Source organism: Miscanthus floridulus, chromosome 9, assembly GCF_019320115.1.
Source record: "Miscanthus floridulus cultivar M001 chromosome 9, ASM1932011v1, whole genome shotgun sequence".
In the NCBI taxonomy this organism is placed as follows: Eukaryota; Viridiplantae; Streptophyta; class Magnoliopsida; order Poales; family Poaceae; genus Miscanthus; species Miscanthus floridulus.
The window spans coordinates 99,806,193-99,877,972 of record NC_089588.1 but is presented as its reverse complement, the minus strand read 5'-3'; the positions used below and the strand labels follow the sequence as shown (position 1 = coordinate 99,877,972).

The window sequence follows — 71,780 nt, the reverse complement described above, 5'->3', positions numbered from 1 at the left end:
GCGCGCCTATGAGTGTGAGGTCGTGTGCTGCGATCACGTCACGGCAATCATTGCCTCCGAAGAACTCGTGGACATCAAGAAAGAGGTCACCGAAGAAGCACCCGACCCCAAGAGGTCGACCGGGTCCTTCGAGCCAGCAAAAGGCTCTAAGGAAGTCCTCATAGACCCTGGGAGCACCGAGGGCAAAACGATGCGCATTGGTACCACGCTTTCCTCTAAATAGGAAAGCACACTCATCGACTTCCTCTGCGACAACAAAGACATCTTTGCGTGGAAACCCTCGGATATGCTAGGCATTCTAAGGGAGGTCACCGAGCATACCTTGAAGACCTGCCCAGGCTCCAAGCCAGTAAAGCAACGCCTACGTTGCTTCGACAAGGGGAAATGCAGGACCATCGGCGAGGAGATAGCAAAGCTTTTGGTGGTTGGATTCATCAAGGAAGTATACCACCCAGAGTGGTTAGCCAATCCCCTCCTTGTATGAAAGAAGAGTGGGAAATGGAGGATGTGTGTTGACTACACGGGTCTCAACAAAGCGTGCCCAAAGGATCTGTTTCCTTTACCGCACATAGACCAAATAGTTGACACTACCTCAGGGTGCGAAACCCTCTGCTTCCTTGACGCATACTCCGGGTACCACCAAATCACGATGAAAGAATTCGACCAGCTCGCGACATCTTTCATCACCCCCTTTGGTTTGTTCTGCTACATCAAAATGCTATTTGGTCTAAAGAACGTTGGGGCCACATACCAGTATTGTATGCTCAGGTGTTTTGGGGACCTCATCGGGTGGACCATTGAGGCCTACGTTGATGACATCATGGTCAAGTCCAAACGAGTTGACCACCTCGTGGCCGATCTTGAGCACACCTTTGCAAAACTCCGAGCAAACGACATCAAACTCAATCCCGAGAAATGCGTTTTCGGGGTCCCGAGGGGCATGCTGCTTGGTTTTATTGTCTCCGAGCGAGGCATCGAGGCCAACCCGAAGAAGATCTCAGCTATCACTAGAATGGGCCCAATTCAGAACATAAAGGGGGGTACAACGAGTTACACGATGCCTCGCCGCACTCAGGCGATTCATCTCACACCTCGGCGAATGAGGTCTCCCCCTTTATCGGCTTCTAAAGAAGGCCGACCGCTTTGAATGGACATTCGAGGCCTAGGGGGCACTTGACATGGTCAAACTGCTCCTGACGAAGGCCCCGATCCTAGTGCACCCTATCGATGGAGAACCTCTTCTGCTCTACATTGCGGCCACCATGCAAGTGGTTAGCATCGCCCTGGTATTGGAGTGGGAGGAAGAAGGGCACGCCCTCAAAGTATAGCGCCATGTGTACTTCATCAGCAAGGTCCTATCCGATTCAAAGACCTACTACCCCTAAATCCAGAAGCTCTTGTACGCCGTCCTCATCACCAAGAGGAAGCTACGCCACTACTTTGGGACACACCCCGTGATGGTCGTGACGTCCTTCCCCCTTGGCGAGGTCGTCCAAAACTAGGATGTCATGGGAAGAACCATGAAATGGGCACTCGAGCTGATGGGTCAAAGCATTACTTATGCCACCTGAACGGCCATCAAGTCCTAGGTGTTAGCTGATTTCATCGTAGAATGGACCGAGGTCCAAATGCCACCGGCGGTCATCGATCAAGAGTACTGGACGATGTACTTTGATGGATCGCTGATGAAGAAGGGCGCCAGCATAGGGCTAGTCTTCGTGTCGCCCCTCGGGGTACGCATGAGGTACATGGTTCGTGTCCATTTCCCCTCCTCCAATAATGTGGCCGAATATGAGGTGCTCATCAACGGCCTATGCATTGCCATCGAGTTGGGCATCCGACATCTCGATGTTTGGGGAGACTCCCAGCTGGTCGTCGATCAAGTCATGAAGGAGTCAAGCTGTCATGACGCCAAGATGACTACATACTACCGAGAAGTCCGACGGTTGGAAGACAAGTTCAACGGTCTCGAACTCAATCACATCCCGAGGCGCCTCAACAAGGTGGCCGACGCGCTTGCGAAGGCGACATCCGGTAGAGAGCCGGTGCCAACTGGTGTCTTCGCTAGCGACCAACCCAAGCCCTCAGTTCGCTATGAGGGGTCAGAACAGACCGGTGATGGTCCGCCCGATCCAGGCTCGGGGGCTAACCAACCATCGGCTCCATCTAGTCCCAAAGTCATGGAGCTCGAGGAGGATCCATCGATAGAGCCCGACCCTTTGATCGACTGGAGGACGCTCTACCTCAACTACCTCCTCCATGACACACTACCAACGGACAAGATGGAAGCTCGATGGCTCGCACGTCGCACCAAGTCCTTTGTTCTTGTGGAGGGCGAACTCTACAAGAGAAGCCACACTAGGATCCTACAGCGCTACATCCCCATCGAGTAGGAGAAGCATTTGCTGAACGATATCCACAGTGGGATCTGTGGTCACCATGTCGCACCTAGAACCCTAGTCGGAAATGCGTTTCGATAGGGCCTCTATTGGCCCACCGCTATAGTTAACGCTGAGCAGATTGTACGCACCTACGAATAGTGCCAGTACTATGCTCGGCAGACTCACCTACCGGCCCAAGCGCTCTAGATGATCCCCATCACCTGGCCATTCGCGGTCTGGGGGCTCGATCTAGTTGGACCTCTGAAAAAAGTGCCCGGGGGCTACACCCACTTGCTAGCCACCATAGATAAATTTACCAAGTGGATAGAAGCTTGGCCGATCTTCGTGATCAAATCCGAGCAGGCCGTGATGTTCTTCCTTGACATCATCCATCGCTTTGGAGTCCTAAACTCCATCATCATGGACAACGACACGCAATTCACCAGAAAGAAGTTCCTTCGATTCTGCGATGAATACCACATCCGGGTTGATTGGGCTGCCGTAGCGCATCCTCGAATGAACGAGCAGGTCGAGCGCGCAAATGGCATGGTCCTACAGGGCCTTAAGCCTAGGATCTTCAACCGATTGAACAAATTCAGCCCACGCTGGGTCGCTGAACTTCCTTCAGTACTCTGGAGCCTGAGGATAACCCCCAGTCGAGCCACCGGCTACACACCCTTCTTCATGGTCTACGGTTCCAAGGCCGTCCTCCCAACCGACCTCGACTATGGAGCACCAAGGATCAGGGCATACAATGAATAGGGAGCCAAGGCATCCCACAAGGATGCCATGGAGCAGCTAGACGAAGCGCGCGACATCGCCCACCTCCGCTCAGCCAAGTACCAGTAGGCGTTGCGATAGTACCATAGCCAGTGAATATGAGGCCAGGCCTTCAACATCGAGGACCTGGTCCTCCGCCTCATCTAGAGCAACAAGGACCGCCACAAGCTCTCCCCACCATGGGAGGGACCGTACATCATCATAGAGGTGCTCTGGCCAGGCGCCTACAAGATAAAGACCATCGACGGCAAGGTCTTCACCAATGCCTAGAACATCGAGCAGCTACGTCGCTTTTACCCCTAATAAATGCACACTTTTTACTTATCAGTTTCATTATCAAAACTCCCCGATCCTTCGTGACATCCGACTCTAGCCAATAGCAAGGGGTCGGGCCTCACTCGGGGGCTGATATGAGTACATTTATCCTACAAACATCCTCTGTGCCTGCCCTCCTTTCTCACGTTAAGTCCTAAGAACTAGATTTTTGGGAACAAGCTCTAAGTAAAACTGGGCAGACTGCGAGACACCTATGCCCCAGCGGCTACGGCGCCTTTGCTCACCAGCGTGATTAGAGCTGGCTCACCCGCACTTCGAGCTTTTGTCACCTTAACTATGTGAAGGGTCGAAATGCACTAGACCTTCTTTTGCGAAAAGAGGGAGAAGAGCTAAAAGGCTATTTGCTACAAGCGAAGAGCTCATCCATTTTGCACAAATTCGATGCTTGGCTTATCTGCTTAACCAAACTCTTGCGCGGGATGTTCTCATCCTCTATTTCCGTAGGGAAATTTGGTCTCGACAAAGTAACACGAGTCGATCGGACGTCTTTCCGAACCATCACTCTTACCATCGAGGTAAAACCGGTGCCCAGTTCAATCAAACGGCTCAAAACCACCGCCGAGAGATAAGCACCCTCACTTCCTTATTTCACGTATTAATTTCACTATCGAGCCTCCGACCCTAGCAACGGTAGGGGGATGGACATCGCTCGGGGGCTGGTGAGAGTGTCTATTCGCAACACATCCTCTTTGCCTGACCCCTCCTTATGTTTAAAAACTAGAGGCACGATGTGCGGGTGTAAACTTTGAGTAAAACTGGTCGAACCGCTAAGACCCTATGCCCTAGCGGCTATGGCGTTTTTGTTCACCAGCATGATCAAAGTCTTTGTCCCCGCACCCCAAGCTTTCACATCCACCTTCCTGAGAAGGGTTCGGAGCGGCCTATCTGTGGAACCTCCATCAAGGAGAAGCTGTCAAGTCTCCCAAGTCGATCGAACGGCTCGGATCACTACCGAGAGACAGAAACAAAAAATCAGGATGCTCGTGCAGGTTACACCGGCCCCACCACGAACGTCAGACCCAAACCCCGCATGGACATATCTGGTAAGAGCTAGACTCCCACCTTTCTCCATCACGTGGTCATTCATAAATCCATTTTTTATTCATACATTCATTTAATCATTCGTTCATACGTTCATCCCATACACCCAAGCGTTGCATATGCGATTGCTGCATCTCAACGCTTCATGTTGTGTCATGAAGTAGTAGTCGTCTCACTCGATATGAGCGGCGATAGACCGAGGTTCAAAGGCCGGTCCGCGAAGGACTCGAGGCCGCCTCGCATCAAACTAAGCCAGGGGAGAAAAAACGAGATGAGCCCAAGCAGCCTTGCCCGACCCCGCTCAGAAGCGGATAGGGACATCTTGACCTTTCTCGTTCGATTCTAACCTCGAGCCAAGCCCATAGAATCTCCATCGAGGAGAGGCCAACGGGCCACCCAAGCCTATCGAACAGCTCGGGCATCTGCCGGGAGGCGGGTTAAGAAGTACTGGAATGCCACATGAGGGCTCTACCGACCCTATCAGTGGATGATGGACCCAGATTCCACTCAAACATACTCGTTAGTGAGCTCACCGAACGCGACACTCGAGCCGTCGAGGCAAGTGTCGTCAGCTCAGCCCCTCCGATTGTGGAAACCGCGGATGGGGTGACGCGTGAATCACGGCCGACCCCTACCGAACCCCATGGGGCTTGGGGGCTCGAGCCGCCCGATCCTAGATTGAAAGACCGCGGGTCGAAGGCCGGAGGGCCCAAGGCTGCCTCATGTCGAACAAAGAACCAGGGGGAAAACATAGATGAGCCTCAGCGGCCTGTGCTCGTCCCGCTTAGAAGCGGACAAGGTCATCTCAACCTTCTCGTTCGATCCTAGCCTCTAGCCGATCCCATAGAATCCCCATTGAGGGGGAATCTGTTGGAAGGCGGGTTAAGGAGCAACGGAATGCCACACGAGGGCTTTGCTGACCCCATCACAAGCGATGGAACTGGATTCCATTTAGACATGCCCGTTAGCGAGCTCACCGAGCATGTCACTCGAGCCACTAAGGCAAGTAACATTAATTCAACCCCTCCAGTTGAGGAAACCATGGATGGGGCGACAATCACAAAAACGAGCTGACCCTTGACCAATTCCCCGCCCCGTGCGGGGGCTCAAGGAAGGTTGGACTTGCAAGGAGACCTAACGCACGGTCACAGAATGATAGCTAAGATCCTAGGGGGAGGGTACGTGCGAATACAAGAGATGCATTCTCCTAAGTTTCGCTATCCTCCCCTTGATTTTTAGTGACATCTGACCCCAGCAACGGCAAGGGGTCGGATTTCACTTGGGGCTGATAAAGGCATAAATATACCTTTTCTGAAATAGTCGCTGTGTTTGATAAAGGCATAAGTATACCTTTTCTCAAACAGTCACTACGTTTGATAAAGGCATAAGTATACCTTTTCTGAAACAGTCGCTGCGTCAGACCTTTTCTTCACGCTAAGTCTAGTGGCAAGGTTTGTGCAAACGAATAATTGATCATGTCTGGTTGGACTATAAAACACCTACGCCTCGGCAGCTATGGTGTCTTTGCTCACCAGCATGGTCAAAAGTTCTCCCTTTACACCTTAGGCCCTATGGTCTTAACGAATGGAAGGGTCGGAATACGTTGGCCTTCTCTTTTCGCATACAAAAAGGGAAAGAGACAAATTCAATCAAACCAAACAAAATAACGAAGTTACGAATTTGTCCTTGTGGTACATTAGGATCGGCAATAGTCCACAGAGTACAATGACGTTCATCCAAATTCACCCAACCTAATTGACAACTATCCCCTTCGGGGGAGAACTGTGTCTTCAACTCTTCTCGTCAGGTTTTGCGCAAGAAGAGCCACCGCCGCTTCTATTTCATCCAGCTCAGAGGCTTTGTAGCCAGGCACAAAACTGAGGCTCATCATCTCCAAGTCAATGCTTTCATCGTAATGCGAGCGCGCAATGGCGAAGGCTTGGGTGATCCCTGAGCGAAGGGCTTCCCTCTCGAGCTGGCTCACCCGCGCCGTGATATCTACGGCACGGGCCACGAGTGAGCTAGTCCCCTCCACCTGCACCACCTGTAGGTCATCGCAGACTATGCCGAGGGCAACCTTTAGGACATCAAGCTCATGGCCCTCTACCTAAAGAAGACTCCGTGCCATGGCAAGATCCGTGGCCAGTCCGGCAGCGGCGCCCTTGGCCTCTAGCTTCTGGGCTTTTGCGGTTCCAAGCTCGCCCTAGAGGGAGCTAATCCTCTACTGCGCCTCGTCGCGCTCTCTGATGGCCTGGTCACGCTCCCTGCGGGCCGCGCTACACTCTGAGCGGAGCCTCTATGAGGTCTGATGCAGCTCGTCATGCTCCCTACGTAGCCGGGCGACCGCCTCGGTGTCCTGATTCGCCCTTTGATGAAGGGTCGCGAACCTCTCCTCAGCTCCCAGCTTGAGCTCCCGCTCCTTCTCGACCTCGGCCAGGAGGTCGAGGATCCACTGGCGAGCCTCAGCATCCCTCTGGAGCAGCTCGTCCTACTCCTTCCAGACTCTGGAGGCCTCCTCCTCATCCCACCACGTCCTTTCCGATAGTTCCTCAAAAGACTTCTTGACATCCTCCATGTCCCGGCGGGCCTCGGCCTCCCGTGTCGAAGATTGTCTGCCTCCGCAGTGAGGGGAGTGAACTCAGCCACCCTCTGTTAGAGCTAGGCGGTCACATCCCTATGTAGCCATGCCTCATCAATGACGCGGTCCCAGTCCTCCTTATGTTCATGAAGGAACCAGGATTTCTCCCGGCTGTGAGCAATAAGAGATTGAAAAAATGGTGGTCAGAACACAAAAATAGATGAAGAAAGAAGAGGGTGAGAGGCAAAATTAAGTGAATACCTAGCCGGTGGGAACGATGATGTCGCGCAGGGTGCCCCTGGCCTAGTTCAGAGCTTCCAGCGTGGCCATGATTCCCTCATTGAGACTCTCCCGCTCCATGCCCTCAGCGGCATCATCGAGGGTGAAGAGTTCCAACAACGGGTCCTGCGGAGTCACCCACTAGAGCAGGGGCTCATCCTGCATAGGCGGGTGGCTGCCCTTCGATGTTAGGGCTAGGGACAACTCCCCGCCGGTCCCCTCAGCAACCACCATGGTGTCCGGGGATCCCTCGACCGCGACCCCCTCCGTCCTGCCCACGACGGGTGTCGTCTCTTGGGCTGCCGGTGGCACGGGTCACATCGTTGCCTCGGTCACTGTCACCTCCGCCTCCATCATAGCCACCGTCACCTCCACCTCCATTAGCGGGACCTCATCCGGCTATGCCGCGCCATCGTGGTCGACGCAACGAGCGTGTCCGACAGCTCCTCCCGCTCCGACGTCGGTAGTGGAATCGCTTCCGTCGCCGGTTGCTCAGCAACCTCTGAGGGCGCCCCCTCAGCCTCGCCGCCCGTTTGACCCGCTGAGGGCACGAGCACCACCACGGGCGGCGCATGACCGGCCAATGAGGCTATGACACCATCTCCGCTCCTGCCCAAAATGGGAGTGACGTCGGGCGATGGCCGCTATGTCGCCTGAATGGTGACAGTCTTCTTGGGCGCTAGAGCCAAAGAGCGGCCCCGTCTGAGGATGCTGCAAGAAACAAAAGGCGTATGTCACAATGAAAACAGGTGAAAATAGAGAAAAAATAGGGAAAACAGAGGAGTTGGTGACTTACGTTGGCGCTATTGGGCGGTGGAGACGTTTGGGGGACGAACCCCCAGGTCCCTGCTCCACCTCGTTGGGGCGGGACTGTTTTGAGCCCACCCCATGCTCCTAGGCCATGGGGCTCACCTCCCTTGCATCTAGGGGCATGGCGGTAGAGCCACTCCCCTCTCTCAGCACCTCGGGCATGGCGGCGGATCCGCCCACCCCCGCTGGCTCTTGGGGCATGGCGGCGGATCCGCCCATCCCCACTGGTTCTTGAGGCGCAGCAGCGGGGCCAACCCCCTTCGCTGGCACCTCGGGCGTAGCAACAGAACTACCCGCCCCTGCTGGTTCTGAGGATGGGCCAATGATTCGGCCCGCCTCCTCCGACCTCACGGGCTCGTCTCCCCCTACATGGAATGGGAAGGGACCCTGCATGGATGAGTGGATACCTATCAGCATATCCTCGCTCTAAAGGTCATCCCGCTCGGTGTCAGCAACTACCTCATCATCTTCCTCGTCGTCATCACTGTCACTATCGGTTTCCTCCCCGTGCTCCCACGCACGTATTTTCTACTGCTTCTTTCTCCTCTCGTCCTCCTTCGCCTTCCTCTACCACACGGCCACAGTGCGATTCTCCGCCGTCACGAATGGATCTTTTGACAGCAGAGCCCGATGATCCATGAGGGCGAGGTTCCTCGGCTGGTCCCCCCATCCCAATGTCAGCATCAAGGGGTCGGGAGTCCAATAAAAGAAAAGGAGGACATAGGGGAAGAAAACTTACGAAGGCAATGAACCCTGGTTCCGGCCGCATTGGGGGTGCCCCGGCACCGGATACACAAAATCGAGGATAACGCCGGCGTCATCCCGAGAAGGCTCCATTGCCTCCTTGATGCGCAGCGCCACTTCGAAGGGGGAGAGCGCTCCCTCAGCGAGCGCCGTCCCGTCAAGTGTTGCCTCGGGCGCCATCATGTGCAAGGGAAGCGCGCGCCTCATCAGCGGTGCCACTTTCCTCGTGTGGTAGGCACCGATGATCCCTGACCCCTTCACGCCCCCTCCTTTAGAATATGGATGGCGGGACCTCTTTGATGGGACTCCCCACTTCCTCCATGATTCCGGGACCTCTTCGATGAGGCGCCCGGTGAACTCCGGCAAGGGGGCGGCTGCGTCGTTCTTGACGTAGAACCAATGCGAATGCCACCCCTTGTTGGAGGTCGATAGACGCATTAGCGGGTACTCGCTGACCCGATTGTTGTGAAGCTGAATGCCGGCTCATCCCATCGGCACGTTTAGCTCATGTTTCTTCTCCCGTTTCTTCAGGAGGGTGATGGCAAAGAAGTACCGCCATAGGTCGAAGTGGGGACTAATCCCCAGGAACCCCTCACATAGGGCGACAAATGCCACAATGTGCTGGATTCCGTTGGGATTAAGGTGATGTAGCTCCACCTTGTAGTAATGCAGCAACCCCCGAAGGAACTTGTGGGTAGGGGTGGCGAATCCTCACTCATGGAATTGAGCAAAGGACACGACATAGCCGTCAGGAGGTGACGGTGCGTCCTCATCGCCGGGTAGCCACCACTCCTCGGTGGCGGTCTGAGCGCAGAGAAGACTGCGGCAGACGAGGCCCTCCAGACGCTGAAGGGTGATATCAGATCTGCACCATGGCTCCATTGGAAGATTGGATGGGTGGATGCGAGCTTGACGGTGGCTAGGATGTGGAAGCAGAAGAACTAGGCGATTGGCGGCGGATGTTGTAGATTCAAAGGCAAGGAGGCAAAGTACGAAACCCTAGGGGCAAACCCTTTAGTTTTATAGGGGCGACGAATGCGAGGAAACCAACCGTCCGCCTCGATCTCTGCGCCTACCATGATCTGCCATGACATGACGATCGCGAGATATGCGCACGCAACCCATATCTTTTCCTTCGAAAAACCCACCGGACGTTTCGCCTCCCCGGGCGGACCGGGACTCGTTACGAGTAAGAAGAATACGGGTCGAAAAATGCATCTAAGGCTCATCCGGGCCTAGGAGGTCGATAGATGGCCCATCAACAGGTTCGACAGCCACTCCAAGCCCTCCTACGATAAGGGATGGAAGGGAGTGGGCCCCGCAAATGGCCAGCACCCAGGTGCACAAGCGCCACGGGTATCTCAGCCCACGATTGAGTCTCAGCCAGGCTGACCCTTGTCGGATCCCCGTGAATGGGATACTGGGACTCCAATCGAACTATCTAGTTAGCAAACCACCAAATCTCATAGCTATACCCGCAAAAGAATTGAGTCACCCTCTAGGCGATTCTATCCGAAGTACCGAGGGGCTCGGGCGCTACACCTGTCGGGTGCGCTCGCGTGCACCTGCTAACAAATCAAATCACCCCCAGGCAATTCTATACGAATCACCCGAGGGCTCAGGGCTACACCCGACGGGTGCGCTTGCGTGCACCCTCTAGCAAGTCGAATCACCCTTAGGCGATTCTATCCGAATCAACCGGGGACTCGGGGGCTACACCCGTCGGGTGCGCTCGCGCGCACCCTCTGGAAAGTCAAAAAACCCCTCGGGCGATTCTGCTTGAATCGCCCAGGGGCTACTGTCGGGGACCAATATTAGGGTACCCAAAGAGGAGGAGCTAATGACCATCAACTCTAGTTCATCCGCGCGGTCAAGAGCGCAATTACACTATTTGCCGGGCCACTTCTCGTCCGGTCGCCGAGACCGTGGGACCCTGCCTCTTCCGACTCTCGAGGGTGGGCTCTGCCTCTCCCAACGTCTGAGGGGAGACTCTGTCCCGCCCAACCCTTGAGGACTTGCTCCGCCTCGCCCAACCCCCGAGGACAGACTCCGCCTCGCCCGACATCCGAGGGCCGGCTCTGCCTCGCCCGATGTCCGAGGGCAGACTCTGCCTCGCCCGATGTCTTGAGGCTGGCTCTGTCTCACCCAACCCTCGAGGACTGGCTCCGCCTCACCGGACCCCTGAGGGCCGACTCTGCCTCGCCCGACGTCTGGGGCTGGCTCCGCCTCGCCCGACGTCGGGGGGCTGGCTCTGCCTCGCCTGACGTCTGCGCGCTGCTCCTTCATAACTACACGCGCAGGTAAGGTAGGGCACTTAAGTCAACCGCAATACCGAGGACCATAACCTGCACGCCTACAGGAAAGTACCATTAGGATATGACAAGACGGGCGCTTTAAGCCCTTCCAGGCATGTCAGAGCCCGAACAGTGTTGTAGGCGCTGACATTTGTCTTACAGTGTTGTGGACGCCGTCATTTGCCCTCGGGCGTGGATCCTGACGGAAGCATACGACAACCACTATGGTCCAAGAGGAGACTCGCATCATCTACAGTAACGGGCGTGCGGTCACTGCCCCATCTGCTCCTCGTAGGGTCACGGATCAACACCCTGGTCCATCGTGCCGCTCGCCGGGGCGGGATGGGACATGACCACTTGCTGACAAAGCCAGAGCATGGCATCATTAGCGGACAGACGCCCAGCGCGGCCCTATCAGATCAGCAGACATGCACCCAGCATGGAGCTATCCCTGGCGCCGTCTACCGTGTTAGCGGGGCTCGCTCAGAGGAAAAGGAAGACCCGGCATCTGTGAAGGACCTCCTTGGCCTCTGGATTTTCTTCTTTCTCCCATTTGTAAACCCTACTTCCCCTTGGTCTATAAAAGGGAAGGCGGGGTACCCCACTAGGGGGACGGATTGATTCAACACTCCACGCATCATATCATACACAGCTGAGCAGCAACCGAGCTCTCAGCGCCCACTCGACCTCTCCATCAGAGACTTGGGACCTGTCCCTCTCTCGCCCATTTGTACCCCCTACTATGAACTTTTCAGTGCAAATAACACGAGCAACAACCACAAACTGGACGTAGGGACATTCTGCCCGAACCAGTATAAATCTTGTGTCTTTTTAGCACATCATCTGGGTCAAACTCGCAATAATACAAATTTACTCGTTGGTGCTTACTCGAAACAGCGACACAAGGGCTTGCCACACTACACAAGTAATTCTACACCAGCTGGCTGAATGGAATATATTCTTAAAAAATGCTTCACATAGACAAGAATGTCGAAATCTCTGTCCTGACAGTGGTGAAAGTGGGAACAGATGCATCATCCACATCATTGAATGTGAAACCACATCATAATTTTACCTTCAATGAATAAGCAAGAGAGCTGCCAATTATATTAAGAAGAGAAGCTAAAACCTAAATGGGCATAACACCATAGCAATTGGACCCTAGAGGATTTGTAAAGAATAATCATGTGCCCATGATCATATCTTTTAGTTTTGGTGATTGAGATGACAACATAAGGTTAGGACTAACGCGCATGTTAAAATATATCTTATGTTGGATGAAAGATATGTGTGCTTTATGTTTGTATCACGTGAGAGACATGGCTTTGAGCTTAGTTGATGTATCTTGAGACATGAGCCTTATCTTATAATATATTCTATGTTAGTGATTAGTGGACTTGAGAAAACTGTGTTGCGTGTCATATGTGTGATTTTATATTGTTTTTATCTACATAAGGATCATGCATGCTTAAGTTTGTGGAACTTTTATAATGGTGTGATGATTTTATATTTAATCTTGTGTGATATATCATGTCATATGCATCACGATTACATTATGACACATACATGCACTACTTAAAATGTAAATAACATTCAGCATGCAATTTTCTATGATGTTGGAACAATTTGGTTTAAGATTCACTACTAAAATCTTCGTGCACCAAAAATGAGGATTTGCCAGTTTAACAGCCTTGCTAACATGTGCTGAGCAGATCTCTTTGATACCAGAAATTTTATTTTATTATTGTTTCTCGTTTGCGGGCAAAGGCTTGATACTGCCTTTGGTCAACTAAAAATATTGAAACATGTTTTATATGTTTTCTTAGCCGCTGCAGTTTATGTGCATAGTGCGAATTGAATGCAAGTGGTGGCACAGATGCTGTCAATTTAGTTTTGCTTTGAATTTTTTTAGTTTTATTAAAAGAAAGAGTTTTGTGCGGGTCTATTTTTTTTTTTTTTTGAGTTTAAGGGCAGAGCGCCAGCCTTAGCATTAACCACTACCGGAAACCGGCTCTTTGTCGAGGGTTTTTATGTTTGCCGAGTGCATTTTCTCGGACACTCGGTAAACAGGCTCTTTGCCGAATGCTGCGAAAAAAACACTCGGCAAAATAATTGCACTCGGTAAACAAACTCTTTGCCGAGTGCTGAAAAAAAAAACACTCAGCAAAGAAGTAAGTATGCCGAGTGTTTTTTTTTTTTTTTGCACTCGGCAAAGAAGTAAGTTTTTCAAAGTACATTAGAAGGGCGGGCCTGGTGCAAGCGGTAGAGTCTTACCGCCTGTGACCGGAAGGTCCTGGGTTCGAGTCGTGGTCTCCTCGCATTGCACAGGCGAGGGTAAGGCTTGCCACTAACACCCTTCCCCAGACCCCGCACAGAGCGGGAGCTCTCTGCACTGGGTACGCCCTCGGCAAAGAAGTAAGTTTTTCAAAGTACATTAGAACAAATTTAGAAAAACACGTTATGGAGAAAAAGGAAGAAGAGGGAAAAAAAAAAGGTTTGCCAAGTGCCCCCAATCTAACACTCGGCAAACACTGCTTCGCCGAATGTCAGATTTAGGACACTTGCAAAGCTCCTATACTATAACTCACGCACCCCGCCGCCGCCCCCAGCCCCCCACGCACAAACGCACCCTGCCGCGCCGTTTTCGATTTCTCCGCTGCGCCGCCACCGCCGCCGATTCGCAGGTGGTGGTGCCCTTGGGAGCAGCCACCACAGCCAATGGAGCCGCTAGGCGCTGCAGCTAGCCAGGCGAGATGCTACCGCGGGCTTGTATACCGTCGCCGCCGGCTGCAAGGAGCCGGCCACCGCCACGAAGGGGCCTGGACTGGGCTGGCCGTCATCGCGTGCCCGAGCATGGCGGAGCCGCCGTTGCCGATTTGGGCGAAGCGTTGCGGGCACCTAGCCACGTGCACGAAGCCGTGCAGGAGCAGCAGGCCGTGCGGGCGCCGCAGCCGGGAAGACCTGGCCCCCTTCTGTCGGGGGCCGCGAGCGAGGAGGCCGCGCAGGGCCGCCGGGTGCCGGCGCTGGGGCCGCGTAGGCTGCCTGATGGGCAGCAGCCGGCTGCCGCCACCGGTCTCGAGCACTAGGCTGCCTGCCGCGAGGACGAGGCCGCCGGCCGCGGAGTCGCCAGGCACGGGCATTGCCACCCGGGCGCACAGGCGCGGGCACCGCCGTCGATGGGCAGGCACGCCGTCAGTCAGGATCAACCACAACAGCATATGTGCAGAGCAGATCAACTGCAAAAATACCGCTTGCAAAGGGCGCAGAAACGCAACCAACAGGAAGGTAAACATCAACGACGAACTCGTTCTAGATGGTTCTTACTGGATTGTTGAATTCTTTCTCAGAAGATGTTCTTTGCCTTCAATTAGGGAGAACGCAGAGAAAAATTTTGCAGCAATTGTGTCGTAGAAAAAGAAAGAGTACATGTCCACTTGCGTCGGATCCATGCTAGGGCCTCCGATTCTTTCTTCATTCTTTGCCTCCTGTGTTGCTTTTCTCGAACGGTGATGGTACAAGGCATACGAGGTGGCGGGGGACGTGGTGGCGGCGGCGGGCATGGTGGCGGCCGCGACGGCGTGGTGGTGGCGGCAGGCGGCGTGGTGTTGGTGGCCTGGTGGCGTGTTTTTTTATATTTTTCAAAAATTATTTGCCGAGTGTCGGTTTAGTACTCGGCAAAGTGTTTGCTGAGTGCTCGACAAAAAACACTCGGCAAAGACAGCTTTGCCGAGTCTTTGTTCGCTGAGTGCCGTTTGCCGAGTGTAACACTCGGCAAAGCCTTTGCCGAATGTATTTTGGGCTTCGCCATGTGCCCTGGACACATGGCAAAGCTATTGATTCCGGTAGTGCCTTCATCGTTTCGACAACCTCCATGCAATTCGATAGGACGATAAGCCGATTGCATCGAATAAATTGCGCAAGCATCAGACCTTCTTTCAAAGCATACGCCTCCGCCATCGGCGCATCTACGAGACGAGGAACATAGCTCTGAGACGCCACTATAGCAGCCCCCACACTGTTTCTTATGATCGTCCCAACACTCCCGCACCCTCTACTCTCATCAAAGGATGCATCAACGTTCAACTTCACCTTTCCTTCTGGGGGTTTCTGCCATCCCTGCCGGATTTTGGCTCCTTTCTTTGTCGCTAATTTGTAGTTCTTCGTCAGAGCAGCTATAGACATGGCCAATCTCGATGGCCTCTGAACCCATTCGCCATGAACATGCCCACCATATATACCAGCCACCAGTAAGTATTAGTTCTGTGGGTCCCACTTCCAAATCATGGGCTTGTTCCCCTCTTCTGATCACTTTCTATGACTAGACATGCCCGCCAAGCGAACATACCCGTCAGGCTGGACCCAGAATCTGAACATAGGAGGGTCATTTAAGTCTACAACAATCGTACATGATATAGTGCATATACAAGGAAATAGCATGAAGACTATAGTCCTAAATATATACCCACTAAGTTTATTTTGCGATATACAACACTAGATCTCTAACTTCATAAAAATGTCAAAAGGAGATAAGAATGAGAACATGAAGACTATAGTCCTAAATAATATAGATGAGTTGGAGATCAATTTGAAGGGATGACTAACAAGCAAATCACTAATTATATTTATTAACTAGCTATAGAATTGTACCGTATAGAAAAATAAAAGAAATAAAAAGACAATAGAAAGACTAATCCTAGATTATTAATTTATTATGGAAGATTAGAGCACTATTTAGCATCATTACCTTGCTAATTGAATGATTAACTAGCTAATTAAGGAGGGAGCACTGTGGAGGCACCGACATGTTTGGGGGGGGGGGGGGGGGTGCTAGGCCCTGCCTCAACCCCTCTCCCTCCCTTCGCCACTACACCCCGTGGTCCACCATCTGAAGCGACGCAGGTGCCATGCATCCAAGGTGAAGGTTGGGCGCCAGCCTGGGCCTAGCGAGGCACCATCCCCACCGGCATCGCCCTCGCTATCGCAAAACTTAGTGTTCTTTAGCCATGGAGACGATCTGTAGTTATCTGTCATGCCCGGATAGTCACCTAGAAAGCTAGAGTCATCTCATAGTGGGAAATCGTTGTCAGACGATGGTGGCGTTCGCCAGTCCTGCAGCTCCAGCATGGTGACGGTCACCCGATAGTGTAGGGTTGGCAGCTCTAAACGTATGAGCTCCTCCGTCCAAAGGAAAAGGCATGATTCAATGTATGGCGCCGACGGCTCTGGCCCGACAACGACCTTATTGTAAGGGATGAGATCGGGATGGATGCAACACGCCACCACCACAAACTTGTTGAGGTCTTCGATTCTGACCGTCGCCGGTGTTGGCTCGAGCCCTGTGTATGAGGTGTCAAGCACTTGCCGCACCATCCTAATCGACCAGGCGTGCGCAGGTATCCCCTTCAACTCGATGAGTACTTTGAACCTAATCAGCTCCTAGCAGCTTGCCTTGCATTGCTGGCGCCATCGCTTCCAGAGATAAGCTTGAACTGCACCTATGACGACACCGGAGTGGTCAGGACCCTCTCTAGATCAGTGTTGGAGTGGAAGATGATGAAAGTCCTCAGGTGCATACTTATGAACGGTGACACCCTCAGTGTCGATGGCAAAGAAATCAGAAAGATAGGTTACCACCTGACATGCGCTCACCAGCGAGCGCATGTTAGAAATTTAGGCATTTTTATGGTCAATTTAATCCAGAAATATAACATCAGCAGGTTCGTGACAACATATATGTGCATGTGTATATCACTAACGAACTTTACAGCATGCAGACATGACATACAGATCGATACAGTGAGAATGCAAAATGCGGTAATCATTGAGATCAGATTGTACCCAGCAGAGGGTCCCATGCCGAAGGCATCGAAGGCTCCATTCGCACTAGTCGACATAGTGTGTTGCTCGAAGTCATGGACCACAGTCGATGCAGGACGGTGTTCGCAGTGCAGTCCCACGAACAGATCACCAAGAAGAAGACGTCTTGTCGTTCCACTAGCAATCTCCGAGAAGAAGACGGGTTTCGAGAGCGATCACCACCAGGAAGAAGACGTACGTGGACGAGCAGTCGCGGATCGCTCCCCAAAAACCTAATCGCCGCTCACCCCGTGCAAGGTTCTCAGGCGAACGAGGGTTCCGAAGGCACCTGCTCTCCCGCTACTCCGTGCGCGCAGAGGTACGGGACAGGGAAGCCAGAGGGCTGCTGAGATGTGGTTTCTCTCAAGAGCGGTTTCGGATAGGGAGAAGGACTGACGGAGGACTGCGGATATATGGATGCGACGGGAAGGGAGAAAGACAGCGGAGAATCCCAGGAGACGGAAAGCGGAAGGGACGGTAACTAGCGCAATCAATTCGCCTCCACCATCAAGAAGAGAAACTTCCGTGATTATGTGGATTTAAGTGGCAAAAGACTGGCCACGCCTGCCCGCCTGCCCACCACGCCACGCCCTGGCTCGGCCGGCGGCAGCAACGGCGGCGCACGCTCGCGTGTGGCACGCCTATGTCCTTTTCTCAGCTTCTCAATTAAGATGAAGAATTTCCAACCATATAAGTTGAGTCAACGTTCAGTCAAAATCCCGTATGGTATTAAACCATACAACACTTAATGTTACATATCATAGAGTTTTATTTGATTTATTAAATATTATACGGGATAAGCCCATAATATATCCAACAATCCCTATCAAACTCTAGGGTTTATAACAAAGTAGTCTCAGAACCACATTTCTTTTATATACCAGTGTTTCGATATAGACTGTTAAGTTGAACATTCATCTAGAGCAATAGTTTCACTCAGTCACAACTGAACAATGGACTAAGCCTTGAATTGACAGTTTTATGTGAGATGAATGTCACTAAAGTCCTTAGCTGATACTTGGCTGCAAAAGGCATCCCCTCTATTTGAAGCATATAAGTCATACTCTAGTGCCTTTCATGGGTATTTAGAGATCACCCAAATCTCATAGACTATGACCAGCAGTCTGACTCATATAGGTGTGCTCCTCAAAAGATGTTCTGCAGGACAACATCTTTGCTTTAGCAAGCCACTTGGAACACATTAAGGTAAAAACCAACCTGCCTTACAGAAAGAAAACATATGCATCAGAAATGAGTCTTACTAAGGATCTTTCCTCACAATTTACTACTAGCTTGTTTCACCATCCTACTTCACGGGATCTCCGATCACATAGAACAGGTTACCACTATAGTAAATTTCAAGTGGGTCTCAAACCCATCTCTCTCGATGCACTTTCTATCATATTGCGTGACAGACCCTTTGTGAATTGATCTACCAGATTGTTAGACGTGTGAACATAGTCAAACGTTATTACTCCGGAGTTTCTCAATTTTCTGACAGATTTTAGTCGTCTCTTAACATGCCTTGTTGACTTTATGTTACCCTTAGAACTGTTAACCTTCGTAATCACAGTTTATAGAAATAGCCGGTATGGGTTTTCCAACAACCGGTAAATCCATAAGGAGATCACGAAGTCACTCGGCCTCAGAGCCAACTATGTCTAATGCTATGAGTTCTGCTTCCATTGTAGACTTCGTTAAGATAGTCTGCTTGCAAGATTTCCAGGAAACAGCACCACCTCCAAGCGAAAACACATATCCACTTGTGGCATAAAGCTCAACAGCATCAGAGATCCAGTTAGCATCACAACAGCCTTCGAACACCTTCGGATGTCCAGTATAACGAATACCATAGCTCATAGTGCCCTTTAGATAGCGCATCACTCTCTCAAGAGCGCGCCAGTGATCATCTCCCGGGTTTGACACAAACCGGCTCAGCTTGCACACAGCAAATGAGATGTCAGGCCTTATTGCACTAGCAAGATACATGAGCGAACCAATGATCTGGGAATATCTTAACTGATCCCTTGCTATTCTCTGATTTTTCCTCAATAGCACACTCGGGTCTTAAGGTATAGGAGCAGGTGCACAATCACTAAACCCAAAGCGACTTAGCACATTTTCCACATAGTGGGATTGTAACAGAGTTACCCCACCATCACCTTCTCTCAGAAGCTTGATATTGAGTATAACATCAGTCTCTCCCAAATCTTTCATCTCAAAATTATTAGATAAAAATTCATTCACCTCCTCAATCACTTTGAGGCTGGATCCAAAGATTAGTATGTCATCAACATATAAGCACAAAATGACTCCTTCACCCCCACCATACCGATAGTACACACATTTGTCAGCTTCATTCACAACAAAGCCAGCAGATGTTAAAGTTCTGTCGAACTTCTCATGCCACTATTTAGGAGCTTGTTTTAGGCCATATAATGACTTTAATAATTTACACACCTTGCCTTCTTGACCATTCGCTATAAACCCATCCGGCTGATCCATATAGATCTCCTTCTCTAACTCTCCGTTTAGGAAAGCTGTCTTAACGTCCATTTGATGAACGATAAAACCATAAGAGGCTGCCAGGGAAAGCAAAACTCGAATTGTGGTCAATCGGGCAGTCGGTGAATAGGTATCAAAGAAATCCTCACCTTCCTTTTGAGTATAACCCTTGGCCACAAGCCTTGCCTTGTACCTCTCGATAGTACCATCACGCCTAAGCTTTTTCTTGAACACCCATTTGCACCATGTAGGCTTGTACCCATAGGGACGATCAACTATTTCCCAAGTTCCATTAGACATAACAAAATCATCTCACTCCATACTGCTTTCTTCCATAAGTCAGCATCAAGAGAGGAATATGCATCTTCAATGGTCGTTGGTGTGTCATCCACAAGGTACACAATATAGTCATCACCAAAAGACTTTGCAGTCCTCTGTCTCTTACTTTTTCTTGTGACTATAGTGTCATCCTCCTCAGGATTTTGCATATAGGGATCCTCAGTTTGTTCTATCGGAGTAAATTTTTCATGCTCATGGGGAATTATAAATTCATGACCAGTCATGCTAGGTGCATTTTACATGGGAAATTCATTCTCAAAAAATGTAGCGTCTCTAGATTCCATGATTGTATCAACAACCATCTCAGGAACACTAGAATTTATAATTAAAAATCTATAACCCACGCTGTGAATAGCATAACCAAGAAAAACACAATCAACAATCTTTGGTCCAAGCTTTCACTTTTTGTTTATTGGCACATTTACCTTTGCCAAACAACCCCAAGTTCATAGGTAAGAGAGATTTAATCTCTTCTTCTCCCATTCCTCGAATGGTGTAATTTCTTTGTTTTTTGTGGGCACTCTATTCAGGACATGACACGCTGTCAATATAGCCTCACCCCACCATTCCTTAGATAGTCCCGCAGTCTATAACATGGCATTAACCAAATCAGTTAGAGTGCGGTTCTTTCTCTCTGCAATCCCATTAGACTGTGGTTAGTATGGTGGTGTTCTCTCATGAATAATTCCATGCACCGCGCAAAACTCAGAAAATTCATTTGAGAAATATTCTCCCCCGCGATCGGACCGCAAACGCTTGATTTTCTTCTCAAATTGATTTTCTACCTCGGCTTTATAGACTTTAAAATAATGCAACGCTTTATCTTTAGTTTTCAATAAATACACGTAGCAAAATCTAGTACAATCATCTATAAATGTCATGAAGTATCGTCTACCGCCTTTAGTCAATTCGCCATTCATTTCGCATAAATCAGAATAAATGAGTTCTAATGCTGCCAAGTTCCTCGCCTCAGCAGCCTTGTGAGACTTGCGCGGTTGCTTCGATTGCACACACACCTAGCACTTAGAATCTTTGACTAAGTTAAATTTCAGGATTAAATTCAGATTTGCAAGCCGCGTGAGACATCCAAAATTAATGTGACAAAGTCATGAATGCCATATATTTGACTCATCCGAAACATTAATATTGTTCACTACTTTATTACACACATCATCAAGCAAAGATAAGCGGAACAAGCCTCCGTAATCATAACATTTTCCAACAAATGTTCCATGTCTCGACACAACACATTTATTGGACTCAAGCACAATTTTAAAGCCATCGCGACACATCTGAGAACCGCTAACAAGATTCTTCTTGATGGAGGGGACATGCTGCACGTTCTTTAATAGCATCGTCTTTTTCGAAGTAAACTTCAGAACGACCGTACCAGCACCAAGAACACGCGCATGCGAACCGTTTCCCATCAGCAAGGCTCCAGTCCTACCGGCCTGATAGGAAGTAAACAAAGAAACATCAGCACACACATGAATATTAGCACCGCTGTCCATCCACCACTCAAGTGAAAGACAAACTGAAAGAACAAAAGGTAAAGAATTATCATACCCAGATGTTCCTCCTCCAGTCTCGCTAATCACCACGTTTGCTGATTTCTTTTCTTGCTTATATTTGTGGTCTGGGCACGCACTTGCCCAATGCTCATCACTCCCGCAAATAAAGCAACCTCCACCTTTCTTGTTGTTTTTCTTCTTAAACTGAGCAGTCTGCTTAGGCTTTGCATTGTTGTTCTCTTGCATGTTCTTTTTCTTTTTATTACGGGATGCAAATGAGTTTTTCTTCTGCACCATATTGGCAGCGGAAGACTCAACTCCTTTTCCACAGTTATATTTTGCTCTCGCCCGCTCTTCAACATCAAGGGATCCAATAAGTTCAGCCACGCTAAACTCTTGTCTCTTGTATTTTAGAGAAGTAGCAAAATCCCTCCAAAAAGGTGGCAGCAAACTTGTCGGGCAGCAAACATGGAAAATGTTCTAGTTCCTTTGCTAGCGCCTGTACCTAATGAGCCTGTTCGACTACAGAACGGTTTTCAACCATTTTGTAGTCATACAACTGCTCCATAAGGTACAGCTCACTACCAGCATCAGAAACTCCAAACTTTGCCTCAAGAGCATTCCATAATTATTTGCCTGATGTGCAAGATATGTAGTTTTTCTCATACTTAGGATGAAGTGCACTAATCACGGCACCTCGAAACAGGTTATCGGCAGCCAAGAACATTTGTTCCTCCTCAGGAGTAAACTGTTCAGGCTTCCCTTATGTGGCGTGATAGCAGTTCATCGCAGTTAAACACAATACCATCTTGGCACGCCATATCATGAAATTCTTGCCATCAAAATTATTTGGCTTCAAAGCAGCAGCAAAACCACTGACAGAAAATTGCCTAAGATTAGTTTTTTGGATTGTTAGAAATTTAGGCATTTTCATGGTCAATTTAATCCAGAAATATAACAACAGCAGGTTCGTGACAATATATATGTGCATGTGTATATCACTAATGATCTCTACAGCATGCATATATGACATACAGATCGATACAGTGAGAATGCAAAATACGGTAATCATTGAGATTAGATTGTACTCAGCGGAGGGTCCCATGCCGAGGGCATCGGAGGCTCCATTTGTACTAGTCGACATAGTGCGATGCTCGAAGTGGTGGACCACAGTCGATGCAGGACGGTGTTCGCAGTGCAGTCCCACGAACGGATCACCAGGAAGAAGACGCCTTGCCATTCTGCTAGCAATCTCCGGGAAGAAGACGGGTTCCGAGAGCGATCACCACCAGGAAGAAGACGTACGTGGACGAGCAATCGCGGATCGCTCCCCAAAAACCTAATCGCCGCTCACCCCGTGCAAGGTTCTCGGGCGGACGAGGGTTCCGGAGGCACGTGCTCTCCCGCTACTCCGTTCGCGCAGAGGTACGGGACGGGGAAGCCAGAAGGCTGCTGAGATGTGGTTTCTCTCGGAAGCGGTTTCGGATAGGGAGAAGGACTGACGGATGACTGCGGATATATGGTTGCGACTGACGGAGGACTGCTGCGACGGGAAGGGAGAAAGACAGCGGAGAATCCCAGGAGATGGAAAGCGGAAGGGACGGTAACTGGCGCAATCAATTCGCCTCCACCATCAAGAAGAGAAACTTCCGTGATTATGTGGATTTAAGTGGCAAAAAACTGGCCACGCTCGCCGGCCTCGCCTGGCCGGCGGCGGCGCGCGCGTGTGGCACGCCTATGTCCTTTTCTTAGTTTCTTAATTAAGATGAAGAATTTTCAACCATATAAGCTGAGTCAACGTTCAGTCAAAATTCCGTATGGTATTAAACCATACAATACTTAATGTTACGTACATAGAGTTTTATTTGATTTATTAAATATTATACGGGCAAGTCCATAATATATCCAACAGCGCATGCCTCTAACCAATGTGACCAGAGCCGAGGACACTGCTTTCTCAGCTTCCTCCACCTCCGATCGTTGACGTAGATTTCCATCCTAGGACGACGATGACCGGCAAACCTGAGGGGCGGTGATGGCGGTGTAGGGATCAGCGATGGGTTGGTTGAGCGACTAGTGGACATGGATCGCTCCGAGATGCATGGTGCCATCAGAGTCTGGTTGCAACCTTGGCCTGGGTGTGGAGAGTTCCTCCCAACCCAGCGCCTTAGGCGGCCACGCTCTGTGCCGAGGCCAGCGGCACCCCTACACTAGCAACTACGGGCATGAGTGTCCTTCCTTGTTAAAATGGATACACCTGGACGGATTGTGACATGCCACAACCACATGATCCATCGTCAGGGAGGGACCGGCTAGGCGACCCCGCGCGGACACAGTGGTTTGCGAGTGGTCCGTGCCCTTGTGCCGAAGCGAGACAACGTCAATCCAAGCCCCCCACCCTCTGTGTCAGCGATGACAACGGAGGCCAAGGTTGGGTGAGGAGTGACTGAACTGGACGACGGGCGGGCATCGACCATGAAGGAAGAATGGTCAAGACAGCGCGGAGGCAGCCCCTGCGGACGACGAGCCTCGGCCACCGCCTTACGCTTCCCCTTCCCCTTCGCCATAGCAATGACGGAGGGAGAAATGTAGTGCTCGTCAGAGTCACCAACTCACCATCCTATATATATGGAATCAACCGAGGACGCGTCCAACTGGACACAACAAAGCAACCACAACGAGGGGTCCACCTGACCCAAAACGAATGGCTTGGCGTAAGGGTTGAGTGCAGAGTCGGGCGACGACGGAGCTCCAGGGGGCGGAGACCGGGACTGGCCATCTAGGGACAGAGGTTCAGCACTGCGGCTCGGGCCAACCATTGCCGGCCATCTAGGGCCAACAATGGAGGCGGCGAAGGGAGCTTGTAGAGCGCTCGGCTACCTCAGCTCAGCGCCGAAGCAAAGCTCCCGTCCCTGTGTATGTCTAATGAGCCAAGGAAGGTAAAACTTGCATCCTAAAATGTGATCCATGTAGTGTCATGAATTTTTTTTCCATTTGAATCATCCAAAGACAAAAATAAAAGAATTGACAACAACGGGAAGAATGTACTATAGTAACACATAACTCAGATGGACACATATACGCATTTAATGTAACTTGTACAAGCAAAACCAACGGGCCTGTGTATATAGCTTTATGTGATTTACAGAACAAGATTAGTGTCAGAAGCACGATTAGCCACACCCCTGAAACAGACAGATTGAGGAAACGAAAATTCGTGCAGAAATCAAGGGCAACCAGAAACACGAGACCATGCAATTAGCTTATGCATGTATTTCATTAAGTGGGTAGCAGGAATTACAAAGCATCACTGTCATACAAGCGAGATGCCCGTATTAGGTGATGCCGAACAAGAGGGAAACACAACGATAAAGACTCAAAGTAGCGCTACATCTTGAAAACCAATTCGTGACTGCAGGAGCTGTACTCAGTACTCGCTTGCTCCCCGAGCAACTAGTTGCGATAGGGCCGACTGAAATCACCACAGATGAGCCAGCGACCTTGGCATGCCCCACTGATTGTTGCCAGCTCACCTAGGAATTCGACTTTGTCATCGTTGGCCACCGGTCCATAGATGCAGGTTAGCCACCAAGAAGGCACCTCGTCGTTCAGCTCCTTGGTCTCTTGAGGACACACCACGGAGACCTGCTCTCTTGCACGACAAACTCGCGAACAACACTAGGACGCGCGCGGCTATTAAGACCACAGACGTTCCACACCAGCATGGTTTGTGCTATCATGGCAAACAAGTGTGTTGCGACTCTTGCGATAACTTGGCACAGTACATCAGCACCGAGCACACGTTTCCTTGCCCCCAAAGCGGACAGCGGCTTCTGGAATGTCTTCTTGAACAACAATGTGATCGCTTCATCATATCCGGCGTTTCACAGGGTGCACCACGAACCGGAGAGCTCCACTTTTTGAGCAGAACCTTGGGCTTACCATGGCTAGCCAGCCCACGAAGGAAGAGGAGGAGGGGGGGGGGGTGGACGCCTGTGCGGGAGCACGCCGGCGGTTTTTGGTCGACGCCATGGCCGCGGTGGCCACCGGGGGAGGGAGCGTGGAGAGCGCTCGGCTACCTCAGCTCAGCGCCCAAGCAAAGCTCCCGTCACTGTGCCTGTCTAATGAGCCAAGGAAGGTAAAACTTGCATCCTAAAATGTGATCCATGTACTGTCAAGAATTTTCCATTTGAATCCAAGCACAAAATAAAAGAATTGATAACAACGGGAAGAACGTACTATATACATTAGTAATTAAAACATTTGAACCTTTTAGTTAACACATAATGACATAATTAACTCAGATGCACACATATACGCATTGAATGTAACTTGCACAAGCAAACCTAACGGGCCTGTGTATATATAGCTTTATATGATTTACAGAACACGATTAGTGTCAGGCCACACAAACGACGACACTTAGCACACATCCCTGAAACAGACCGACTGAGGAAACGAAAATTCGTGCAGAAATCAAGGGCAACCAGAAACACGAGACCATGCAATCTCCACGGACGGCTAATCACTCATCAGCGCGCTGTTGTGTCCGTCCATCAAAGTGATCAAACGTTGTGTTCACCGACGGGGTCGTCCACGTCCTCATCCGTGGGTGTCTTTACCAGAGCTCTGGTGTCCCCAACCACGGGCAGCTCTGGCCTCTGCATCCTCTCGTGAAATTTTTGCATTTTGGTCCCCTTTGAAAATATTTTTTACAAAAAGACCTATACCAAAACGTTTGCTGAAAATAGACTATTTTTAGGCGTCTTATAACATGACGCCAAGGTATGAGGGTCGGCGTTGACTGACGACCCCGGTCGACGGCGACACGGTGGCGCATAGGGCCCACTACGTCGGCGTCGTGTCAGCCAACGCCACAGGCCTAAATTCGGCGCTGTGGGGAGTCACGCCGAGCTATTGGCACCATCCGGCGCGCGGCCCAGGCGGCCCAACAACGAGAGGTCGGCGTGCGATCAGATGACCTATGGCGCCAAGACGTTACCTCTCGTTGTTGGGCCGCCTGGGCCGCGCGCCGGATGGTGCCAAGAGCTCGGCGTGACTCCCCACAGCGCCGAATTTAGGCCTGTGGCGTCGACTGACACGACGCCGACGTAGTGGGCCCCATGCGCCACCGTGTTGCCGTCGACCGGGGTCGTCCGTGACGTGGCAATACCTCGGCGTCGTGTCAGTCGACGCCGACCCTCATACCTTGGCGTCATGTTCTAAGACGCCTAAAAATGGTCTATTTTCAGCAAACGTTTTGGCATAGGTCTTTTTGTAAAAATGTTTTCAAAAGGGACCAAAATGCAAAAATTTCACCATCCTCTCCGGCATGGTCTCCATCCCCATGTAGGACAGGAGGAGCCAGACGTAGGAGAGGTACTCGCCGCCGTTGCCCAGGCTCTTGGCGTGCAGGTACCCTCGGCACCTGCCGGCGGAGAAGCAGAGCATCTCCACCCACACGCCCCGGATCACCGCCCACATCTTATCATCCGCGTGCTCTCTTGCTCGAATCTTTAGCAGCTCCTCCTCTTTGGTCATTAGATTCCTATCCACGAGCTTCGTGAGCTGCTTCTGCTTCTTCGTCTCCTCTTCCAACTGATCGTTGATCTCCTTGATGACCGCCTGTGCACTCCTCGAGAAATCGTCCACCATTTGCTTTTTATTCCTCTCCTCTTCTTTCTCCTTCTCCTTCTCCTTCTCTTCCTCCATGGCCTTCGAGCTCATTTCCTCTGCCTCCTTTTGCCCCATCTTGATGAGCTCCGCTGCCTTATTTTCCTCGTTCTTGATGAACTCCTGTGCCTTGTTCCCGGCGTATTCCAAGAGCTTCTCATCCTCTCCCACCTGCTCGATGACCTCCTCAACCTTCTTGGTGAACTCCTTGACCGCTTCCACCGTCTTCTCCTCTTCCTTGATGAACTCCTCAGCCTTCTTCTTGGCAGATCCCAAGAGGTCCGTAATCTTCTCCTCCTCCTTCGTTTGCTTCTTTTTTTTCTCCTCGCTGATGAACTTCTCAGCCTCGCTGATGAAGTTCTTTGCCTCGATGATGAACTCCACTGCCATCTCCTTGAAAGTCTTCTTGGCAGAACGCACGACCGCCCTTAATTTCCACTTCTCGATGAACTCCTTTTTCTTCTCCTTGGCAAATTCCTTGAGCTCATTGGCGACCGCCCAGGCTTTGTGAACAACATTTTCCGAGCCGAGACCGAGACCGATGGTGCTTTTCACCTTCTGGATCACCTTCCGAGCAATCTCGTTCTCGGACCTTGGTGGAGGAGCTTTCTTCTCTGTCGGCTCTAGCTCCGTCTCCGCTAGCTCATCCTCCGACGGCGGCTTGAGCATCTTCCTGAGCTCGTGGTAGGTTGCCCTGAAGAGCTTGCTCCTGGCACCAGGGATCAGCATCTCTGGCTCGACGAACAGCAGGTACGCCATGTAGTTGGATACCATCCTGCTGTGGCGGGTGGCGTCGTGGCCGGTGTCCACGTGGTCGAAGTAGCAGAACTCCGTGGCGAGGTGCCAGAGCAGGACGCTCTTGTCGAAGGGCATCCGCAGGCTCTTCTCGATGGCGCTCCGGCCGACGCATCCCTCCCTCTCCAGTGTCCGTTGGCCGCGGCTATCGTTGAACAGCCGGTAGGCTCTCACACCGTCAGTTAGAGTTGGCTTCCGCTTCCATCCGCCGGTGGCGGCGTCTTGCTCATACAAAGATTTCCATATGTAATCCTTCCACCCGGCGGCGACGTGATCGTAGACGAGCCAGGTGATGCTGGGGGACAACTGGGGGGGCGCAGTGCACCAGAGCAGGTCTAGGAGGACCCTGGCCCCCAGAAGGCGGGCGAGCGCCCATAACCACGGGTGCTTCTCGTTGCGGGCGAGGTAACCGACGAGGTTGTACTGGGCGAGCTTGTCGTCGGGCCGCGGCAGGCCCGATGCCAGGACCAGGCACGCCGAGACGAACTCCAGCGCGGCGGTGCAGCAGAGCAGGACGTAGGTGACGACGACGTCGGCACGGTCGTACACGCCGCGGTGTCTCCTCTGGAACAGCCCAATGACCACGAACGTCACCAGCGCGACGGCGGCGCGCAGCAGGCCGCCGAAGCTCGCCTTGTGCTTAGTGTACAGGCGGTCGAACGCCTTGGAGAGGGCCGAGCGCCCCAGGTCGTGCACGTCGGCTGACTCGGCTCTCGCGGAGCGTGGCGCCACGAGCCCCAGGTTTCGGAGCCGGATGGAGTAGGGGTGGCCGCGGTCCACGAAGAGGTCGTACGGCTGGCCGGCCAAATCGTCCTCCACAGGCTGGGTCACCGGGTTGGCGACGGTCTCGGCTGCGGCCTGCACGTACTTCTCCTGCGAGTTGATGTCCTTCTCCTTCTGCTGCGCGTCGTCTTCGTCGAGGGTGGCTTCTTCCAGCCGTGAATCGGAGGAGTTCATGATGCTCGCCACCATCGCGTTCTTGAGAGCCCATGGCTTCTCCAGGCACTTGAGGATCCCGGGGACGAAGAGCAGGATTGCTGCTCGCAGTAGGATCATGTCACCTGCAGACCACCATGACTTGCGGAAAACGTAGATGGCGATGGTGATCTGGCACATGCATGCATAGGCAAATGTGAGTCATAAACAGTGTTCCACAAGGCACTATTAAGCGCTCGCCTAGGCGCGCTTAAACGCTAGGTGGAGGGCCCCTGCCTCGCCTAAGGGGGTAGGCGGAGGATAGGTGGCATGCATGCAGATCCCGAGCAGAGCTGCGTGAGGGATCGGAGTGACGGCTGGTGGCGGTGGAGGCGGCGAGCGTGGCTGGGAGGAGGCTAGCGGTGGGTACGACAAGGAGGCAGGGGACGTCAGGTGGTGGCAAAGGTTGCAGGGATGTTACGCGGCTGCGGCGGAGAAACAGGGACGCGGGTGTGGCAAAGGCTCGCCTAAGCTCTAGACAGAGGGTCACTGCCTAGAGAGCGCCTACTGCCTCATCTTTTAATTAATTAAGAAATAGATTGATGAGATTCCTACTCTCCCATGTTTCCCCTTCCTTCACTTCCGTGCGGCCCCTGTCTCGCACGCTGTCTCCGTGGACGAAGCCGTGCAGTCGAGAGCTCAGGCTGCCGCTCGGCTGCTGCTAGTCTATTCTTCCCCAACAAAGCCCCCCACCACCATCACAGATCACACTACTACTCCTTTAAGCGCAAAAAAATTCTCTGCATCACGTACACAGAGAGGACTGTGCAGCACGGTTTGGTTACCGTGCAAAGTCATCCTTCCGCCTATCTCGGTGACGTCCCATCCTTCCGCCCGGTGATTCCGGTAATCACATCTCCATCATGCAGCCACAGGCCAGACGATCCACGGTGTGGACGGCATCCGAGCCGTGCTGCACCGAATCCTCTATGCATCAGTGAAATCTCTGAATCCACTGATTCCCCCCCACCCAATGAATGAAGTTTATCCACTCTCGTTGACCAGTACACCGGCTAACTAACCTCTATGCATTGCTAGCACCAGTAGCAGCACTCTAAAATACTAAAGAGGTAAAATTTATGCCACTATTTTTTCGTCCAACCTGTTCGCTAAGACACCGCGTCCGTTTTCAGGAAGTGTTGCCGTTGATGCTCGGTTGTTTTTCCTTTTTTTTTCCGTTTCCGCTTTCCCCACACTTAGTTCCGTGGTTTTTTTTTCTTTTTATCTCTTTTTTATAAATAGAAAAAATAAATAATAAAGATAGTATTATGTGTCTTTGATCTCATTCTCATTTCCTACTAAATAGATATTTTTTGTCACTAATCAATCCAGATCAACTGATGCTCCAACTAATCAACCTTAATAAATGTAATAGTTCTAATCTATATCTATATATACCTATACTTCTATATCTAATATTAAATATTAAATAGCCAAAATTTTATTCTTCTTTTGTCCACCTGCCCTAACTAACAATATAGTGGAGAGTTCTTTATTTTGAGTAAAATATTAATTTTACTGAAAGATAGGAACTGTATAACTATTAAAAAAAAATTGAACCGTCCACACTGCAGATGGTCATGAATGTATGTAACATAATATGGCTGCTGCACTGCACTAACCTGAGACACCGAAACCAGAAGGTGCCGCCTCCAGTTCTCATTGTCCTCGATGCTGTAGGCTGTAATGCCGTCCTGGCCGCCGAGGTGCAGCAGCAGGATGGGCGCCCACAGCGTCTCCAGGTGGGCGTTGGCCGGGTTTGTGGCCAGCGCCTCCTCCTTGTGGCGGCTGAATAGGGTGGCCAGGGCGTAGATCGCCACGACGTCGCCGCCCTGGTAGGCCAGCCAGATGAGGGCCCTGAACCAGTGCGGGACGCGGAGCTTGCGGACGACGGCAGAGACGAAGAGGAAGTACTGGAAGAAGAGGCTGGCCAGGACGAGCAGCCGCAGCTGCCAGTCCTCCCACCATTGCACGGCTGCTGAGAAGCTCATGGCCTCTCAAACTCGCTCTCAACTCTCTTGTGCTGTTTGCCGTTTCGATCGGGACATTGATGCCTATTATTTAGCTGCATTCCTCCCCTCTCTATATCCTACTAGGTGGAATCGGATGACGGCTTCTCTCACATGTGCTCTGAGGTCCGAGCTAGCTGTGCCTGCCGTGTTGTTCTACTTGTTCTTGAGTGCATGTGCCCCTCTTGTAAGATGTACATGCTTCTATTTTTTTGTTTAACCAGACTTGTTTTTTTTTTTTGACTCAAGGCATCAGCCCAGCTTTTATAAACAAAGAAACTTAACTAGGGTCCAATACACACAGGCATGTGATGTGGACATTCACTGCCAGTTTTGGACCACCCCAATCATTTCTGATTTTGAAGGTCAGAACCGACAGTGAAGAGTCATCACTGCCAGTTCTGTGAAAACCGACATTGATGAAGCCGACGGTGAATGTCGAATCTGTAGTAGTGAGGTAGCTGTGGAAATTTTCAGAGAGAAGGCATCATCTGCCCAACACTTATGCAAGTATCTACATAAGGAGCATGCATGTTTTAGTTTTTGAAACTTTTGTAATAGTGTGATGCTTTTATATTTATTCTTGTACATCATGTCATATGCATGACGGATTATATTATGACACACATACAAGCACTCTCAATGCATGCAATGACGTAAAGGATTATAACTATATATTATTAATTGGACCTTGACTGGGACGTAATTTAAGGAGGCGTACATTGGATGACTTGCTACTATATAGTTTTTTATTTTTCTTCTCTTCATGACTATCACGGCTTCTAGTTTAATTTTTTTCTTGAGTTAAACTTATCTTAATATGACAAGTCTAGAACAATACATTAACATCTACAGTGCCAATCATTAATTGCACTACGAACTCATATTCAATGGTGGATAAAGTGAAACTAATTTGATGTTTGTAGAAACTTGGTAAACTAATTTGTGAAAGTTAGAGGACTTTGGTTTTAAAACAAAACTTAAAAAAACATGTAACTGAAACAGAGAGAGTACGTAGTTTTTAGGAGTCCCCTCAGTCGTATTAGACTGGGGTTAACTCGTTAACAATCTACGGGGCTTCATTTTGATGGTTACTCTACTTTTACATACTCGAAAAAATAGTACAACCATGGTGGTTGCATTTTCTAATTACTTCAATGTAAAACTCGTTAGTTCTAGAAAGAATTTGGCAAATCATTAATTCCTTATATATACTTCTCCAAGAACAAATTAAGATTAGTGCATGGCACAAAAAAAGAGAGAGGAAAGTTTAGTGGACCATACCAGATGGACAAATGTGGACTGCGTCAAAGATGATTGATAATTAAGAAGCTTGGTATGATTATTAACATTGTCACAGTACTGATTTTTATAGTTGTTGTAATGCCATCATTTGTATATGACTAACTTGGGTCTTTTGTCTTCTATATATATACTCCCTAGTTCCTTCCCATCGAACCTTCCTGCCATGTGATTAACTAAACGTGATTATTATTTTTTTGATTGCACCAGCTAGCCCAATGCCTGCCATGTGCCCAATAGTTGACTCACTCCGGTCTCATAAAAACAAAGAAAAGAAAACCACTCCCAAGTCCCAATCTGCAACGTTCGTCGCTGTCACGTCCGCGACTGAGCAGAGTTGTAGCCTCTCAATCTAGGTCGCACGGCACTTGCAAATTAAATAGCTCAAAGTGCATGTGCTGTATGCGCGCCCCATCCATCGGTTCGGTGCTACAGATACCGCCCAAGTGGGAACGGTCCTGACAAACCCTACTATACAAGGTATCTGAGTATAAAGATACGCACAGCTGACCACCTAATTAAGGAATCTGGGCACAAACACTACAGGAGGCTGGCCAGTTGCCGAGTGTCAGGTGGTCCGCCGAGTGTTGTTTTTCGGGCACTCGGTAAAGACTCCTTTGCCGAGTGTTTTTTTTTTGACACTCGGCAAAGAGGCACTTTGCCGAGTGTTTTTTTTAACACTCGGCAAAAAGTCTCTTTGCCGAGTGTTTTTTTTTGACACTCGGTAAAGAGCTTCTTTGCCGAGTGTTATTTTTTTTTTTTGATACTCGGCAAAGAAAATTTCAAAGCACATTTTGAAGCAGTAAATTAATTTAAATGAAAAAGATTTCAACTACAAAGTTGTATAACTCATCAAGATGTACAATGTTTGTTTTGGTCTTTTCTTCATACGACAAAGTGAAAATAAATTTGTTCACAAATCTAACATATCTCTCTTGTAGTTTATGAAACTACAAGAGAGATATATAAGATTTGTGAACAATGTTAGAACGACCATGTCGGATGAACAGATGACAAAACAACCAAAATAAACTTTGTAGATCTCAAAAAGTTATGAAACTTTGTAATTGGCAACTTTTTGATTTGAAAACATCTTGTCATGCAAAACTGCGTTTGAATTTCAAAATTTTAAAATTCGAACTTTTCAAACGACCTCGGATGAAAAAACAACCAAAATAAACTCTGTAGATCTCGAAAAGTTATGAAACATTGTAGTTGACAACTTTTTGATTTGAAAACATATTATCATGCAAAACTGTGTTTGAATTTCAAAATTTTAAAATTCAAATTTTGTAAACGACCTCGGATGGAAAAACTTCCTAAACTAAAAGTGTAGATCTCGAAAAGTTTTGAAACTTTGTAGTTTACAACTTTTTGATTTGAAAACATCTTGTCATGCAAAACTGTGTTTTAATTTCAAAATTTTAAAATTCAAATTTTGTAAACGACCTCGGATGAAAAAACTTCCTAAACAAAAAGTGTAGATCTAGAAAAGTTATGAAACTTTATAGTTTACAACTTTTTTATTTGAATTCGTTTAGGGCCTCAAACATGCAATTTACACTTGGTTTAGTATAATATATTGGGAACTAAAACGGAATCCAGACACAAGTGAGAGTGTGGTGTAGTGGTAGAGGAGGTACGTGCACAGCGAGAGGTCTCGGGTTCGAATCGCGTCGGTCGCGTAGCCATGAAATTCACGCGAAAAATGTCGTAGATGGGTGGGCGCTGGCCGGTGGGGGCCTCTATCGATTTTTTTGGGTAAAAATTCCCATTTTTCGGGTTTTTTTCGGTTTCAACTTTGCCGAGTGCCCGATAAAAAACACTCGGCAAAGTTGGCTTTGCCGTCATTTTTTTTGGCGAGTGCTGTTCGCCGAGTGTTACACTCGGCAAATGGTTCGCCGAGTGTTTTATGTCTTTTGCCGAGTGTTTCGGACACTCGGCAAATTCAAGCAGTCCGGTAGTGAAAGGCCTCGGCACGCATCGAATCTTGCAGAAATTCTATGGAGAAGTCAAACGCTTTTAATATTTATAGTACATAATTAGTATCCTTAGATAAATCGTTGAACCTATTTCATAATAAACTTATTTGAAGATACAAAAGTTACAAATATTTTCTATAAACTTGCTCAAATTAAAAAGATTTTGATCGACACGGATACCATAACGACATTTATATTTTTGAAACGGATGGACTAGTCAATTAAATGTTAGTATATTGTTTTTGGATTGCGCCAGCCCACATGCTTGCCATGTGCAGTTGTGCACAGGGCGCTCCATAGTAGTGGAAGTCATCCTACATAAACCAAACGTCCAAACCCTTTTGTTTGCTTATTTGTACGACTAGCTCCAGTCCTTTTGTTAATGCACCCCCGTCCACTCTTATCACATTATTTCTACGACGATTAACTCCAGACCTTTTGTTTTCTCTATAAAATTTGTTTCATGGTCGATGAGATCTATACTCAGTACGTGCTCGACCGGAAGGACAACTTGAGTCTATCCCAATCAGAGTGATAATAACGACAAGCAAGTTGGAGATAAATAAATATTAGAAATGGCTAAAATTATGTCCCTACACCCTTACCTACAGTTGTCGTACCATTACACTTTATGAGTAGCTTGCTTCACTCCTCTCATTTCACACTTCTATCGAGTGGACTTGATAGTTTCTAAGAGTTATATATATATATATATATATATATATATATATATATATATATATATATATATATATATATATATATATATGGAGAGTATATTCAGTAGCCAGCTACAAAATAAGTTATTATGTAGCCACCTCCATTTACGATAATTTTATATACTAATTTACGATAATGTCAATACATATTTACGATAGTTGGGTTACTATAACACATGTGGATATTTACCATAACGTTATAGTAAACCACTTAGTAAGGAGTTACTATAATCTCGTAAATTAACATAGTAATTATCGTAACTCAAAGTGGCTACAGAATAAGTTATTTTGTAGCCAGCTACAGGGTAGTAGTTATATATATATATATATATATATATATATATGTGTGTGTGTGTGTGTGTGTGTCTGAATTTCAACACTAGACCAACTTCTTTGTATAGCTTCTGACATACTCACCTTTAAGTACTTTATCGTCTGTGTCATCTCCACAAATTCCACATACTCCCTCCATCCCGAAATAAGTGTCGCTGTGGTATCTGTGCTGGTCAAACTTTTTCAAGTTTAATTAGGTTTGTAGAAAATATTAGCGACATTTGTATCTCCAAATAAGTTTATTTTGAAAATAGATTCAATGGTCTATCTAATGGTACTAATCATGCACTATAAATATTAATATTTTCTGGTAGATATTTGGTAAAGTTAAAAATATTTGACTCCTCCAAAAACGAGAATGACACTCATTTAGGGACGGAGAGAGTACATGGCACTACTAATTCAGGGACTTCAGGGGATCTAATGGTTCTTCCCCTGATTTTGGGATTGGGTTGGTCCCATTTTGCCGTTTAGTTTGAGAGATGGAGTCGGTCCTATTTTTTTGTTTGCTTGGAGAGAGAGAAAATAATAGGCAGGGTGTTGTTTTTTTATGCAGTTGGTGCACACTTGGGCCATGAATGCCGTCTATGGGGCCCACCAATCATTCTCTATGGTTATCTTCCACCATCTTCCACCCTTCCCTGACTGTCCCTCTGCATCACCTGCCACCCGATTTAGCCTGACACTCTGGTCATCCCCGCCTATAGCAATCAACCCCCTCCCCGACGCTATTCCCACCGCCACCCTCACCAACACAACCCAACACATCCGACGTTCACTACTACAGAAAAGGTTTATAGCAACGGCTCAATTTTTTCTAGAGGCGGCTAGGGATGGAGGCTCCCCTACAGTGGATGTGCTCGGGACCCACGAGACTAGCCGCTCCTACAAATTGCATAGTAGAGACGGCTGGTGATATGAGCCGCCCCTACAAATGGGTCGATTTGTAGGGGCGGCTCACTCACCAGCCGCCCCTGGCGTTGCGATTTGTAGGGACGACTCAATCACCAGCCACCCCTACAAATGTTGCACGTACAAAAGACTGCAGCCCCCTTCTTTCTACTCGGGTCACTCGCTCTTACCCAAGAAAAAAGGCTTGGGAGGCCTTGGGCACCTCCCCAAAATTGCTCTACTGAGGGGGGGAAGGTTTTGGTGTCAAATCCTTTGGTGGAGAGGTTGTAGAAGGTAAAAAAATGATATTCCATACTTTTTTAAGTTTTAATGGTTGGTTAGTGAGTAATTAGAGTTTTGCTTCTCTCTCTCTTCTATGGTGCTTGAGCTACTTATGAAGCAAATTAGACCCATGTTTTGAATGTACTAGGGTAAATTAGATAGGGGAACATGATCATACCATTATTTGGTCCATGTTTCTTGATTTTAGTGAATAATTAGTTAGTTTTATGGATGTTTCATGTGCATGTAGATCTAGATCAAGATCTAGGGTTTGGTTTTTTTATTAATTTCGTTTTTGTAAATTTATGTTTGATGAAATTAGACTAGGGTTTGCATGAAAGATATTGGGTAAAATATTAATTGTTGCTAATTGTTGTCTTTAAAATTGTTTATTGTAATCAACAAATATGTATTTTAATTATTTATGGATAAATTGGCCATTAATTAATTTTCCTCTACCATAGTGTGTTTGTATGCTTCATGTAATTATATTTGATTTATATTCATATATATCTAAAGTATATACAATTATTCTCAAGTAATTATCAATTTGATTCATTTTTTTTATATATCTGAATAAGTAGTCTTTTAATGTTTTGTTGTTGTTGTTGTAAAAGATGGAGTGCAGGAACTCTTGGATGTATGGTTCGTTAAGGTTCAAGGCAGGTTTCCGTGAAAGAGGTGGATAAATTTATTGAAGCCGACGAGAAGCATGCAACGACATTGACAGAGAATAAGGATACAATTATTTGTCCCTGTAAAAATTGCAAGAACCGTATGACATGGACAGATGTAACTATCATCATATCACATTTGATTATGCAAGGATTTGTTGAGGACTACACAGTGTGGATTCATCATGGTGAAACAGTTATTGTTAACGACGAGGATGGGGAGGAATACAACGACGAAACCCTAGAATCCATGTCCCAATATTCAGTAGAGCTTGATGCACGAATGGATCCCGAGTTTGGTAATGAACAAGGTGATGCTGGTGGTTGGGATGGTAACGACGAAGGTGGTGCCAATAATGATGGCGGAGCATGTGTCGGGGATGAAGATAATTTTGGAGAACATAATTCAAGCCCTTGGACCAGAGATTTTACTAAAGAGCCCGAAAGGTCTAGAAAATTTGGAAAAAGGTGACAAAAGCATCGAAGAAGACTGTGTATGGTGTTGAAAAAGACTGTCCAACACATTGGATATTGCTACGTTTTGTGCTTGAGCTACTCATCCTGAAGCCTAAGTACGGCTGGTCAGACTGTAGTTTCAATGATCTATTACGTCTCCTGTCATGGGTGCTGTCATAACCAAACTCTGTTCCCGCCAACACATACCAAGCGAAGAAGGTTATAAGTCCATTGACAATGGGGGTTGAAAAAATCCATGCATGCCCCAACCACTGTATCCTTTTTCGTGGCGAAACGTTCAAGTCACTAGATACGTGCATAATCGAGCGTACCCAGAGGGCTCTATGATAGAGGGTTACAGTGCTGAAAAAGTCGTCGAGTGCTGTCAAGAGTACCTAAAAGTATAGAAATGGATTGGTAAACCTGATTCTCATCACAAGGGTAGGCTGGCTGGAAAGGACACCAGTGGTAGAAAAGTGTTCATCGACCATGATTACAAAGAAGTGAGTCGGACGCATTACAGTATCTTGCAGAGTACACAACTGATGCAACTGTACATTGATGAACACTTGGCTATCATTATGACGGAGAGAAATGGTCGTTTAGATGATTGGGTCATAAAACAACACAAGCAACGACTAACTACATGGTTGAAGGACCAAAACATACCGCCTGGAGAAACCATAGACTCTATTACCAACAGTAGGTTGGAGGAGGGGCCATCGAGATAAGTGATATCTTGGAAAGCTTATGACATCAATGGGTACACGTACTATACCCACGCAAAGGATATTAAATATGTGAACCAAAACAGCGGCGTTCGAATAGAAGCTCTCGATGGAGTGGGACAAAAGATCCAATACTTTGGCATCATTGAAGAGATATGAAAACTTGACTATGGAATGGATATAACGGTGGCCCTATTTCGATACCGCTGGATCAAACAATACCAACTGAACGAGTTCAGATTGAGAGTCCTGGACCTCGAGAATCTAGGCTACCAAGATGACCTTTGGGTGCTCGCTTCACGTGTCGCACAAGTTTTCTATATGTCTGACCCACAAAGTTACCTCCCCCCGAAGAAGAAGACAAAGCACGTGGTTGCCTCCGAGAAACAGCACATTATTGGAGTTGATGGCGTAGATGATGTTGAAGCTTACAATAATTACGATGAGATGCTGCTATTCATGGACTTTCCTAAGAAGATCAGTGTTATGGAAAAGAACATGCCCAAAGACATATTGCCATGGGAACGAAAAAGGTGTCAAGAGAAAAGTCGTTACAGCGGGCTAGCTAGTTGTTAAACGTGGAGTGTTTGTGTAAGTGTGTGTTTGTAAGACTTTATTTTTGCATGTGTGTGAGACTATATATTTATGTATGTGTGTGAGACTCACCTCATAGTGAGAAATCGTTGTCAGACGATGGTAGCGTTCGCCAATCCTGCAGCTCCAGCAAGGTGACGGTCACCCAATAGCGCAGGGTTGGCAGCTCTGAATGGATGAGCTCCTCCGTCCATAGGAAAAAGGCATGATTCCATGTATGGCGCCGGCGGCCTCGGCACGACAACGACCTTCTTGTTAGGGATGAGATCGGGATGGATGCACCACGCCACCACCACAAACTTGTTGGGGTCTTCCTTTCTGACTCAGTGTTGACTCGAGCCCTGCGTATGAGGTGCCAAGCACTTGCGCGCCATCCAAATCGACCAACCGTGCGCAGGTATCCCCTTCAACTCGACGAGAACTCTGAACCTCATCGAATCCAAGCTTGCCATGGATTACCGTCACCACCGTTTCCACAAGCTTGAACTGCACCTACGATGGCACTGGAGTGGCCAGGACCTGCTCTAGGTCAGTGCCGGAGTGGAAGAAGATGGAAGTACTCAAGCGCATACTTGTGAACAGTGGCACCCTCAACATCAATGGCAAAGAAATTAGAAAGATAGGTTACCACCTGACACGCACTCACCGCGCGAGCGCACGCCTCTAACCAATGCAACCAGAGCCGAGGACAACGCTTCCTCAGCCACCTGCCCGCCTCCACCTCCGAGCATTAAATGATGTAGATTTCCATCCCAGGGAGCCGAATGGTAGACTTGAGGGGTGGCAATCGCAGTGTAGGGACCGGCTACGGGGAGCAAGATGGCGATGCTGCACAAACCGAGGGTGGGGAGGTTGAGCGACTAGTGGACAGGGGTGGCCCCGAGACGGTGCCATCAGAGTCCGTTTGCAACCTCGGGCTGGGTGGTGGAGAGTTCCTCCCAACCGAGCACCTCAGGCGGCCACGCTCCGCGCCGAGGCCGGCGCCACCCCTACTCCAGCAACGGCAGGCATGGTGTCCATCCTCGTTACAACGTAGATACCTGGACAGATTGCGACATGCCACAACCACATGATCCATCGCAAAACAGTTGAAGCAGCAGGCCATGAGCTCCGAGGGGACCAGACAGGCGACCCTGTGCGGACGTAGCGGCTGCGAGTGGTCCGTGCGCTTGTGCCGCCGACGGGAGACAACGTCAGTCCAAGGCCCCCCACCCTCCGGGTCGCCGACAACAACGGAGGCCAAGGCTGAGCGAGGAGGGGACCAAACCAGACGGCTGGCGGGCATTAGCCATGAAGGAAGAATTGCCAAGATGGCGCAGAGGCAGCCCCTGCGAGTGACGAGCCTCGGCCAAGGTTTTTTTTTATCGGCCGAAATTCAGAAATTTTTGAAATTTCTGTTCTATCCACAGGGTCCGATAAAATTTGACATCGGCTAAATTTTTTCCTTCTTTCCTGCTCCCACACAGACAACCTAAATTCAGCCGTGCGACGGTCCCACACTATAATATTTTATTCTTGTTTTTATCTGTGAACAAGTGATGTTTAATAGCTTAGGAATAGTTTCAAGTCAAATTCTACGAAATTTTTTCAAAACAATTTGAATTTTTTTTTAATTTGGTCCGATATTTCCGATATATCCTGCTTATCCTATTTATCTATGACCTCCGATAAATTTTTATTTCCGATAATGAAAACCTTGGCCTCGGCCACACTGCCTTACCCTTCCCCTTCGCCACAGCAAGGAAGGAGGGAGAAATGTAGCCCTCGTCGGAGTCACCATCCTCTGAGGATGAGGGCATGTGCCCTTAGGGACAAAAACAACATTACCGCGGAGACCGATCCCGGCCATCTAGGGACGGAGGTTCAGCTTTGTGGCTCGGGCCAACCATGGCTAGTCCACGAAAGAAGAGAGGGGGGAGGTGGACGCTGGTGCGGGAGCACGCCGGTGGTTTTCGGTAGGTGGACGCCAGAGCCCCGGAGGCCACAGGCGGAGGGAGCGTGGAGAGCGCTCGGCTACCTCAGCTCAGCGCCCAAGCAAAGGTCCCGTCCCTGTGCCTATCTAATGAGCCAAGGAAGGTAAAACTCGCATCCTAAAATGTGATCCATGTACTTTCAGGATTTTTTTCCATTATATTTGAATCCAAGGACAAAAATAAAAGAATTGACAACAACGGGAAGAATGTACTATATAGTTAATTATAACATTTGGACCTTATAAGTAACACATAACTCAGATGGACACATATACTCATTGAATGTAACTTGTACAAGCAAAACTAACGTGCCTGTGTATATAGATTTATGTGATTTACAGAAGATTAGTGTCAGAAGCACAATTAGACACACCAACGACGACACTTAGCACACATCCCTGAAACAGACCGATCGACTGAGGAAACAAAAAATTCGTGGCAAAATCAAGGGCAACCAGAAACACCACGAGACCATGCAATCTCCATGGTTCATCACTCATCAGCGCGCTGTTTTGTCCGTCCATCAAACGTTCTGATCACCGACGGGGTCGTCCATGTCCTCATCCGTACGTGGGTGTATTTACCAGAGCTCCGGTGTCCCGAACCGCGGGCAGCTCCGGCCTCTGCATCCTCTCCGGCATGGTCTCCATCCCCATGTAGGTCAGGAGGAGCCAGACGTAGGAGAGGTACTCGCCGCCTTTGCCCAGGCTCTTGGCATGCAGGTACCCGCGGGCCGCGGCAGCGGCCGGCGGAGAAGCTAGCAGAGCATCTCCACCCACACTTCCAGGATCACCGCCCACATCTTGTCATCCGCGTGCTCCTTGCCTCGAATCATTAGCATGAGGTCTTTGAGCTTCTCCTCCTTTCCCACCTGCTCGATGACCTCCTCAGCCGTCTTGGTGAACTCCTTGACCGCGACCACCGTCTTTTCATCTTCCTGGACGAACTCTGCCATCTTCTTGGCAGATTCCAAGAGGTCCGTGATCTTCTCCTCCTCCTTCGTTCGCTTCTTTTTTCTCTCCTCGCTGATGAACTTCTCTGCCTCGCTGATGAACACCGCCGCCATCTCCTTGAAAGTCTTCTTGCCGCCCTCCGTGAGTTGGTCTGCCTTGTTGTTGTTATCGACGTCGATGATGAGTTGGTCTGCCTTCTCCCTGGCAGAACGCACGACCACCCTTAAGTTCTTCCACTTCTGGATGAAGTCCTGTTTCTTGTCCTCAGCAAATTCCATGAGCTCGTGGGCGACCGCCCAGGCCTTGTGAACAAGATCTTCCGAGCCGAGACCGAGACCGATGGTGGGCTTCACTTTCTGGATCACCTTCCGCACCATCTCGTTCCTGGCCCTTGGTGGAGGTGCTTTCTTCTCCGTCGGCTCTACCTCTACCGTTTCCTCATCCTCTGGCGGCGGCTTGAGCATTTTACTGAGCTCGTGGTAGGTTGCCCTGAAGAGCCTGCACCTTGCACCTGGGATCAGCATCTCCGGCTTCACGAACAGCAGGTACGCCATGTAGTTGGACACCATCCTTCTGTGGCGGGTGGCGTCGTTGCCGGTGTCCACGTGGTCGAAGTAGCAGAACTCCGTGGCGAGGTGCCAGACGAGGACGCTGTCGTCGAAGGGCATCCGGAAGCTCTCCTGTCCAGAGTCCGCTGGCCGCGGATGTCGTTGAACTGCCGGTAGGCTCCCACACTGGCAGTTGGAGTGGGCTTCAATATGTAATCCTTCCACCCGCCGGCGACGTGGTCGTAGACGAGCCTGGTGACGCCGAGGGACGGCTCGGGCGGCGCCGTGCACCAGAGACGGTCCAGCTGGACCCTGGCCCCAAGCAGGTGGGCGAGCCCCCAGAACCATGGGTGCTTCTCGTTGCAGGCGATGTAGCCGACGAGGTTGTACTGGGCGAGCTGGTCGTCGGGCGGCGGCAGGCCCGACGCCAGGACCAGGCACTACCTGACTCAGGCTCTTTGCCGAGTGCCTGTGACACTCGGCAAATCCCCATATATACTCGGCAAAGTCTTTACCGAGTGTAACCCTCGGCAAAGCCGGTGACGGCAAAGGCCTCTTTTCTCGAGTGTCTTTTGTCGGGCACTCGGCAAAGGCTTTGCCGAGTGCCCGTAAACCAATCGGCAAAGAAAAGTTGCCTGACGGCGCCAATTGAAATGCAATTAATTAGTTAAATATAGCAAATAAATTCAAAAATATACCAAACTTAAGCATGGAGTACCACATGTGGTATGTGGAGAGGTGAAAATTTTTGAAGTGCAGGAGTCAAAAAAATATATACTTTGCCGAGTGTCTGCTTTTGACACTCGGCAAATATGCTCTTTTGTACACTCGGCAAAGAGCTGGCGGCGACAGGCTAGTTTAACGGCGGGCCAAAATTTGCCGAGTGTGAGACGTTGACACTCGGCAAAGAAAGTCTTTGCCGAGTGGCATGTCTGAGCACTCGACAAAGAGGACGTCTTTGCCGAGTGCCGATCCTGAGCACTCGGCAAAGACCAGCTTTGCCGAGGGTCGTGTCGTTGTCGAGTGTTCGAGTTTGGGCACTCGGCAAAGACAGCCTTTGCTGAGTGCCCGAGATAAAAAAACTCGGCAAAGTTCTTGGCACTCGGCAAAGCTTGCGATTCCGGTAGTGAGGCACGCCGAGACAAACTCCAGCGCGGCGGTGCAGCCGAGCAGGACGTAGGTGACGACGAAGTCGGCGCAGTCGTACACGCCGCGGTGGCTCCTCTGGAACAGGCCGATGACCACGAACGTCACCAGCACGACGGCGGCGCGCAGCAGGCCGCCGAAGCTCGCCTTGTGCTTGTTGTAGTCTTGTAGAGGCGGTCGAACGCCTTGGACAGGGACGAGCGCACCAGGCCGTGCACGTCGGCTCTCGCGTTGCGCGGCGCCACGAGCTGCAGGTTCCGCAGCCGGATGGAGTAGGGGTGACCGAGGTCCACGAAGAGGTGGTACGGCTGGTCGGGCACCTCGTCATCGAAGAGCTCCCCAGGCTAGGGCCCCGGCTTGGCGACGGTCTCGGCTGCGGCCTGCACGTACTCCTCCTGCGAGTAGATGTCCTTCTGCTTCTGCGGCCTGTCGTCTCCGTCGAGGGCTGCTTCCAGCCGTGAGTCGGAGGAGTTCATGATGCTCGCCACCGTCGCGTTCTTGAGGGCCCATGCTTCTCCAGGCACTTGAGGATGCCGGGGACGAAGATCAGGATCGCTGCTCGCAGCAGTATCATATCACCTTACCACCATGACTTGCGGAAAACGTAGATGGCGACGGTGATCTGGCACATGCATAGGCAAATGTGAGTCCTAAGCAGTGTTCCACAAGGCACTATTGGGCGTTTGCCTAGGCATGCTTAAGCGCTAGGCGGAGAGGCATCGCCTGGCCTAAGGGTGAAGGCGGAGGATAGGCAACATGCTTGCAGACCCCTAGCGGCACTGCGTAAGGGAGTGACGGCTGGTGGCGGCGAGCACGGCCTGGAGGAGAATAGTGGTGGGTGCGGCCAGGTAGGGACTTTAGGTGGTGGCAGAGGAGGCGGGGATGTTGCGCGGCGGCGGCGGAGAAGCAGGGACATTGGGCTATGCGGACAAGACAGGGACCTAGGGCAGCGAGAAGCGCGGAGGAGGCAGGGATGGGGGCAACGGGCGGCGCGTCCAGTTGCAACTTGGAGTCGTGCAGCCAAGCTGGGAGCAGCAAATGGATAAGGTGAGAGGTGAAGTGAGGTTAGGGATCATCGGATCAGGCTTGCTGATCAGATTTGGGCTTGTGCTGCTTTTATGGGCCTTCCTAATATAACTCTTGGTCCACTGATCTCTCGTTTCTTCTTTTCTTTTAGACTTTTAGAGATAAATATGCATGGATATGAAACGCCTAGGCATGCCTAGGCTTGCCTATGCTCTAGGCAAGGGTCACCGTCTAGAGAATGCCTAGTGCCTTTTGTAACGGGTCATAACTCATATATATACTTCCGCCTTATCTAACTAAAATGTTATTAGCCTTTTTTCTATTTCTATAATAATATAGCGTGCATGTAGCTTGAGATTCAAAATTAAAATTTGGTCAACACTTATATTCTAAAATATTTATACTGTAATTGCATATCAAGATTCAAACTTTACTATATTTGACTAAGAATTTAGTCAACAATTTTCAACTATTTTAATACAAACTTAATACAAATAGATATTTAGATTTGTAATCAAATTTAATATCAAACAATCATAAGCGATATAATACAAAGTAATGAATGGTCAAAATGTAGTTTGGGAGACCATGGCATGCCAAATTATATCTTACTAACAAACGTGCCCATGCGTTGCAACGGGAACAAATAAATCCTTATACGTCATAATTGTATTAAAAATAAGAAAAAAATTATTTATTGTGTACATATAATTGTACAGTCTGTTTACTGAATTTATGACTTCCATGTAAAATGACCTAACACAATAGCACTATGTATTGTATGCTTTGAATTTTACATGAAGTAAAACAGGTTCGTGTAACAAAATTTCACAGCTGACATTTGATCGAGTAGGCTTTTCTCATGTGATACAACTTTTCAGATGCTAGAAAATTAACATATAGTACATTATTACTTTGTTACTTCAATATCACCAACGAAACATGGTTCAAGAACTTATAAATTATTTATCAAAGTATTATTTGATTTTATATTCATGAGATGATCAGCTGACATGTGCGTCATATATTCACAGTTTTGCCATATATTCCCAGTCACCATTAACACTTAGAGATTTATAGTTGATCACCCTGTTTTCATTTAATTCCGTTGCAAAAAGTAAGTTAAAGTGAGCCGCAAAGTAACAGGTTTAGATTGTATATCACAATTGAGGTCGACGTAGGCCGACGCTCCATCCACGAAGCATTGATGCTAACATTGCACCACCATACTATCCAATGTAAATCTGAGTACACAGAGATACTTTTGGTTTAAATGACATGGTTCAACAAAAAGATACATTTAGCTCCGTTCCAGCGCATCAGCTGCAGTTTGCAATGCTCCAGCAGGAGCCCTCGGTTTACAATCTTAGATCATCTCCACCAAATTAAATCTCTCATATTGTATCTTCTATTAAGAGAGTATCCTAAAATCAATATATGATAAATAACACGTACACTTAGAACTAGTCGATCCTTAATCTTCATGTTCATCCTTTGAAAACCGAAATGAAAATACCATCAAATAGGAGCATGAAAACCATGATTGCTCATCAGTCATCATCATTGTGACCTGACTAAAGTAATGCCGCTGCAAAACATGTGTTAGTCACAATGATTTTTGTCATCATTAATAGCAAAAAAAAAAAACAAATTAGGGGCCAGATGCTTTTGAAGTTCTCACAATTTAAAACTCGAAATTTTCAAACGATCTTGAATGGAAAAATGACCAAAACCAAAGTTATAGATCTCGATGAGAACTACAACTTTATAGTTGATGACTTTTTCACTTGAAATCGTTTGTGGTGGTTATGTTTTAAGTTCTCACAATTTGAAATTCAAATTTGTGAAACAACCTCTGATGGCGAAACAACCAAAACCAAAGTTGTAGATCTCGATAAAAACTACAACTTTGTAGTTAATGACTTTTCCATTTGAATTTGTTTAGAGTCCTAAATATTCATTTCAAAATCCTACGAGGAAAATGTATATGCACTTTAAGTACCATTCACTTTGGGTTGGAGTGGTTAAGGGAGCTACGTACGAGGGTAAGTCTCAGGTTCAAATAACACCTCTTCGGATTAGAAATCTTTTGGTCTGGTTTTGGAATTTTTTTGAACTCTAGTTTTGGAATTTCTCGAAACTCCATCACCACTGGTTCGAACCAACGGTGATAACCATTCTTATCATCAATGAATTTCACTAAAAAACTCTACTTTTGGAATTTCTCGAAACTCCATCACCACTGGTTCGAACCAACGGTGATAACCTTTCTTATCATCAATGAATTTCACTAATCACTACCGAGGGGCCAAACCTGGCGGTGATGATGGGTTTGGAACCTTTGGTGATGGGTAACCTGTAGTAGTATAGTGGACTATTCTTAGTAAAAAGCACCTACGAGTTTTATGCTTTAGAGAGTGAAGTGAAGGGACACACAGATAGTGAGAGAGGGTACCATGGACCATGAAAAAATTAAGAGAAAATTTTACTCTTTAATATTAGTATAGATATAGTAGATATAAATTTACAGACTTATATAGGGAGGGGTGTAAGTTACAAATTATATGATAACTTGTCCTTTTGCCGAGTCCTAATCAATTGTTTATTGCCAGCAGGCAGAATATGATCTGCTAGTATATAATTGTCAGGACTGGGCACATGGACAGAACAAATGATGATACAACACTGACCTGGTATTACGTATACTTTATTTGTAGAGTCTGTCTACTCTATAAACGTGTGTTTTAGCACAAGCCAATATATAATTGTTGGCTGTATGTAAAACACACAGATTCAAACACAGGAAAAACCATGTGTTTTTTGACTAGCTAGTACATGGTTGTTGGATGCCTAAGAAACACACGAATTGAAACACGGGAAAAAACGTGTTTTAGGAGAATGTAACACACAAATTCCATCAGCCAAACAAGGCCCACGACTCTGTTGTTTTTGTCTTTTGCTGTTGTCTTCTGTCCAAGTTTTTTGTGGTTGTCTTCTATCCAAGTAAAGAGTAAGTCAGCCCAGAGCCCAATAACTAAGAAGACAGAGAGGCCCACTAAAGATATGCCAGCATATAAGCCCAAAAACAGCAATCGATATACTTGGGAAACAAATAGAGCAAACAGGGGGAAGCCTCTGCCCTGCGTGGAGATCAGATCTCTATGTGGGGGCAAGCAGAGCACTGCACTGCGTGCAGATCAAATCAGATCCCCCACGCAGAGTAGGGAAAAGGAGAAAACAACCAGCAGATCAAAGATGAAGATCTCATCTGCGTGGGGGCAAGCAAAGCAGAGGAAAGGGGCATGCAACCAACAGATTGAAGGGGAACCACTAACCTCAACAGCCAAGGTAAGCACACCGACTTCCTCATGAAGATGTAATCCAAGACTGCTAGTATTTGCTGCAACCAAATTTAGGAATCAGAATTACAGATTCACAAATTAAGAAACTCAGGAAACAAAAAATACAGAATACTAAAAAAATTGCACATTTCAAATAGTGCAACTAGTATTTGCTGCTAATGCAAGTATACTGATTAAACAAGCATTTTTGGATGTTGCAACCAAGGGGGTGAGAACAGCCCAAACACACTACAATGAGCTGCAAGAAGCAGATGTGAGCTCTGAATGTGGCAAACTATGTTTTCTATTTATAGCTGATTCTAACTACTTAATAGCCCTAGTCGATGTTTTAACAGCCCTGATTCTAACTATTTATAGGTGATTGTATGAGCGGCAGATTACATCTTACACAATTTTAAATGTTTTAACAGAACAAGAACAAAGGAAGAGGTACAAGACAAGAGCAAATGTCAGAGCCACAATATCAGATTCAGAATTCTGAGAAAGTGCAAGGATAATGCAAAAATTATGTTAACACCAAGGACATGTATGAGGTAAAATAACTCCTAATTTAAAATGCAGTCATAAACAATGAAAATATGTTAACTACTGAATTCTACATTTTGCTGCAGCATTCGTTTGGTTCCCTAATGCATTTGATACAAGCACCAGTCCAGTTTGATCAATTACTTGAGGTAAAAAACACATTTCATAGATGCAATGAAAAATTAAGAAGATCTGATAAAAAGCAAAATAAGTACTCAGGTGCTCTCTTTTTTTATGAAGCAGAATAGTATGTATATGACAACAAGCAGTGTTGATGATTATCCAACATCAATGAACTCACATGGTACAGAAGCAATGAAGGCAGTGCAGTTAGCTCCATATCAAGTATTTGGAGGCACAAATTGTTCCACAGACCGTTTCTACATATACAAAAAGGTGAGCAAAATCATTGCTTACTCCTAGGAAAGCCAAGATAAAAAGGTTGTTTTTGGACTAAAATATATTTCAATGAAGGGAGGCTACACTGAACTTATGCTGGAACAGATGATGAACTCTCAGGAGGATAATCAGACTGACAGGAATACGCATGTAAAATTTATAAATATCAGTATACAAAAATTACAATTCAGACATATGCAAATTACACACATATGTGCAATGTAAATTCAGCATAACATGACTGTAATTTCAATGCTTCATTATAAATTGTGCAGCGACATGAAGAGATGCAAGGATCATTAACAAGGATGATACTTGCAAATGACAGGAATGAGGTAAAACTATATTATATATGCTTGTCAAACTAGTTGTGTTATATTATAAATGGTAACCATTCTCATTATCAAACAAATAAAATAGAATATGAGCATTGAAGATCTGGATGGAATCTTTAGACCACAAACTGACTGGTCAATATCAGAGTCAAGAATATCATATGAGGTAGATACAAATAGCTGAGCCAATTTGATTACATTTATAAGCAATACAAATATATACCGGCATCAAAGTAAAACTTATCTTTGCAAAAACAGGATGGAGAAATGGCAATCGTCGCTGATGATGATGGAGCAACGACAAGCATAGCTAATGATGATAGATTTGAAATTCAATAATACCATTGGCAAACTGATGTATTCAATAACATGGACATTGATGAGGTACATAAAAATGATCTCTTCAACTATTTCAGTCCACAATGAAAAAAATCATTTGTATTATAAATGACATTACTTAGAAACTAAGATTGCTGCTAATATATTTACAGGTGCGGCATGAAAATCAAGATGATCAACCAACAATGGGAGAAAATGACTTGAGGATCGTGGCAACAGAACCAACAAGTTCAGATATTACATCAGCTATAACAGATGATAATGAGCATGTAAATGGCAGCCAGGAACTGACGGAGGAAGAGATTGAACAATTCATAAAAAATGAGCAGGTTGCAGCATCTGAAGGCAACAATGCACCAATCAACAACAAGTACACCCCATAGCTATCGATGGAATTTAAGACTAGGGATGATGCTCACCATTTCTTCAACTTCTATGCACTCCTAGCTGGATTTCAAGTTGCCATAACACATACGACAAGAACTCAAAGTAAGAAGAGAAATAATGAGGTGGTCAAAGTGACAATGAAATGCAATCATCAAGGAAAAGAAAAGGAACCAAAGTATTTAGAGCAAGAAAAAGCTGAAGTAGACAAGGATGTTGGAAAGAAACCGGTAAGGAGAAGGAAAACAAATGTTTAGTAGAAATCAGATTGTCCTTGGGTTATGATGGTGAAAGAAGAAGGAGGTGTATGGAAGATTAAAACTCTTGATTTGGAGTATAATCATGAGCTATGCCCCGGAGACAGGGATCAGCTATTTTCTAGTCACAAGTATATGACAGAAATGGAAAAAGGACTTATCAAGACTCTGAACGATAACAATATCCCGACTAGGAAGATGGTTTCTATTCTATCGTATATGAGGGGGGGGGGCTTACAGCTCTACTGATGAAAAAGAAAGATATTAGCAACTATAGGACAAAGCTGAATAGATAAGTTAAAGGATCAGATATGACACAAGTACTGGATTATTTCAAAAAGAAACAAACAGAGAATCCGTCTTTCTGTTACAAGTTTGATTTAGATGAGGACAAGAGAGTGAGAAACTTGTTCTGGACAGACTGTTCTTCTATGAAATATTATGTAGATTTTGGAGAATGTGTAAGTTTTGACACGACATATATGACCAACCGATACAACTTACCTTTTGCACCATTTGTTGGAATCACAGGACATGGGCAAAGTTGCCTTTTCGAATGTGCTTTCCTGCATGATGAGACAGTGGACACTTTTAAGTGGGTATTTCAAACTTTCCTTGAAGCAATGGGAGAAAAACACCCTCAAACGATCATCATAGCCCAAGACATGGCGATGAAATCAGCAATAGAACAAGTCTTCATAAACACAAAGCAGAGAAATTGCTTGTTCCACATAAAGACCAAATGCTACAATAAGAATATCAAGGTGTTTGCAGCAAACGAAAGACTATATGAAGACTTCAAAGATACAATGAACAATAGTCTAATAGTGGAAGAATTTAAACGACTTTGGAAGAGAATGATTGAGGAAAGAAACCTTCAAGGGAATAACTACTTTTCCAAAATGGGGGAAATGAGGAAAAGGTTTATCCCGGTCTACTACAAAAATGACTTCTTCCCTTTCATACAGACCACATCCAGAAGTGAGGCAACAAATGCGAGGTTCAAGGACAATGTAGGGCCAACTTATAGTATCATTAGCTTTCTGAAAGAGTACAATCGGATTGTTGATACCATAAATCGAGCAGAAAAGTTGGAGGACAACTATAGCAAGCAGAAAAGGCCAAAGGAATATATATTCGGCTACAGAATAGAGCAGCAGGCACAACAGCTATACAACAGAAACATATTCAAAAAGTTCCAGCTTCAACTGAAGGCAACATCAAGGCTGAACTACAGGAAAACCAAAGATAGAAAACATTTGAGGTGTGGCACAAAAGTAACCAGATTCATGAGGTGCATAGGTTCAGAAGATATACAGTAAACACTGACCTAACAGAAGGTGAAGAATAATTTACCTGCATATGTGCAAAATTCAGCAAAGATAGGATACTCTGCTCTCATATCCTGAAAATAGTCATTGAAAAGGAAATCAGCACAATTCTAGAGAAATACTTCTTAGACAAGTGGAGGAAAAAGGATATGAAGGTACATGTTAAAAGAAAAGAAGAAGAAACAATTGCAACAAGCTCATTGTTGAGATTCAACATATTATCTAGGAAGTCAACAATATTGAATTCAAAAGCATCAAAAAATGAGGAAGCCATGGAATACCTTATGACAGAATTTGACAAGATGGAAATCAATTTAGATAGAATGTTATCTGCTCAGTAAACAGGTGAAGCACAAAATGACCAGCAAGGGAAAGAAGGAGAAACTATAGCAGCAGAAACTGGAGATCCACAGACTGAAATAGATGTTCCGGAAAGAATTCAGATAAAGGGAAGGCCACCTAAACCTGTCGGAATGAAGACACATATAGAAGAAATAAAGAAGAAGATGGTGGAAGCAGAAAATAAGAAAAAAAAGAAAACAAATGACGCAGACAGTGTAGGTAAAAAATTTTTGGACATACAAATAGAATATCAGTACATACAAATAGAATTTGAATCCAAATGCAAAAATTCTTATTTATGTGAACCAATAATATTTTGTAGGCTCCCCGGTGAAGCCAAAAAGAAAGAAGAGGAAGGAAACATTAAATGGTAGCATTGATCACCAAGCAATAGAACTCTGAGGACATGGTAATCAAAGATGATCAATAGATGGAAAGCGAAATTTATCAATAAGAAGGAGGGATGCAATCAAATTTAGTGGCCAATTAATTTATGTAATTTGTTTAATGAATAGGATGTTACAATCTTAAATTAAATTATGCCTAGAACTACAATTACATATGCTAAAAACTAAAATTACAGTGCCCTGTAGCTACAAATTACATTGTTGGTAATTGCAATTGTGTAAACAAATGTTTTATTTGTCTGGTTTTGATCAACAGCAGATTTTACTAAACCTACAGCTTACTAAATTAAAGTAAAGCAGCAGAGACAGCACAGAAAACATATGTGTGTTCAAACAGTGTGCTAGCACAAATCACAAGTAAAAAGGGGGATGATACACATGTTGGTGACTATTATATAAAGTTAACCACGACCACTGGATGCATGAATGACTATTAACTCATACAAAAAACTTTTTTCGTGTTCAGTGATATCAATTGCATTACTTCCTACTCCAGCCTTAAACATTTAACAGCGAAGAACAAAACTAGAGAGGTCATATTGCATTACTTCCTCACGTCATAAATTTGCCAATGAAAAACGTAAGCAAGTCTATAAAGCAGGATTAGAAGCTTGCCTTCTAGAAATGGCCAACTTCAATTTAACATCAACCCAATTCACATAGAGAGGAGCAGCTTCAATTTGCATTACCTGATTGATTTTCAGTGGATCCCCTTCAAAGCAGACGAGCGTCAGCTGGAATGATATCCCCAAGCTTCACACTGATGATGTCACCTGGCACAAGGATAGCCGATTCCTCCTCGGTCCACCGGCCATTTCCATAACAAAAATTTGAATACATAAGGAAAAATCATAGGAGTGTATTGGCACAAAAAACAAGTAAAAAAGTTCAAGATTTATTAGCACAAATCACGAGAGACAATTCTTTTCTATGGAAGGACAAGGACAAATAAGATATGTGTGATGGCACAAATCACAATTAACAAAGCTCAACATGTGTCTTAGCACAAATCACAATACATATTTTTCCTATGGAAGGACAAGAAAAAATAATTGGAATGGGCAAACACAAATCACAATATACCTGAGCAACATCATCCTTTCTGCAGCTCAAAGGAGATTTGCCAAGACATTGAGACAGACCACGTCAAGTCCTAGAAGCTACACCATCGGTCCTGAGAGATTGTGATGCAATGTTTCTCCTCTTTCTCTTCCTTGTGCCTGAATCTACACCATAAATACAATCATAAGAGTATGATCAACAGAAACATAGAAAACTCAATGCTGTGCTGAAACAATGTTACAGAACACTTCACATACCTTCAACTGATGAGTTATTGGAAGGAATAACTTCAGTTGCCTATGAAACCGCACAATTCTCACTAGCAGAACCATTATATGTACCATGTGAATCAACTCTCTCAGTCACAGAAACTTTGTCATCAACAATATTAGTAGGACCAGGGATTATGGGATCCACAACCTGCTCATTGACTGTAGTAGCAGTAGGCATTGTGGGAGCCACATCTCCCACAATATTAGTAGTTGAACCAGCAGACATTGAATTCCAGCTCCTTGACTCATTGGTTCATAATCTTCATCACGCATTGGGGTTGCATGATCATCAAACATTGGTTGAGATCTTCCTCACTAACATTAGCTGTAGAAGGAATTCTTCCATCAGAGTTCCCAGGCGTTGGATCATCACGAACTCCACGACCATGGCGCTCGTACATTTCCTTGAACATTGAGATGACAAGTTTGTCAGGGCTCCTAAAACCATTTGCTACGTGATGCTCTTGGAAAATATCACATAGAGCATCTTTATCCTATCAAATTCATAGTACCCATCTCAATCATGTAACCCAACACCCAATACAAAAAGAATCAGCAACTAAACATAGATTTAGTAAGAAAAAAAAGCAAGTTAGGGAATGCTCATCAACATACTGAACAAGGCACCTACTTATGGAGAAAGGAAATAGCAATCAGTATCCAGAGACTTCCTAAAAGAAGCACAAGCATCATCCGGTAACAATGATTCAGTATAACATGTTTCTTCAATAGATTTCACCTACAAAAAACATATATTACAGTCAGCGAGGGACTCAGTAAGCTGAAGATGACCAAAAACAACAAAAAACACTCATAAGACCTCAAACACTTATCGGACGCTTTCCATACTTATCACCAGAAACACAATCATATGAAGAGTAATCTTTGATCATCAAACATTTCCAACAAAGAATTCTTGGCAAATTTTGGGGGATAGGCTTACGAGATCTAAAGTTAACAAAATCTAGATAATAAGCCTATAAACAAGTTACAAATACATCAGTAAATAAAATACATGTACAAGACAAAGGAATGAGTTGGAAAGAAAAGAGGAATGGGACAAGACTTACTGCAAAGAAGTATCAACAGTCACTAATTGTTTGTCTTTTCTTTTTCCTGTAGGTCAAAATTGATGACCACAACCATTCAAAAACAAACTTCGACCAGTCCCAATCTTTCACACTTTTCACATCAATCAAAGCTCCTAAGTACTTGGGGCTACGAAGAGTACTTGAATTTGGGCAGAGGAAACTGGACAAAGCAACAACCATGAAGTACCGGAAGACATCATCATCGGACAAATTCCCATGTAACAACTTGTCACTAAAGGTCTTTGTGACAGGAAGAGAAGTCCCTTTGATTTCTTTAAGGAATCTGGACTTTGCAGAATCATCATAATGCTAGTTGATGTCTTCACCACCAATCGGGATCCCTAAGAACAGGTAGACTAACTATGCAGAAAAAGGGATGATTTTCCCTCCAATAACTATATCACCACAGTTTAAATCAGCTTGATTGGCGAGCCATTGCGCAAATGCTTTAGGTGCATAGCAACCATCATATTCAAGCAAGATCCCAAACCCATGATCTCTGATAATCTTCTTTTTCGACTCATCCAACTCTCTTACTATGTCTCCGAAATACTTGCCATTACACCTACTTCTTGCTGAAGTTGATGGACTATCACCTACAGTTTTTTTCCTTTGGCACTGGCTTTATCATTTCTAATATTCTAAAATCCGATGGAAAAAAAGTTTCTAGTTACAAAAAAAATTAATTCATTAAACATGGTGTCAAAAAAGGCACTTGCTACTGAATTTACCTTTCCAGTATGCCTCTGATCTCTAGAGCGTTATGACTTCTTTTTCTTCTTAAGATACTAACCAAACTGAAAATAACAATATACAAAAAGAGTTAAAAATTCAATACAAACAGCAATGCACAAGTAAACAGATAATAGTCCATGCATCTTACTAATGCCGCTGTTGATGCTGATTAGTTAGTTAGTTCATAAAAAAAGTGCCATGGACTGATTGGAGTAAATTAACAACTGGATAAATGATACGTTAAGCAGATGCACAAGACACAGAGAAAGTAACAGAGTAGCATAGGACTAGCATTAATTCTTCAGAAATCATTATATATTAATTGACTCAAGAAGATTTGTATATTTTGACAAAGATGAAGGCGTCACTCATTAAATACTAGTAGTAGCCTCAAAAAAACTAGTGGCAAGTCATGACTGAACTAGCTGATACATGGCCTACTTCCATCTCTTAAATTATTTTAACAAACAATAGCTGACATTGATCAAAAGTAAAAACTCCTACACAAGAATAAGAACACATACACTTGATATGCACACAACAATAAGAACATATACAGTTGGTATGCACAAAAAAGTTTCAAAACATACTCCTTTTATTTGCTCGAAAGCATTCACAAGATCAACAGGATCAACATTATCCTCCGACAAATTTGGATCCTGAAAAGGGAACAAGATATATCATTTTATAATACACAACTACATAAACAACAAAAAATCAAGAAAACTTATTACCTTGCCCATATCAAGAGAAGCATAGTTGTTATCTTCGCCAGAGTTGATATCATACTCTTCTTCACTTTGACCATTTGCAGATTCATCATCAGAAGGCAACTCGACATCATCCATTGCTATAAAACAAAAAATAATAAAGGTCAATCATATAGTGTTTGAAAAAAAAAGATGCAAGCTCATTGGATGACTCCACTCCAACCTCACTATAATAATGAGATGCAGGTGAAGAAAATTGTGCAGCTCAAAAAAAATTATGAGGGACTGCTGAAGCAACAACATATTCACAATTAAATTCATACCAATTCATAGATTACTAAACACAAAAAGACAAACTCAGACCAACTGGAACATAGAAATGAATGCTCAGTGAAGAACACTGCTGCTAGGAGATCAGAGAGAGCAAGCAGACGCCATGTCCTCATATTCACAATTTTAGTTTCTGAATAATGTTTCAGGCATTTCAGAGCAGTAAAAAAACTAAACAGCACAAATACAGATCGAAAAGGGATCAAGTACACACCTTCAACAGCGCACGACGGGGCAGCGCGAGTTTTCCGAACCAATCGAGGCATCGCCAATGAAATCGCCTTGGGTAGGACAGGAGCAAATAAGCACTTAACCAAGTTAGAGGGAATATATATATATATATATATATATATATATATATATATATATATATATATATATATATATATATATATATATATATATAAGTGCCAGATATTGCACATGTTAAACAACAAAATTGCAGAAATAAAACTGTGCAATTTACTACTAGTAAATGTGCAATGAAGAGATGCATACTAAACATAGCTTTATTGTACAGTATATGCAACACAGTTCAAAGATATGAGCTCCTACTATCCAGATAGCAATGAAACTATCAATTAGAAGGATAAAATTAGTCCAACCAAACTGTAGATTGAAAAAATGATATTGCACCAAGACACAAAAACCAAAATCACTCCAATCTATAGTATTTATGAAGCAACACATAAAATGTAGATAGTGTTCACACTACACTTAACATACTCCAACACTCTAATCTCCACTCTAATCAATTAAGAGTTGCCTGACCAATTCTAATTCCATTTTGACCAAATAGCCTGCTGCCCTGCCTCAACCTTCATAGCAACGAAACAAATAATGACAACTGTCTTCTGAATCATCTCAAAAAGTGAAGCTCTGCAAACAACTACTCTGAACTAGATTACCGAAACATACATGGAGCAGCAATGTTATAGTTTCTGAAGAATTTTTCAGACATTTCAGAGCAACACAGAAAGACAAACCGTGGTAACACTGATAGCAAATGTGGTCCTCAATAAACGATACCTAAAAACAACCAAAACGAGATCTAGCAGAAGAACAAGCAACGCATCAAAACAAGATACAGACACAAGCACCTGACCAACATGAAAAGGAGGACAACCTCACCCACAGCTCGCCGGAATGTAGGCCGAAGAAGCTTCGCCCCACCCACCGCCTGCAAGTGGCACCACGGCACAATGGGAAGCGAAGCGCAAGGAAAGCGCCCCCACCCACAACTCCGCCCCACCCATTGCCTGCTGCGAACAACATCGGCCACACCCGCTGCCTGCCCCGACAACCTCCGCCCCACCCACCGCCTACGCGCGGCGCAAAAGCAAAGCAGCGACGAGGAAACTGCCAGCGCCACCGCGCGATGCGGAGAGGATTGGGCTGCAACCTAATCCTCAACCACATCCACTGCCGCAACCAAATTGACACCCACAACCCAAAAAAACCCAAATCCAAACCAAATCGGAACGGAATCAATGAGAGGGATGCGGCACATAGAAACGTCGAGGGGCGGAGCACAAAGGTCGCCTCTTAAATCGCCCCGACAGCGAGACAATCGACGCGGAAGAACACCTCTCCCCTTCCCTCAACACAGCACACAACAACGAAATCTACACCACCACTACGAAACGGAATCGAATACGCACCTTTGGCAGGAGTCCGCGACGAAGAAGAACGAGTTCGCCGGAGCACAACCTCTAGATCCAAAATCGCCTCTCAGATCGCCTCGGGGGCGCATGGGGAAGACTAAGCGAACTGGCGAAGAAGACTGAGTGGTGGGCAGTGGGAAATGAAACAGCGCGATTCCCAATTCAAAACAGTGAAGTCACTACACCACAGTGGGCGGCGCCGACAAGATGACCCCACAAGGCAGAGACACAAAAAAAATTATATGCCCGGAGGAGGAGAAACACATGTGTGCTCTATAGCAATCTCGTTATTTTTGTACCTCTCTATAACACCTATGGCCTTTTCCTACTTTTTAGGAGCTCAGGTGAGATCTGCGATCTCTGCGTTACGAGACAAAACTACCGTTGGACAACAGGGTGGCTGCTGCCCAAATCAACAACACGGCATCAAACAAACTGTTACATCTTACAAGAAGAAACCCATGTGTGAGTTACAGGATCTTGTTACACGCCGGTTCGTACTCGAATTCCTCGGAAACTGGAAAGCATGCACGGATGTCTACGCTAAATTTGGTATTGTTCTTTGACTTCCCACGCAGTTTTTTGTTCTTTGACTTCCCAAGCAGTTTTTTGCAACAAAATTTTGAGTGTTGTATAACCTCCTTCCCGGAGGAAAATGTGAAAATGTGACATGTTTTGGCCGTACACGCCCTAAGCTCGGTGTTTTACTTCAGGTTTGGTCAGGGGGTCACTAACCAAGAATAATAATGCAATTATTTTTTGCATTTCTTCGAAAATCCTGATCAACTCCATGTTCCCAATTGTACAACTTGGCAATAATTTTCGACATTTCTTCGAAAATTCCAATTCACTCCACGTTCCCCACTGTACAGCTTGGCAAGTTCATAACACTCACAAGCCACACTATCACAGGCACCAGTAATTGCCCACGCTTCACTACACACTTTCACACTGGTATGCCATTGACGAGCGCGAGGGCGTTGCTGGTGTACTGCTTCACGGCCGCCACGCCGGCGGTGACCTCCTTCCCCGAGGACGAAGAAGCCGCGGCAGCGCCAGCTTCCACCAATCCATCGGCGCACGTCCCCTCGTTGGCCATAGCGGCGCTGAGCCACGTCTTGGCGTTGGACACCTCCCACCTGGCCTGCCTGCTGCTGCTCATCCCACCTCCTGCCACGGACGACGACGACGACGTCGTGCCGGCGGCGGCGTCCGGCTCCAGCTTGGTGAGCTCGGCCGACGACTGCCTCGCGAGGCTCGCCGCGGCGGAGATCGTGCTCGCGCAGTCACGCAGTGCGGCGATCTCGCTTGGCCGCCCACCGCCTCCCTCTCCCTCTGCCGGTGACGTCTCAGCGCCGCCGCCGCCATGCCGGAGGATGTCCTTGACGCGGGCGGAGAGGGCGCGGAGGCGCGCCGCCGCGACGTCGGCGGCGACGCGCGCGAGACGGGCGGGGTTTTCCTGGACCTCGGATGCGTATGGGAGGAGGGAGTCGTAGCAGAGCGCCGGGTACAGCGTGGTGGCGCAGCGTGCGCGGAGGAAGGACGCCGCCGCCGGCGATGGACTCTCGGTCGCTGCGCTCGGTGCGGATGATGCCGCTGTTGTGTGCGTGCTAGCGCCTCGTGTTGCCGCGGCAGCCACGGTGAACACGATGAGGACGAGGTGGCGGCGGAGGTGGTGGATAGTGAGGGCCGCTCGAGGTTGTGGCACCGCCATGGGTCCAGTGACGTTTGTCTAACTGATCAGTGTGGGAGGGAGACTCGGAGTTGATGACTTGTGTCATGCATATGAAATGAGGCGGCTTTGAAACTTAAAAAGATTTATTTATAAGAGCTGATAGCTGCTTGACATACTTATCTGGCAATCACGATGTCTGGATAGCAATTATCTACCATTTTATCCTCGTGGGAATAAAATGTACGCAAGTGGTAGCAGGGTAGGAAGCCCTCTTACTCTATTCACAATTTACAGGTCGTGGCTAGCGCGGACGCGCGCGTCCAAACGGCCGCGCAGCCCGCCCCTGTCCGTCTTTGCCCCAACCACGAGTGCAGTGGCGGATGCACGATGCGGGATAAGGGGGGGCTAAAACAATGAAGATGTTGATTTGCATGAAGATTTAATGGTGAAATCAAGCTTTTGCTACAGTGATTAGGCTTGAAATCAAGACATTAGGGGGGGCTGGAGCCCCCCAAGCCCCCCCTTTGGATCCGCCACTGCACGAGTGCCTTCCTCTGACCACCTCCTCTCTCTCTCTCCGACTCTCCGCAAGCGACCCACAGGGAGCCGGGTGGAGCGGTTAAGGACGAGCACACCCCCAACACGCCTAGACCTACAGCACCCCCGTCTGCTAGCACCCAGCACCTCTGTCCACCGGCCCCCAGCACCTCTGTCCACCGGCCCCCAGCACCCCATTCCATCGGCCTACCGGCGCGCAGCGTGCCCTGTCCACCGACCCCCGGCTCACCCCTAGCCGAACAACATAAAACACTTGCAACATGAATGCAACATAAGATTGAAAATAGATGAAGCATTTAGAACATGCTCTTGCAACATCTTTGTGAAACACATGAAACATCCAAAATAAAACACTTGCAGCTTGCAACATGAAACCACTTACTGCAGCATATAAGACTGAAACAACGGAAACATTTGGAATATACTGTTGCAACATATGCAATATCCAGATCAAAAACGATTGCAACATACGTCTGGAAACAGATGAAATATTTTGAATAAACGCTTGCAACATGCCTCTGAAAAACTTGCAACTTATACAACATGTGCAACATCCCTCGATCTACTTTTACAATATCAAGATAAAACAATTACAACATACATCTGAAACGCCTAAAACACTTGAAGCATACATATGCAATATAGGAGATGGGAAGGCCGGGCCAGTCGACTCTGGTGCGGAGCCGCGTCCGGACAGAAGTCACGGACGGACGACCGTGGCCTATCATTATCGCAATTTATAACTTGGATAAAAAAAATTAGAAAGGCCCACAAAGAGAGAGCAACCGAATAAAAAACTAATGAGTATCATCATTAGCTAAACGAGGGTGTCTTATCTTGGAACATGTTAACTTGGCACACAAGTAATGAATCCACCAAAAATATTGCCTAATATATATATTAGGTAAGTCACTGTTGTGATCGGCGGCAACTCTAACTCCTTTTTGGCATGGGTCCTAGACCCACAGTGCTATGAATAAGAGGGAGCTCACCCCAAACTAGTTACCTGGATACATCAACCTAGAAGCGATCTATTAGGCACAAAAGGGTCTTGGAAGCACGATATCCATGTCTAGGTGCTCCTACTATAGATCTACTTTGTGTTCTTCACCAACCAGAGGGGGTCAAGCTCCAATTTGGTAAGACTAAGGATTTGCTTCATCTACGTCACTTCTACATCGAGTACAAAGACATATATAGATGGCATCTCAAAACCGGTGAGTACCTAATATCTAATTTCTGTAGGGTTGAGTTAGTGATCATGCTTAGGCCAAATTAAAACCTTGTTATACTATGTTCAGTATGTTTAACAATAAGAGATGGGACAGTCAATTGTAATTTTTTACAATTAAAATCTTGTTCTCTCAGCGTAATTACTTCAAGCGGATCATCTAAGGTTCTATACGATCTTCTACGTTATTCTTTGCACGGTGCAAGTATGTGTCTAGCTAGATCCGACGGCTGCTATGCATAACTAGATTATCAGGTTCTAACTTTTAAGAATTAACTGCTGAACATCACTACCGGAAAAACGTCCTTTGCCGAGATCCGAGATTTTTGCCGAGAGCAAAAACGCGGGCTCTCGGCAAAGAAAACGTTTGCCGAGCGCGGCTCTCGGCAAACACCGGCCGTCGGCAAGTGACAGGATTGCCGTGGGCCTGCATCTCGGCAAGCAACAGCTCTCGGCGAAGTGGGCCGTTTTGCCGAGAGCCGCGCTCGGCAAAAAATGCCCGTCGGCAAAACGGTCCTTTGCCGTAGGCCGCGCTCTCGGCAAAATCAGGCTCTCGGCAAAACATTGCCGCGGGCCCATAGCCGTGACCTGCCCTGACGGCGTCACCGCTTTGCCGAGAGCCCCTCCGTTACTGCTCTCGGCAAAACTCTTTGCCGAGCGCCGCTCTCGGCAAATATTTACCGAGAGCCCCTCACAGGCTCTCGGCAAATATGGTTTCTATATTTCATGTGCATGTGTTTCTCTTCTCCTAACTCTCTCCAATTAAATTATTTTTTCTTTCATATGCTCCAAACTTTTTTCTCTATAGACATACTACAGGTTGTACTCAATATTAAAATTTTGTGTATTTTTGTAATTATTTGCTATATATAATTAATTAATTGCATTTCAAGGAGTTTTTTTAATCGATTAAAATTTGAACAGCGATTCATTTCAACACGGGAAAAAATTAAGTAGAAAATGATATTCATGCTATTTATGCATTATTGAGGGCAAATAACATCTTGTTGACGTTTTTTTTCACCTTTTATTTTACGAATCGAAGACCACGAACATATGTCGCCCAACGATTTAAAAATTCTTAAAAAAGGAAACGAAGTCGGAAAATTATGATATTTGCAATGAAGTCATGGTATCACACTTGGAGGCTGTGGTAAAAAATTGAAAATGTTTCGCACAAGTGGTTGCGTATGATTCTTACAATCTGAGACATCTCCGAATAAGTTTCATAAAGTTGAGAAGGATCCATTAGGATTTTCAAACAATGTCACGGTCGAATTAGTTTTGGAGTTCCAAACTTTTTGTATAGCCATTAGAGAGCATAAGTTGTAACACGGCAAAATTTCGTATTTTTCCGGAGCCGTTTGCTGTTTATTAATTTTTTTTGGATATTATTTGCCGAGAGCTTTAGGGGATTGCTCTCGGCAAAGGCTCTTTGCCGAGAGCAACTGGGCCCGCTCTCGGCGCATATTTCTTTTTTTTTTACCTGGCCTGGATCAATGGTTTGTCGAGAGCTAGCTCTCGGCGAAGAGGTTTGCCGAGAGCTGCTCTCGGGAAAGATTTAATTTTTTGTTTAGAAATATCATTTTTTGTTCAGTTTGCCGAGAGCTACTCTCCGCAAATAATATTTTTTATTTTTTTAATATTTTTTTGTGCAGTTAGCTAGTTAAAAAATTCGAACGAAATTTGAAAAAAAATAACTTTACCGAGAGCCAGATCTGGGGGCTCTCGGCAAAGGGGGAAGGTTTACCGAGAGCCTCCCAGATCTGGCTCTCGGCAAAGTGGATTTAGACACTTAACCGTTTCGGCGCCTTATCTCTCTCACTCTTCACGCACACACTCACACAGCCGCCGCCGCGAGGAGCGCCGCCCAGCTCGGTGTGCCGCCGCCGCGAGCCTCGCCGTCGCCCGAGCCCCCTCGCCGCCGCAGCCCCGCAAGCCCGCTCCGGCTCGCCCCAGCCCACCACGCCTGGCCGCGCGCGTTGCCGCCGCTGCTCCGCCCGAGCCTCGCCGCCGCCGCAGCCCGGCCATCCCGCCACGTCCGCCCGCGCGCGCCAGCGGCGGCCGCCGGTCCGCCCCAGCCCCGCCACGCACGGCCGCACGCGCCACGGCGGCCGCGCCCGCTGGTCATGCCCTCCACGGCCGACCAGCCCGTCCAAGCCCGCCCAGCCCCAGCCACGCCACGCCCCGGCGCCGGCCGCGCCCCTCCTCGCCCGCCCCGCGCGCGCGCCCCTCCTCGTCCTCGACCTCGGGTTCGTCCTCGCCCGCGCCCTGACTCGCCCTCGCACACGCCCCGACTCGCCCTCGTCCTCACCCGCGCCCCTCCTCGTCCTTGCCCTCGGGCTCGTCCTCGCCCGCGCCCTGACTCGCCCTCGCGCGCGCCTTGACTCGCCCTCGTCCTCGCCCTCGGCCTCGTCCTCACCGTCGGCCTCGCGCTCGGCCTCGTCCTCGCCGTCGGCCTCGCCCTCGCCCTCGCCCTCGCCACGGAGAGGAACAAGGTAAACTAAGTAGTATTAGTCGTAGTAGTAGTTAGTAGTTGTAGTAGTAGTCTAAGTAGTACTAGTGGTAGTAGTAGTAGTCAGTAGTTAGTAGTTGTAGTAGTAGTAGTTAGTAGTTGTAGTAGTGGTAGTAGTAGTGGTAGTAGTAGTTAGTAGTTGTAGTAGTGGTAGTAGTAGTTAGTGTAGTAGTAGTTGCATTAGTTAGAGTAGTAGTTGTAGTAGTGTTAGTAGTAGTTAGTAGTTGTTGTAGTGGTATTAGTAGTGGTATTAGTAGTAGTTAGTAGTTGTAGTAGTGGTATTAGTAGTGGTAGTAGTAGTTAGTGTAGTAGTAGTTGTAGTAGTTAGAGTAGTAGTAGTTGATAATTAAGCTGCATGTGGTTCCTTGATATATATGTGGTTGTCGGCCATCGTGCCGTGGTTTTCTTTCAGGTTTGGAAACCTCACCGTTCAGGGGAGATGCTGCCGAATTTTTGAGTTGACGTTATTTTGCTTCTTTCTTTCTTTTTGCAGGAGCCGAGTCGGAGTACCCCGGTGTCCCCAGGTCTGCCCGCACCGCGTAGAGAGGGTCGTGGCACCAACCGTATCCACAACTTCCGCCACATCAGCAGCCGTTGGGAGGGTCGGGGTACCAGCCGTATCCACACCTTCCGCCACAGCAGCAACCGCCGTCGGGAGGGTGGGAGCCTTGGGGGTGAGCCTGTTGTTCTTCATCATGTATTAGCACTTTGTGACATGAACTTGTGTGAGATGAACTTAGCACTTTGAGATGGACATGTGTTGTTGGATTTGAGATGTTTAGATGGATTATAATGTGAGACATGTGATGTGGATGACATATTTGTGATATATGTGATGTGGATGATGTGTTATATTTGTGAAATATGTGTTGTTGAAGCTGGAAATATAAACAAAAATAAAAAAATGCTCTCTGGACTCTTTGCCGAGAGTAGGGCTCTCGGCAAATCTGCCTCTTTGCCGAGAGCCTAGCTCGAGAGCTTGGTGGTCGGCTCTCGGCAAACCTTTTTTTTTTTTGAAAACCACCTCGGCCGCAAATCTTTTTTTTTACAATTCTTTGCCGACGGTCGCTCTCGGAAAAGAAGTTCTTTGCCGACGGTCGCTCTCGGCAAAGAAGCTGTCACACCGTTAGCGGTCGTTTGGCCGTTACTAGGGCGCGCCAGTTTGCCGAGAGCTAGAGTTTGCCGAGAGCCTTGCCATTACTCTCGGTAAATATTTTGCCGAGAGGGGCTCTCGGTAAAGAATCCTTTGCCGGTAGATGTTTTGCCGACGGCTCTTTGCCGAGAGCTGCTCTCGGCAAATAGTTTGCCAAGCGTCAACTCGTCTTTGCCGAGAGCTTCGGGCTCTCGGCAAAGGCCGGGAGTCCGGTAGTGCATGTTGCACACCAAGTGTGAGAACCCCAGCATGTGAGCTACAAGCTGTGAAGCTCCTCTGCTAATGGAGCCACTGATTAGAGATTGCCTCTATGGCGCCGTATTCCCCTCTCTCAAAAGGATAAAGTAGAAAAAAAACGTTTTTTAGAACATTACCCATGGATGATTGACAAGCTCTTTTTTTCCAAGGAAGAGACAGCTGAGACATTTTTAGATTAAAGACCATACACGAGCTTAATCATGCATGAACCATTAAGATATTGTGCACGCCATACTGATGACATACTGCCGCCGAAGTTTTATAACTAATTAAACAAGCTGGCAATGTATAGAAAACCAGCAACAATCTGAAGACAGCCAGGACAATACTCCAAACTATCAGTAACGAATCAAGATTCTTTTGCCCCTTTATCAGTCATAATTAACTGCTGGTTGCCAGCAGCCGGAATATGATGATCTGCGAGCAAGTATAGTACCATTTTCAGGATCGTGCAGATCGTCAAATGGCGATAAAATATAGAATGGGATTTTGTACGTACTAATGTGCATGCGTTCCAGGGTTGTATGGGGCCGAAACATTGGAAGAACTGCAGGATATTATTGCCATATTTTGTATGGGGCCGACATGAACATATTACATCTTGGTAAAGAATCTTTGCCCAGTGCTCACAACAGGGCTCAAATTAACCGATGTACTAACTGCTTTTGCTTTGGATCCTTCTTAGATGAATGGATCACAACTTAGGTTTTGAGAGAACAAATGGCTCTGAAACGCAACACAACAAGCTTAATATATCTTTGCCTTTACAGTACAATTAGGGTTGGCCATTGGGGCAACCCAAAATTTCGGATTGGGTAATTTGGGTAATTGGAACTTTGGTTATTAGAAATTGCTACTCGACTTTGGCCTTGAAAAAGCATTGCCCGAAATTCCAGGTACTCGATAATTCAAGTTTTACCCGACATACACGAAATTAGCAAAACCAATAATTTCGACAAAATTCCTGTATGGAAGCACGTCGGGTATTGGGATTAGGAGGTTTCGTCCTAACGGATTTGCAGGGCTAGGATCAACTGCACAGATTCTGAACAAAAACAGGTGAACCTTTATATGTTCATGAAAGTTATTATACATGCTTTACGTACGTGTGTTCATAGGGGTGAGTGCACGTGCGTGTTGAGTGTCTGCGTCTGTACTTGTGTAATTTGCAAAAAAAAAAGAGCTACTAAAACAAGAAGTCTTGAAAGGGACATGATAAGCCAGGCGAGTGCATAGAGGAGCAGCAAGAACAACGATAATGATATGTCACGGACGTCCGCCCCATGACTCCCGGACGGACGGGCTCGCTCTCTCTACCTGGGCCAAAGAGCCAGCAACCCAATTGGCCCACCCCACTTATTACCTCCCTCTCTCTTACACGCAGGCTCCAACGTCAGCACCTCTTCTTCCTCTAGATGGGAAACAAAGCCGCTACCTGCTTATACGAGAGCACGTGTGCTGCTTCCTGCACCTGCTCCTCAATCCAGCCCCCACCGACTCCTAGCCGCCCACCCTGACGGACCGCCACAACGCATGCCGCAACCCGTCCCCGCACCCCGCCGCTGCGCCACTGGCCCCTCACTCCTCACAGGCATCCTATCTGACCTTGCCAAGATCTGTAGCTTCTTCCGGCTACAGTGTGTGGCCAGGCGGCCGGGAAAAGGGGCTGTCGCTGGTCGGGCCCAAGCCAGGCGCAAGCGCAGCTGGCAGCTGCCAGGCCATACGACCATCCTCGGCCGACGGCTGGCCGGAACTGGCCATTCTCCACTCTGCTCTGCGTCGTCCCGAAGAAGGGTGAAAAACGGATGTTGCAAGCATATATTTCAAGTGTTTCAGATGTTTCATCGGTATGCTGCAAGTGTTTCATATGGATGTTGCAAAAGTAGATCGGGATGCTGCATATGGTGGTACACATATGTTGCAAGCTTATATTCCTAACGTTTTATCTGTTTTTTTCAGACGTATGTTCCAAGTGTGTTTATCTGGATGTTGCAAATGTTTCACATATTGGTTGCAAGTGTTTTATCCACATATTACGTATGTTTGCAATGGTTTCAAGTGTTTTTTATGTGTTTTTGCAAGTATTTCATACGCATATTTCTAGTGTTTCATTTGTTTTTCAGACGTATGTTTTGTAAATGTTGCATCTGAATGTTTCAAAACTAGACCGGGTATTGCATATCTTACAATGCGCGTGAGAGACGGAGGGGGCAATGAGCGGTCCCCGGGCGCGGTCTGTCGGCGTGGGAGGCATGGGCCGCGCATGGGCGCGTGAAACCTCGGCACAGGGGCCGTGCTGGTGCGAGCACGGGCTTGGAGTGCTGGTGCGAGCGTGGAAAACGGAGTGCAGCGTGGGTGTCTAGACACAGGCCTCGGGCCAGAGGTCGGGCGATAGTCGTCCTGTCCATACTGACTCAATGAAGCACAAGGCGTCGGGGTCGGACATGACGAGCCAAGCTACTGGACTCCAAAGCTCTAATCCGGCCGGCCGAATTTTTTACTACTTGGCCCTTTTTTGAAAGTTTCTCACAAATAGACCCCTGGCGGAAAGAATTCAGGAAATGGACCCTTGGCTCGGCGCCAGAGTGACTGGCGCCGAGCTTGGCACCACCGTCACTGGCGCCGAGCTGGCGGGCACGGTGGGGTGGACTGCCAGGGGGCTCGACGCCAGAGTGACTGGCGCCGAGCTCGGCGCCGCAGATCTTGGCGCCGAGCTCGGCGCCATAGTGACTGGCGCCGAGCTCGGAAATATCTACCGGCCCACGTCTCTTCCTCTTCCTTTCTCGCCCAAGCCTCCCCAGCCCGCGCCGTCGCCGCTGCCCTTGGCCGCTCCACCGCCGCGCCCGCGCCCGCCACCACGCCCGCGCCGCGCCCGCCCCCGCGCCACCACGCCACGCCCGCACCACGCCCGCGCCACGCCCGCGCCGCGCCCGCGCCGCGCCGCCGTTGCTGCTCCGGCTGCCGAGCCCGCGCCATCGCCGTGCCGCGCCACCGCTGCTGCTCCCTCGCCCAAGCCCGCACCGCGCCGTCGTGCCCTCGCGCCATTGCCCGTGGTTGGCGGCAGCGCCGCGCCGCCACGCCCTCCACCGCCGTCCTCGTCTTAGCCTTGCCTTGGTCTCCACCGGCGGCCTCGGCCTCGCCCCGCCTTGCCCCCCTCCACCGCCGGCCTCACCCCGCCTTGCCACCGTCCACCGCCGACATGCCTCCCACGCCCGTGGAGCCAGACTCGCCGCGCGGAGCGCCGGGCACCCCGCGCCCGCCGCGCGCCACCTCTATCGTCGGCCACGCCACCGCGAGCTCGGATCTTCGCCTTGACCTACTCCCGTCGTCCGCCGACCCGGAAAGGTAAAAATTATGAATATGCAATGTACCTATTTAGTTGGTGTTTGTTATTTACTAGTTACTGTGATGACTCAGTTAGTTGATTTAGTGAGATATATATGTAGATAGATAGAAACATAGATACATTGGTAAATAGATATAGTTAGATAGCTACTTAGATATGTAGTTATATTTGTAGTTAACTACATATGATCTAGCTATTTAGTGAGTACACTATAAATATATACGTAGTTATTATCTTGATTACTTAGTTTGTAGTTAGAAAGTACTTGTTAGGTACTATCTATCATCTAATTTGGACTAAAGGACATGTGTTTCGTTACGTTTTTGAAATAGATGGACAACCTAGTGACTCTATATCATGGAGGCACGGTTGAAAGCGATCGCTATGGATATGTTGAGTTTCTTGACATGCAAAGCGTGCCTGTGCTATTCAATGATAGGCCTTCATTTAGTGAGATGGTTGCAAGGGCTCGGGAGGAGCTGCATTGCTTTGGAGATGATGACATTGCAGTTGATGGTGTACTGCACCTAGGTTGTCCTCCGAACATCTTCAGGCGAATGATCTCAATTGGTTGTGCGGATCAGTGGGAGAACTTTGTGAGATCGGCTATGAAGAGCCAGCTGCAATGTTTGGACGTGGCTGTGCGTCGGGTGTTAGTTGATCCAATCCCTCATGGGTTTACCCTAGCAATGGATCATCAGGCACACATCGACCCTCCCGTTTTGGAACCTTACCTGCATGTGCAGATTACGCCTACGGTTTCTGATGCTCAATCTGCCCCCAATGCGGTATTTGGAGATGGTTGTCATACTCATGTTTTTGTGGCAGATCCTCCTTATGAGATCCCTTTGACACAGAATCATCCAAGTAAGTGTCTTAACCGCATAGTTTTTGGGAGCTTACCCCGTTCCTTACATCTATTTCTTTCATTCTTTCCTCATTTATGTAATGATGTTGCAGGAGACATTCCTGAGAATATGGATGTGCCCCATGTTGCTGCGCAAGTGCACTTTGGAGATGGATTCCGTGGCTCCAGTAGTGTTGAAATTATGCATGATTCGGAGCCATATGATATGGCTAGGGCTCTTGATTCTGATGATGATCGTCCTGTTGGAGAGCTGACGGAGAGTGATGTTGAGATGATGAGGCGTATCTTTCCCGACCGCCGTGATCCTAGAGTTCATGAGTTCAGTGATCTTGCTCATTCCGATCAGGCGTTTGCAGAAGGACGTGATGATGAGCTTGAAGGGTCGAGATGGCGACTAGAGGGGGGGTGAATAGTCTTTTCTAAAACTTAGTCGCGTCGGCTAACCGATACAAATGCGGAATTAAAACTATCGCAGATGAGGAGACAGTTGGGTACTACTGCCGGGCGTGGATCCTACACCTTTTTGCTTGCGTTCTCTTTCTCGATGCCACGGGTGACAATGCGTCCTAGATGTGGATCCACTGCCTCAGTGACTGGGACCAGGTGGGTCAGTACAGCTGGGGCTCTACAGTCTTGTGTTTTCTATACCGACAGCTGTGCGAGGGGTGTCGTCGGTCTATGTCCAACCTGTCACTTGGTGGATGCATGTACCTGTTACAGCTATGGATGTGGGCTCGTTTTCCAGTTGGTCGTCCAGAGGTTCTGGCTCGTCGTGAGTGGTTCCCAGGTCAGCCTCCAAGTCGCCAGCCGACGTGGGCGTACCTTTGGGACCAGGTCAGGGTTCCGCACACGAGGATAGACCGGGCGTACATTGAGTACATGAACGAGCTAGATACGCTGACGGCATCTAGTGTAAGTAAATTTTATTTTCCATGCTGCTTTGAAAAGGATTAGTATACCATCTAACATCTTATTTGGACATGTTGCAGGTGGAGTGGGAGCCGTATGGTGGAGAGGATGCACTTCCTTTTCAGCTGAGCAACGTCTATGGGGCAGACGACTACTTCTATAGGATGAGGTGCCCTCTAATCTGCTTCTATGTTGTCGAGTACCACCTGCCAGATAGGGTTGCACGCCAATTTGGAGTGAGACAGCTTTGGCCTATGCCTCTGTTCTCGACTGGCGTTGACTTACACAATTAAGTGTTTTGATATTTCAAATGTCTCATGATGATGGTCCATTTCTTATAATATGGTGCCACGTATGTAGATTAATGTAACGATGACATACGTGCAGGTTGGATCGTCAGAGGAACAAGAAGATTTTTGACTGGGAGAGGCACCACCAGTCCTACATTGAGGCATGGGAGGAGATGCACGGCAACGTGGATGACAACAACAAGCCGCACACGAACCGTGAGTTCAGGTGGTACCAAGCTTGGTACCAGCGTTCGACACGGTGCAGGCTGAGGCTACAGTGGACCGAAACTGACTACACCGACATCGAGTCCTCCGACGATGAAGACACGGCGTACGACCAGTCCACTCGTGCAGGAAGGCAGGTGGAGGCAGGACCGATCTTGGACAGAGTGGTAAGCCAATCGCCTTATTTTGTTACGTTGAGTTACATAACAATACATTAGGCATTCTTGGACCGACATTAGGAGTTATCTATTGTAGTTATTGCAACCTTCGAGCCGTATAACCCTTATAATAAGTTACATTCTTGTACAAAAGAAAACAAAACTAAATGATATCTGTTCAGAAGTCTTATTATTGAGAACTTTGTTGCAGGGCAATACACTGAAATGCTTAGTTGAAGAGATCGAGCGCGTTCGGCCAAGAGTCAATGATGACTACATACTTGGCTTCCTAGACGTAAGATTTAAAATATTCTTTCAAACATATCATTAATACGTTATATTCTTTCAGTTAACATAGTTTTGTACAATAGAGGCTGTCACATCGTCTACGCCGTGCGGCTGGTCGTTGTGGTTGCAGGATAGACACGACGTAAGATGTGTATGTTCCTTTGGCAGGAAGAGGAGCCTTGGGTTCCTCTAGTCAAGCAGCTACAGGGGACGGGGACGAGGACGAGGAGGACGACGACGATGATGAC

General features: G+C 47.4%; 4 protein-coding genes and 1 pseudogene across 4 annotated transcripts; 1 reads left to right on the top strand and 4 right to left on the bottom strand.

Moving 5' to 3' along the window:
- Positions 1 to 26,019: 26,019 nt before the first annotated feature.
- Positions 26,020 to 30,888, bottom strand: LOC136480396 (uncharacterized). The gene is made up of 4 exons (XM_066477950.1): positions 30,520 to 30,888; positions 27,350 to 29,029; positions 26,774 to 27,151; positions 26,020 to 26,124 (listed from the first exon to the last, which is right to left on the bottom strand). The coding sequence occupies exons 1-4, from the start codon at positions 30,886 to 30,888 to the stop codon at positions 26,020 to 26,022; spliced, it is 2,532 nt and encodes an 843-aa protein (XP_066334047.1).
- Positions 30,889 to 41,363: 10,475 nt separating this feature from the next.
- LOC136480395 (uncharacterized) lies at positions 41,364 to 44,118 on the bottom strand (annotated as a pseudogene).
- A 6,661-nt stretch (positions 44,119 to 50,779) lies between these two features.
- On the top strand, positions 50,780 to 52,189 carry LOC136480394 (protein FAR1-RELATED SEQUENCE 5-like). The gene is made up of 4 exons (XM_066477949.1): positions 50,780 to 51,378; positions 51,492 to 51,600; positions 51,811 to 52,006; positions 52,110 to 52,189. Exons 1-4 carry the CDS (start codon positions 50,780 to 50,782, stop codon positions 52,187 to 52,189), a joined length of 984 nt encoding a protein of 327 aa, XP_066334046.1.
- A 6,815-nt stretch (positions 52,190 to 59,004) lies between these two features.
- LOC136482464 (21 kDa protein-like) lies at positions 59,005 to 59,821 on the bottom strand. Its single transcript, XM_066479678.1, has one exon. The coding sequence runs from the start codon at positions 59,770 to 59,772 to the stop codon at positions 59,005 to 59,007; it is 768 nt and encodes a 255-aa protein (XP_066335775.1). The 5' UTR covers positions 59,773 to 59,821.
- Positions 59,822 to 63,309: 3,488 nt separating this feature from the next.
- LOC136480393 (uncharacterized) lies at positions 63,310 to 64,734 on the bottom strand. The gene is made up of 2 exons (XM_066477948.1): positions 64,665 to 64,734; positions 63,310 to 64,025 (listed from the first exon to the last, which is right to left on the bottom strand). Exons 1-2 carry the CDS (start codon positions 64,732 to 64,734, stop codon positions 63,310 to 63,312), a joined length of 786 nt encoding a protein of 261 aa, XP_066334045.1.
- Between the last annotated feature and the right edge of the window lie 7,046 nt (positions 64,735 to 71,780).

What these genes read in the sequence shown, in the direction of transcription:
- LOC136480394 (XM_066477949.1), top strand. Translation starts at nt 50,780, where the DNA reads ATGGCGATGAAATCAGCAATAGAACAAGTCTTCATAAACACAAAGCAG. An exon ending in AAAGATAGAAAACATTTGAG is followed by an intron (nt 51,379 to 51,491) that starts GTGTGGCACAAA and finishes TGCAAAATTCAG; the next exon opens with CAAAGATAGGATACTCTGCT. An exon ending in GGAGGAAAAAGGATATGAAG is followed by an intron (nt 51,601 to 51,810) that starts GTACATGTTAAA and finishes CAAAATGACCAG; the next exon opens with CAAGGGAAAGAAGGAGAAAC.
- LOC136480393 (XM_066477948.1), bottom strand. Translation starts at nt 64,734, where the DNA reads ATGATGAAGAACAACAGGCTCACCCCCAAGGCTCCCACCCTCCCGACG. An exon ending in GGTTGCTGCTGTGGCGGAAG is followed by an intron (nt 64,026 to 64,664) that starts GTGTGGATACGG and finishes AATACTACTTAG; the next exon opens with TTTACCTTGTTCCTCTCCGT.
- LOC136480396 (XM_066477950.1), bottom strand. Translation starts at nt 30,888, where the DNA reads ATGAGCTTCTCAGCAGCCGTGCAATGGTGGGAGGACTGGCAGCTGCGG. An exon ending in TCAAGGAAGAGGAGAAGACG is followed by an intron (nt 27,152 to 27,349) that starts GTGGAAGCGGTC and finishes GAGGAAGAGAAG; the next exon opens with GAGAAGGAGAAGGAGAAAGA. An exon ending in AGACCATGCCGGAGAGGATG is followed by an intron (nt 26,125 to 26,773) that starts GTGAAATTTTTG and finishes AAATTTCACGAG; the next exon opens with AGGATGCAGAGGCCAGAGCT.
- LOC136482464 (XM_066479678.1), bottom strand. Translation starts at nt 59,772, where the DNA reads ATGGCGGTGCCACAACCTCGAGCGGCCCTCACTATCCACCACCTCCGC.